The 61,775-nt window shown below is 32.9% G+C and overlaps 10 protein-coding genes across 17 annotated transcripts; 7 read left to right on the top strand and 3 right to left on the bottom strand.

Moving 5' to 3' along the window:
• Positions 1–2,800: 2,800 nt before the first annotated feature.
• On the bottom strand, positions 2,801–7,048 carry LOC11425210 (sugar carrier protein C). Its single transcript, XM_003602366.4, has 4 exons — positions 6,818–7,048; positions 4,475–4,803; positions 3,579–4,208; positions 2,801–3,483 (listed from the first exon to the last, which is right to left on the bottom strand). Exons 1-4 carry the CDS (start codon positions 6,999–7,001, stop codon positions 3,049–3,051), a joined length of 1,578 nt encoding a protein of 525 aa, XP_003602414.3. The 5' UTR covers positions 7,002–7,048; the 3' UTR covers positions 2,801–3,048.
• A 2,220-nt stretch (positions 7,049–9,268) lies between these two features.
• LOC11423667 (NAC domain-containing protein 62) lies at positions 9,269–13,072 on the top strand. The gene is made up of 6 exons (XM_003602364.4): positions 9,269–9,739; positions 10,452–10,729; positions 10,838–11,143; positions 11,583–11,897; positions 12,061–12,480; positions 12,562–13,072. Exons 1-6 carry the CDS (start codon positions 9,535–9,537, stop codon positions 12,817–12,819), a joined length of 1,782 nt encoding a protein of 593 aa, XP_003602412.1. The 5' UTR covers positions 9,269–9,534; the 3' UTR covers positions 12,820–13,072.
• A 2,405-nt stretch (positions 13,073–15,477) lies between these two features.
• Positions 15,478–19,625, top strand: LOC11418502 (protein NTM1-like 9). 4 transcript variants are annotated; one of them, XM_039831694.1, is made up of 5 exons: positions 15,478–16,079; positions 16,416–16,536; positions 18,109–18,274; positions 18,793–19,070; positions 19,176–19,625. In XM_039831694.1, exons 2-5 carry the CDS (start codon positions 16,453–16,455, stop codon positions 19,371–19,373), a joined length of 726 nt encoding a protein of 241 aa, XP_039687628.1. In that variant the 5' UTR covers positions 15,478–16,079; positions 16,416–16,452; the 3' UTR covers positions 19,374–19,625. The 4 variants fall into 4 exon arrangements, with proteins under 4 accessions (XP_039687628.1, XP_024634242.1, XP_024634239.1 ...); XM_024778474.2 differs by having other exon boundaries at positions 16,408–16,536; XM_024778471.2 differs by lacking the exon at positions 15,478–16,079 and adding an exon at positions 17,249–17,565 and having other exon boundaries at positions 16,408–16,536.
• A 629-nt stretch (positions 19,626–20,254) lies between these two features.
• Positions 20,255–25,942, top strand: LOC11440453 (IAA-amino acid hydrolase ILR1-like 5). Of its 2 annotated transcripts, XM_039831693.1 has the most exons (6): positions 20,255–20,331; positions 20,549–20,976; positions 21,249–21,374; positions 22,306–22,620; positions 23,410–23,538; positions 25,513–25,942. In XM_039831693.1, the coding sequence occupies exons 2-6, from the start codon at positions 20,653–20,655 to the stop codon at positions 25,879–25,881; spliced, it is 1,263 nt and encodes a 420-aa protein (XP_039687627.1). In that variant the 5' UTR covers positions 20,255–20,331; positions 20,549–20,652; the 3' UTR covers positions 25,882–25,942. The 2 variants fall into 2 exon arrangements, with proteins under 2 accessions (XP_039687627.1, XP_003602410.1); XM_003602362.4 differs by lacking the exon at positions 20,255–20,331 and having other exon boundaries at positions 20,343–20,976.
• A 2,848-nt stretch (positions 25,943–28,790) lies between these two features.
• On the top strand, positions 28,791–31,049 carry LOC11418501 (heavy metal-associated isoprenylated plant protein 9). Its single transcript, XM_003602361.4, has 6 exons — positions 28,791–28,863; positions 29,380–29,420; positions 29,512–29,677; positions 29,770–29,942; positions 30,032–30,122; positions 30,515–31,049. Exons 2-6 carry the CDS (start codon positions 29,403–29,405, stop codon positions 30,919–30,921), a joined length of 855 nt encoding a protein of 284 aa, XP_003602409.1. The 5' UTR covers positions 28,791–28,863; positions 29,380–29,402; the 3' UTR covers positions 30,922–31,049.
• Positions 31,050–36,023: 4,974 nt separating this feature from the next.
• On the top strand, positions 36,024–38,192 carry LOC11437943 (sugar carrier protein C). Its single transcript, XM_003602360.4, has 4 exons — positions 36,024–36,153; positions 36,276–36,601; positions 36,899–37,528; positions 37,740–38,192. Exons 1-4 carry the CDS (start codon positions 36,024–36,026, stop codon positions 38,190–38,192), a joined length of 1,539 nt encoding a protein of 512 aa, XP_003602408.2.
• Positions 38,193–41,219: 3,027 nt separating this feature from the next.
• On the top strand, positions 41,220–47,546 carry LOC11437348 (uncharacterized). Of its 3 annotated transcripts, none has more exons than XM_003602359.4 (6): positions 41,220–41,372; positions 41,496–41,891; positions 42,712–44,246; positions 45,632–45,916; positions 46,046–46,220; positions 46,319–47,546. In XM_003602359.4, exons 2-6 carry the CDS (start codon positions 41,507–41,509, stop codon positions 47,278–47,280), a joined length of 3,342 nt encoding a protein of 1,113 aa, XP_003602407.1. In that variant the 5' UTR covers positions 41,220–41,372; positions 41,496–41,506; the 3' UTR covers positions 47,281–47,546. The 3 variants fall into 3 exon arrangements, with proteins under 3 accessions (XP_003602407.1, XP_039687626.1, XP_039687625.1); XM_039831692.1 differs by having other exon boundaries at positions 41,251–41,376; XM_039831691.1 differs by lacking the exon at positions 41,220–41,372 and having other exon boundaries at positions 41,387–41,891.
• A 2,848-nt stretch (positions 47,547–50,394) lies between these two features.
• LOC11444232 (peroxidase 5) lies at positions 50,395–52,013 on the top strand. The gene is made up of 4 exons (XM_003602357.4): positions 50,395–50,651; positions 50,808–50,999; positions 51,089–51,254; positions 51,345–52,013. The coding sequence occupies exons 1-4, from the start codon at positions 50,439–50,441 to the stop codon at positions 51,755–51,757; spliced, it is 984 nt and encodes a 327-aa protein (XP_003602405.1). The 5' UTR covers positions 50,395–50,438; the 3' UTR covers positions 51,758–52,013.
• Positions 52,014–52,226: 213 nt separating this feature from the next.
• LOC11437347 (nascent polypeptide-associated complex subunit alpha-like protein 2) lies at positions 52,227–54,435 on the bottom strand. Of its 2 annotated transcripts, none has more exons than XM_003602356.4 (4): positions 54,211–54,435; positions 54,044–54,131; positions 53,049–53,173; positions 52,227–52,759 (listed from the first exon to the last, which is right to left on the bottom strand). In XM_003602356.4, exons 1-4 carry the CDS (start codon positions 54,310–54,312, stop codon positions 52,412–52,414), a joined length of 663 nt encoding a protein of 220 aa, XP_003602404.1. In that variant the 5' UTR covers positions 54,313–54,435; the 3' UTR covers positions 52,227–52,411. The 2 variants fall into 2 exon arrangements, with proteins under 2 accessions (XP_003602404.1, XP_003602403.1); XM_003602355.4 differs by having other exon boundaries at positions 53,049–53,167; positions 54,211–54,434.
• Positions 54,436–55,393: 958 nt separating this feature from the next.
• LOC11446466 (nascent polypeptide-associated complex subunit alpha-like protein 2) lies at positions 55,394–57,617 on the bottom strand. Its single transcript, XM_003602354.4, has 4 exons — positions 57,400–57,617; positions 57,206–57,314; positions 56,136–56,254; positions 55,394–56,063 (listed from the first exon to the last, which is right to left on the bottom strand). Exons 1-4 carry the CDS (start codon positions 57,502–57,504, stop codon positions 55,713–55,715), a joined length of 684 nt encoding a protein of 227 aa, XP_003602402.1. The 5' UTR covers positions 57,505–57,617; the 3' UTR covers positions 55,394–55,712.
• Positions 57,618–61,775: the final 4,158 nt, after the last annotated feature.

Raw genomic sequence — 61,775 nt, 5'->3', positions numbered from 1 at the left:
AAGAGGATCACTTGCATCCTCCAAGATACAATTCATTCTACTCTTAACCCTTTTTTGCTCAAAATTTGAGCGTTAGAGTTCGTACACCACCCTCCCCCGTTCCAAGCATCTAGGATAACCCACAAGGGCTTGTTTGGTTCATATTCTAGTAAAAACCAAATTGAAATTATATAAAGTAAATTACTACTATTTGTTGCATTACTGCAGCCGTATACAACAAAAATGTAAAGCTTGCCATTTGCACCAACATCAAATGTGACTTGTTAACTCATAAATCAAAAGTAAGGGACCTTGCAATCTTTTTATACATTGATGGGTTCTTTTACTTTTCTTTTTCGTCTTTGTCTTTACCTTTCCTTTCCTACACGTGAGATGAAATGGTATTTCGTGCTAATAATTGCACCATATAATGCAAAAAATGTAAGATAGATTAGAAAATAAAAATATAATTATAGATTCTGAAACTATTTATTTAGGAAAAAAATCTGAATCTAGATTGACCTTCCTCTACCAAATTCAAGAAGCTTTTCAAGTTCACTTTAAGGAGATATTTGTATTAGTGGCGTGAAGGTCCTAGTATGAGAGATATTTCTTTTCACCAGATATAAAAACAAACCTTTAATTTCTTTTCTGATATGGAAAAACAAATCAAGAACAAGCATAAGAGATGAGATCAATGAATGATATGAATAAGCTGGTTGCTAATGAGACTAAAAGAAATTATTATTATTATGATACATTGATCATGTGTAATGATCAAGCATAAAAATGAAACCAGAATATATGAGCTACATAGATGGAAGGTAGCAGCTAAATATAACTTATCATTATCAAATAGGATGAGTCACATTTCTCTATATATGATAATAACTTTTACCAAAATAATAAAGGTTAAATAAAATTCTCCAACAAGGTAATACCATCAATGAAAAGCGTGCTGATACAATTTTTTATTCTTTGCATTAAAGGACAGCATGCATTCTCAAAAGTCAAAACACAATGAATGGTGTGCGAGTGTGATATTTGATTTATTGTATGATACGCAAATTTTAAAAATTCATGATACGATACGATTACGATTAATATACAATAACAATTTTTTATAATAAAATTTGTATGTATGTGTAAAATACTTGAATGGAATATGCATTGATTGTTCTTAATTAATATATAATTATAATAATCACAATTTACAAAAAATAATCTTGTGATCAAAACACAAAACGTTCATATAAATTATAATTTATTTTCATCTTCATGTGAGGATATTAACAAAAATGTCACTAAAAGAACTCAAGACGGATTTTATCTAATCGAGTCTCTTCTCTCTTAGCAAGAGACAACTCTACTGATTCAAGAAGTCTAACACTATCTTGAATTGAATCATATATATCTCTAATGAATTCTTACAACCTTGTCATACTTTTGTTTTATCCCTTCGTCTTTTATAGGACATATTTTTGTGTTTATCCATGAAGTATCTTAGAAGCATTTGATAGAGGAAAAAAGAAATTCAGATACTTCTAGAGCTAGCGTGTGTATCCGCGAAGTATTGGTATTTGATACGTATCATATACATATACATATTCATTTTTTGAGCATCTGGAGTCTAAACTTCATATCAAGGAAGATATTTTGGTATGTCAAATGTGAGTAAAAGTTTTATATTTGATTTTTTTTTTTACAAAGAGAAACTTAGCCTATTTCATTATTTTTTTAAATGGCATATATGAGAATGTTAATAGCGCCAAAATCAATATGAACAAGAGTCTCACATTGAATGAAAAAATTGATATTGAAAATCATATGGTTTAGAGGTCTCTATACCCAATATCTTATGGTTTTGCTTAAATTAGCTTGTAGATAGTAGTATCAACATTTATAGTTTTTTCCCATAATAATTATCACTATCCACAGATACTATTGTGCATTGAGAAGGATCATGGGAATGTCAACGAATATTATCTTGAATCTAGTTTCATTTTTAAGGTGTCAATTTCATGAACGAGAGGTTATATGGAGTACATTCCCACTGGTATTTCAAACTATATACCCTTTATAAAGAAGTAGGAATATATTCCGTTTTGCAGAAGGGATAAAATATATCAAAGCTTGGACTTTATTCTGTCAAAATTTAAAGATTCACTATGGGGATAATGTCTGCATTATTTATTATTTTATCCTGTCAGCATTTTTAATGATTCTTGACTTTCCATGAGGTGATTTTTATCCTTGATTTCAAACATTTGTTTCTCAAAATTAGTGCTTGTTTTGTTAGCTGAAAAGTGATACTCACTCTCCCTGATATCAAATGCAAATACAAATTTTTTTTTCTTCAGATTTATTAAATAATTAACGTATTTAATTTTTAATATAGGTCAAATACATAGTTGTTTAATTAACCTGAAAAATTAATCTTTATTTTTTAAAGGCGACTAACCTTAAATACTATGAGATAAGTTCACGGGAACAAAAAATAAAGGTAGATATATAAAACAAAAATAGCAATACTAGCCGATAGAATTTCATCCAAAATTTAAAGCATAGACATCAAATGTTTATGCTTGAAAGTATAATATAATTTTCACACCAAAATAGCAATAAAACTATGATATAGTTTTCTTGCAGACTATTAAGACCTTCATTCGAGCAAGTATGTCAGTGCTCGAATGGATAAATTCGGAGAAGAGAGGTATTAAAAAAACTTGGGGACAAAAATCATAGATCTAGAAATAGGGAGATCATTATACCAAACAGAGAAAAAAAACAGGGAGATCAAATTCGTAAATGAGGTAAAATAGAGGAAGCAAAAAATGCATTTAATTATATCTTTCACAAATTCTTTATGCAAGACATGGATACTTACTTACACTAGTAAGTAAGCATTGAAACTTGAAACACCAGTCGTTACTAGACAACCGAAAAATGGAAATATAAAATAGCTATGTAAAGAAAATTGTTAGTAAATAATAACCTAATCAAAACTAAATGACTTAAAACTGCTCTTATTCTTCTTTTTTCGATAAGTGGAAATTCTATTAAAAGCAACTAGGTTGGTATCAATAGCACACACGCAAATTTACCCCAATAAGGGTGTGTTTCCCACACAATTGACATTTCTTCAATTGGAACTTCCTTGGTCTCCGGAAGGAACTTGTAAATAAATGCTGTCATCAGAAAAAGAAAAAAGGCGAAGAAGATAAACAATCCAAACTTCATGTAACAAAGCATTGTAGTGAAAATTTGAGCAATGACAAAGGTGCAAATCATGTTAACAGAGACATTAATGCTTTGAGCAGCAGAACGAATTTCAAGCGGAAAAATCTCACTAGGCACCAACCAACTTAGAGGACCCCAAGACCATGCAAATCCTACAACATACACACAAATACACATGACAACCACAATAGCATACCACTTTGACAGAGTGTCTGGGTCACCATCAACTCCAAACTTACAAGCAATAGCTATAGCTATAACAATCTACAAACAAAATTCAAATTTAATTAGTAACAAGTAAACTTTACAGTTCAATATAGTGTGTATGTATGTATTGCAAATAATTTTGTTAAACAAACCTGACAAATGAACATTTGAATACCTCCTTCAATGAAAAGAGTTCTTCTTCCAAATTTATCAACAGTAGCAATTGAAACAAGAGTGGCGAGTGCATTACAACCTCCAATAATTAAGGCTGACACGAGAGAAGCAGTGTTACTAAAGCCAATAGTCTTAAACAAAACAGGGGCATAAAATGTAATCACATTCATGCCAGTGAGTTGCTGGAAGAAGGGAATGGCTATTGCCATTGTGAGGTGAGGTCTATATTGTCTCTTCAACAAAGAGACCCAAGGGTGTTTCACAGTTTTTGAAACATCACTAGCTACAACCAAATCTTGAAACTCCTCATCAACGTCAGTAGTTCCACGCATATTAATCAATTCTTGTTTGGCTTTGTCATTTTGACCACGCTCAATCAAAGAACTCGGTGAGTCGGGAAGGAACATTGCACCTAAGGTAAACATTATTCCAGGGATAGAAGCAAAACTCAAACTGTAGCGCCATCCCTCCCCGTTCTTCATTTTCGCAAACATGAAATTGAGGATATTAGCCACAAAGATGCCTATAGTGATTGCCAATTGAAACATCATATTAAGAGCTCCTCTGTAATTGTATGGAGCAACTTCAGACACGTATATTGGCACACTCTATCAAAGAAACAAAAAGAAATTAACATTAATTGTGACCTAAGTATATTGTGAAACCTATAAATATTAAAGAGATACACACTAATGTTGGGTATGCTTTTCTTTCAATTTTTCTTTTTATTTAAGCTATTTTGTGTTTTCTTACCTAATAAAAGAGAACAAGGATGAGTTCTAAAAAAAAAAAAAAGAACAAAAGATAAGTAAAAACAAAAGACTAAAAAAATTATGAATAAACATCCGAAGTAAATAACAATAATGTTAATTACCTGAATAGCACATCCTATTCCAAACCCAAGTAACATGCGACCAAGAATGAGCATCCAAACCTCTTGAGCAAAACCATTCAAGGCAGCACCAGCAAGAAAAAGCACACCTCCAGAAATCATGGTGAGACGCCTTCCAAACGATCGAGTTACTGTGGATGCCCCAAGTGATGCTACAAGAGCAGCCAAATACAAAGAGGAGGTAAACAATGTTAACGTTTGGCTATCGAATCTGCAGTACTGGTTGGTAGAAGGTTTTATAGTAGTGACATTTTGTTCATAGACATGTGGGAAGAATTTATGCAGAAAGGGATTCATAGATATAACTCCACCTACAAACAAAAAGTTAAATTAAAATTAGTCAATGATTACCTTGCATGTTGTGCAATTAACAGATAAACTAGATTTTGGTTTTGGCAGTAAGATAAGTTATACAATTATTTATGTTATGTGTACTTGAGCTAATATAGTTCATTATGTTGTTGTATAAATATATGATGTGAATAAACAATCACAACTAGTGATTCATCCATATTATATATGTTTTTTATCTCTATCTCATTTTATTCTCTCTAATCTTATTCTTTTATGTTAACAAACAAAGTGAGTGTTGTGAGAGTGTGCAAGTTTAACAAAAGTGAGTTTCTTACACTAACATTTGTTATTTAGAGCTATCGGTACAATCATAGGGATATAGTGCAACGACGTCTCATCCAAATGGAAACTTTCCTGCAAATCTTCTCATTCATGATGGGAAGAATTATGGTAATTGGTGCAAGCAAATGAATGTCATATTTGGGTATCAAGATGTGTTGGAAGATTACAAAAGTGTGAATCAGATTGTTGATGTTCTAACCAAAGGTGTTAAAATTGAAGCGTTTAGAATAAAAAAAAAACGTAACCATGATAAGATTGAAATGAAGGTAGAATTAAGTGTTTTTTTTTTAATGAATAATTAAGATATTTTCTTCGGTTCTTTATAACAATTGAGAAAAATGGAGAAAATCCCACTTGAAAGAATTCATTCTCCCAGCAACGGAGTCTCATATCCAATGTGTGCGCGACTCCTCTTCTTTTAATGTTTTTTTAATAACAATGCGATCCAGATAAGGTTGAGTTAAGTGGCCTCAAAATCTAGTACTGAATGAAACAAAGACGGAGGTTGCTGAAAATGGTGAACCTTTTGATTTTGTTTGATTTTTATGGGTTCACTATTTTAGATATGTGTATCTGCAGTGTTGTTCATTAGACCCATTTTGGGATTATTTGATGGTGTAGAGAAGTAGGTGAAAAACATGCGGGTTTGTGTAAAAAAAAATAAAAAAAAATACATGTGGGCTTGTGTTGTGGAAGCTGAAGATTTGTTTTTTGTGATGTCTAGGGTTTGGATTAATACAAGGAGAAGCATATAATTGGCTTCCATTTTTTTATTTTATTTTATCGACCAGTGATTTGCAAGGTTCTTGTAAATTAGACGATGATTGTGGTGGTGGTGGTTTGATGTCTATGAAAAAAATTACCAATTTAATGTTTTCCATGGAAAAATATATTTTATTAAATATATTAAAATGAAATCAATCTTTTTTTGGAAACAAAATCAAATCAATCTAATGATTTGTTACTGATTTAGGAATTTGCTTCCAAATCAATTATTATGCATATTTGGTAGGATAATTATTATCCATGTTATATAAAATATACTTATGAGTGTAAAAATAAAATAAAAACACGAGCAGAAAAAACCAAAAGAATCGTTGGTCACAGTACATTGATCATATTCTTTTTTTTAATTTTGTAATAAAAGATCATAAATATCCCTATAAAACTCAAGCATGTATAATCATATATTTTGTAATGTTTTTGAGGAATATGTAATATTTAGTATTTTTTTAGAGGATTGTAATATTTAGTTTTAAATCAATTTTTTAAATTTAGAAATAATGAAATTTGTTTGAAGTCATTTAATTAAAACGAAAGATGACATGGTTGTGACAGATATATGAGGGTTATGTCTATGTCACTTGAATGATCACCTCATCAACAAAAATTAAGGACCAAAATACAATGGAGACTAAAGTCTAAGACTTAAAAAATGAAGCAACCAAAACCACAGAAAATAAAATAAAAGGATTCAAATCGATCAAAACTGCATTTACGTCTTCTTCTTTTACTTGGTGAAGCCTAAACCAACCGTAGATTTACTAATAGTGGCTTCATTCTAAGGGGATGATTTGATGATTGGGGGGTGAAAAAGTTATGAAATCGAGTGATTGGGAGATCAAATATAAACCCTGGAGTTTGATTTCATCAAAGAAAAAAGAATGTAAAAAGAGATTGAATGTATACCTGAGATGCCAATATCATAGCCGAAAATTAGACCTCCAAAAGTAGCGGTAAAACAAGTGATGAAGACTCTAAATGTAAGCTTTCCAGAATAATTTTTTCGAAGAGATCCACTATTGATGATGATATCGTCACTATTTCTTCGAAGAGATCCACTATTAAAGATGATATCGTGACCCAACGACATTGTGATCAGAAACTTAAGACTCTTCTTTACTCAAGAGACTCACAAGACCTAGTAAGACTAACATGTGTAAAATTTGACGAGATTATATGTCTATATATACCAGTCCTTCTTTATTACTAGTCTACAACCTTTCACCGTGATCGTGCCTTAAATCAATACAAAATCCTTTGTTTCATTCATACTAAAATAAATGATTTACTTGAAAAATTTAATGCCAGATTAATTTATTAAAAAATGACATTAATAATGGAATAAGAAATATTCCTATGTATAAGAAAATGATTAAATCAATAAATATTACAGGGTTTGCTAACCGGTGTCCCGGAGCACTGGTTAAGCATACCATAAAAGGGAATTATTACCATAAAATGAAATTATTTTTGACTTTATTATAAATTAATTACATAATTTCAATGCATTAACTACTATATAATTTCTTTTTTCATATCTTTAAGCAGTGCCTCGAGGCATCGGCTAGCATTTCCCATATCATATTTTAGGAGTATAATTTGTAAGCATATATTTCAAATAGAGTAACTAACATGAATTCATCATAGGATTTTTTTTTTTTTTTTTTGTGGTGGCCGGGGTTTGAACCTCAAACCTTACATATTTGTATACATTGTCCATAACAACTGTGCTAAGCTCACGAGAATATAGTAGGAAAATTTAATTATATCCTCAAATTATTTGGTAATATTTAAAATAAAAAGTTGAATTGAGATTTACACGCCATTTTTTTTTACCGGTGGCATTCATACACCTTAATAATAAGGAAATAGTTTTGCTAAAGGAAAATGAATTGATATGGAGTCATTTAATAGCTTTTATTAGCGGTCTTATTCTTGACAAATAGAGATCCACCCTATATATATATATATATTTTTTTTTTTTTTGAAATAAATGGACATTTTCATATAGTTTTGATGTATAATTTTTTTAAGAAGTTAAACAAATTATATTAAAAAAACCAACACAAGTTCCTCTAGCACAAGGTATGTCAAAGGAAGGATGCGTTTGATTTGTTAAACATGTGTCGGACATAACAACATATACAAAACAACACGATACAAGGTAGAACAACACATGACAAACTTTTATGATATTGAATAATTTTTGGTAATATTTAGTGGACAAAAAGTTAATTTTGTATATTTGATAACTTGTACGTGAGACAAAAAGTTGTGTTGTAGTTTAGTAAGAGACAAAATATTTTGTTTTTGTCCTGTTCCTAGCTTCCGGTTTGTACAAACTTATAAGATACCCCCTCCATTCCATAATAACTGAGTCATCTGCAAAAAAAATATTGTCCCAAAAAAATTGACTCATTTCACTTTTCAATACAACAATAATTATTTTATTCAAATTATAGCTCTAATTAATACTACTTTCATCACTCCCAATTCAATATATTCTCTTTTGCATTTATGATAAGAAAGAATGCACCAATACTTAACAAGACATTCAAAACTATTTTTTTCTCTCTTTTACTTATAAATTTTTTCTTAATATGTGTGAAAAGAAAAAGAAAAAAGAAAGATTAGATAAAACGGGACAGAGGGAGTAGTTTATTAATCTTGCCAAAAGAGTTTTCTTTAGTGAATGATTTAATGCCTTAAAAAACCAATCAACACGCCAAAGAGTTTTCTACCCTTAAAAAAAATGCCAAAGAGTTTTTTGGCGAATGATTTTAATGCCTAAAAAAAACCAATCAAAATATACAGTTTTGTTTTTTAAAGAATCAACATATACAGTTATTTCCTAAAAGAAAAAACATATACTATTATTATACACACATTCAAAAAACATTTGAAACAATCATCTTTCTCATACTTGTAGTTTTATTCTCTCTCTATCGTTTTTATCCAATAAAAAGAGAGAAAAAATGGTTGTCAAAAGATTTATGTACAAATATCACTCCTCTTATTTATTTATTTTTATTTTTAGAAACAATATGTACACTGGTTTTGCCAAGCATGGTTTTCTTAATCAGCAAGTAAAACGTAGGCTCCATCCTCCAATTTTGACGCCACGTGACACACTCTCATTCGCGCACCAACATGTCCTTTTTTCCCTCTCATTACACACTTCTTCTCACCAAACCTTCCCATATTTTTCACCCCAATTTACCCTCCCCCTTTCCTTCCTCTCAACGCTTCAGATAACAAGTACACTATAGTGGCACTTCCGTAGTTTCAAATTAAAGCCAGGGTATAAAATCTTACGCGGTATATACGATGGATTTAAACGCGGTTTCTCTCCCTACTACGTAACATAACACTTTCACACAGCACACAACACTGTCACTCAAACTAACTTTTCTTTCTTTCTCTCTTCATCGCGCACTCGTGTTCTTCCTTCTTTTACTTTACTCATTCTTATCTCATAAAAATATAAAATTAGATTAAAACCATCACATCCTTAAATCCTCTGAATTATTCCGTTGATTCTGATTTTATGCTTCTTCATAAATAATTCATCGAAGATCCATTCGAAGTTTTTTTTTTTAATATTTAATTTTGATTTTTATGTTATGGGCTCTCTTGATTGTGTTCCATCGGTCGATGATGGGATGGCGGTGTTGTCTTTGAATTCTCTTCCGTTAGGGTTTCGATTCCGACCTACCGACGAGGAACTTATCGATTACTACTTACGTTCGAAGATCAATGGGAATGGTGACGAGGTTTGGGTTATCCGAGAGATTGATGTCTGTAAATGGGAACCATGGGACATGCCTGGTATTTTTCTTTTCTTTTTTAACTTTTTTCATACTAATAATTTCATCTTGATTTGGTAAAGTTGAAAATTTGTACTTTATTGTGAATTATTTGTTTAATATATGCATAGATCGCATCGTTAGGGTCTGTTTATTACATGTTCATAAGCTGTTTTCAGCTTATTTCCGTAATCTTCTAGGAGAGCTTATGAAAACAGTTTCTAGCTTATATGAAAACATCTTATAACAGTTTGACTTTGTTTATTAATTTGTTATAAAAATAACTTATACATAGGTTCTGTTTGGATAAACAGTGTTTGTCATGATAAGTGTTTATAAGCTTACATAAGCTATTTTTATAGAAAAAAAATATAACAAAGTTAAACTTCTTTGTATGTGCTATAAGCTGTTTTAAAAAGCTATATTGCAGAACTTAAAATAAGCCGAAAAAGTTTGTGAAAATTATCATAAGCTGTTTTCATGAGTTCTCCCAAATAGTCTAACAAAACTAATGTCACTAGATGAGTTCAAATAAGCCAATCTAAGCAGGCCCATAAGCACTTATATGATAAGCACTTGAGCTATAAATTAAATTAAGCTATTTATCCAAACAAGGCCTTGAACTGTATTGCTGTTTAAGGAATAGATCATGATGTTTTGAGTAATAAATTGGAGTGTTGAATTGCTTTTTCTATTTTGCTGATTTTTCATCTGTTGGGTTTGTTTTGTTGTAGATTTGTCTGTGGTACGAAACAAGGATCCAGAGTGGTTCTTCTTCTGTCCTCAGGATCGTAAGTATCCAAATGGACATCGATTGAACAGAGCAACAAATCATGGATATTGGAAGGCAACAGGGAAGGATCGTAAAATCAAATCTGGAACCATCTTGATTGGAATGAAGAAGACTTTAGTTTTCTATAGTGGTCGTGCACCTAAAGGAAAGAGGACTAACTGGGTTATGCACGAGTATCGTCCCACCCTCAAGGAGCTTGATGGCACCAACCCGGGACAGGTCAATTCTTTTCTATTCTCCTATTTTTACATCCAGCTAAGAAATTACCATAGGAATATGGTTACAAATAGTACTAAATTGATAATTGTATTTTTTTACTTGTATCAGAATCCCTATGTCCTCTGTCGATTATTTAAGAAAAACGATGAGAGCGTTGAAGTTTCAAACTATGGTGAAGTGGAGCAAACTACTTCAGCTCCTTTGGCTGCTAATTACTCTCCAGAAGAAATACAATCTGATCCGGCTCCTATTACAGTATCCACATCACAGGTCACGGAAGAGGATAAGCAGCTGGCTGTTATCCCTGATATCTCTGAGGAAACCATATCTAATGTTATAACCTCGGTTGATTACCATAGCGATGGATATGATGCTCATGATGTCCAAAATCAAATTGCAAAACTAGCTGCAGAGGTTAGATTGACTGAGCTTTAATCTATAATTACTAGTTATTAGAGGTTGGTAATTGTAAGACATAATGTATAATATAATAATTTATTTAGTTTAGTCATTCTCATTTAGATATATTTCGTTTAGGAGACATATTTTAAATTCATAGTGGAGATTTATGATACTCAGTTTCCATTAGCATAAAAAACCTAGTTTTATTAGCTAAAAAAGAGAAACTAATTATGAGAATGGTAGGTTTGTGTTTATGTTCAAATTATCAACATACCTCCCTCTCTGAAAATTATGAGAGTTGGATGTGCTTAAAATATGATTAATAACATTTATAGAATTGAAGTCAATCTTATTATATGTATTACTTTCGTTTGTTTTTATCATTCCCCTGATTTGATTTTAAATGCATTGGATTTATTAATCGAGTACTTATACTTGATATTTCCTGCAGGATGATCAGGCGTTGAACTTTGACATGTATTATAACCCGAAAGACGGTCTATTGTTAGATGACAGATTATTCTCCCCACCTCTGGTGCATATGCCACAAGAATTTCATTATCAAGCAAACAATGAATCAGACGGTCGATGTGGACTTCAGTATGGTACAAATGAGATAAATATTTCAGACTTTTTGAATTATGATCTTAACTGGGATCAAATTCCCTGTGAGGTGTCCGTTAGTCACCAGCCGAACTTCCCCATGTTAAATGTTAAGGACAGTGGTTCAGGAAGCAACTCGGATGTGGAAGTAGCCAATATGACTGTAAGTAACAGTTCTAACGACATTCATTGTTCGGTCAATCTTGGCAGGTTATGCCATGATAATAACACACCGTAGTTTCCTAAACTTCAGTGGCAGCTCAAACAATTAAATGTGGGCTTGTCGTGCCTCTTTTATAATGTTATATTCTCATTTTATGATGTAGGGTATGCAAGCTGCTTATCCTCACGAGGCAATTGACAGAAGGATTCCTTTTGCGACAACACCGTCGTTTAGCCACACCTTTGATTACAGTGGTGATGATCAAAAGAGCAATGTTGTTTTATTACAAAACAATTTCCAGACGGCTTTCCCGTCGGATGTTAATAATACTGGTGAAGTGTACAATGCCGTCAATGGATATGAGCAACCAAGGACCTGTAATACAATTATGAGCAGTGAAAGTGGAATCGTAAGGAGGGCCCGGCCAACACGAGACGAACAATTTAAGACAAATCCGATGCAAGGTACTGCTCAAAGGAGAATTCGGTTGTCAAAGATTGAACATGTCTCATGTGGGATGGTTAAGGTTAAAGATGAGAGTTGTACACAAGAACAACATAATTCAAAACCGATTATTGCTGTGGTAAGAAAAGTTTGCTTATTTTGCTTGCTTGACCTAGAGGTTTTCTCTGCATGTGTTGTGAGGTTTGTTTCTATTTTGCAGGAGAAAGCTGCGGAAAATCATGCTTCGGATGATGAAAGTGCTATTTGTACTAATCATGCATGTAAACAGAGGAAGGTTCCCAAGTCAATTGCAAATGCAAGCAAGGGGTTAAGAAATTTTTTATTGCTAGGAAGAGCACCTTTCAGATCAAAGACTTCCTCCAATTGTGCTCTGTGGTCTTCTGTTTTTGTAGTTTCTGCATCTGTGCTGGTTTCATTAGCAGCCTTTACTAACATATGGGGATATCTTAAATTTTGAAATGCTAGCAGGTCATTCCTTTGTTTGTTATTTGTCTCCATTTCTTTTTTGGGACAGTTGAGGGGAGGCATGTAGGGTTTAACTTTCTTAGAATCGTTGATAACTCGATATATGTGTGTGTGTGCATATATATTGTTGGTGTATAATATGTATCACCCACCACCCAGTTGGTTAGTATGTAAGACTCTGTTGCTGTACATTAAGCTTGAACAGTTTCTTCATTTTAAGTTTTATTCCACTTTCACATTTTAAATTTGTTGCTTCTAAATTTCATACCGATAAAAGGGTTGGATAAAATTGAATGGAGATTCGCTCATCGACAAGCATCCATTGAAACCAATCGAGCACCCTTATGCCCATTTGGAAAAGGTAATGTGAGTGCTATAATCATCTCATGTCCATTAAAACTCAACCAGGGATTATTGAAACCATGAAATGGTGCAAAAACCACCGAAGCAAGGAACATTCAAATACAATGTAGGTTACCTGAGCTTTGAGCTACCAAAATTAGTGGTTTGAGTTTTTTTGTTTTGTTTTGTTTTTACATCTCCACGATCTAGGCTATATATAACATTTTCGGTTCTAATGTCCATCTTAGAGGGATCTACCATATCAATGACAGAACACTCTCAACGAAAGGACTAATAATGATAGAGAATGAAAGGACAAACTAGGTATTTTTCTTCGGCGGTAGGCATTCTCCCAACAAAAAAATTTCCATCATAACCAACTGCAGAAATACAACTCAACAAAAGGAAAAGGAACATTGCACCAAACCAAAATAACTATTTTTGTTCAAAACAACTCTTTAGAATCACCAAACCAAAATAACTATTTTCGTTCAAAACAACTTTTTAGAATCATATCATTATCCATGTGAACTTAGCTCAGTTGGTAGAGAGATATTGCATATTATATGCAGGGGCCGAGGTTCGAATTCCGGACATCCCTTCACATTTAATTATGTGAGCTCTAACCACTAGACTACTTACAAAAGAAAGAGTAACATCACTATTTTTTGTTCTTTCAAAATAATCTAACATAAAAAATAATCTAACATGAATCATGGACGTGAAGTGAAATGGTTATACATTCTGCACACACAAGTTGTGATTTGTATTCAAATTTAAAAAATTTGTATGTCTAAATTGAATGGTAATTTTTTTTGATATACTGTCTAAAATTTTATTCCATAAGTAAAAAAAAAAAAAGAATTAATTAAGTTTTTAGTCCCTATAAATATTCACAGTTTTGTTTTTAATCCTTACAAAATAAAATCACACTTTTTAGTCCTGTGACATTTTCCTTAAACATTTTAGGGACCAAAACGGTTTATGAAATTTTTTGTCAGGGGCTAAAAGTGTTGATGGAAAATTTTATAGGGACTAAAAATGCTGATGAAAATTTTATGGGACTAAAAAGTGTGATTTTTTTTGTAGGGATTAAAAACAAAACTGTGAATATTTTTAGGGACTAAAAACTTAATTAACCCAAAAAAAAATAGGCTTAAATGTGTTTTTGATCCCTTAACTATTTATTTGGTATCACTTTGGTCCCTTAACTAAAAAAAAGATTGTTTGAGTACTTTATCTTCATCTCTGTTACCTGTTTTGGTCCCTTCTGTTAAAAAAATTCAAAAAAATGTTAGGGTTTGTATTATTCATCTTCTTCCTTCTTTTTTCATCATCTTCTTCATGATCTTCATCATCAACAACACACCAACCCATATTTTTTTTTCCTTTTCATCATCTTCAACAAATATATAAACATAATCAATTTCATAACTTAATCAATAACCAATTTTTTCATTCATAAACATTTCTTTCAATCTAAACAATACAATTTCTCAATCTCCCTAAAGCAAATCAACCAAAATCTTCATATCTATTTCCTAATTTATTTTTTTCCAAATTCAATAACAATGGGAAAATCAACCAAAATCTTCAAAACATCCACAACAACTACAACTAAGAGTTGAAAAAATCCAGCAATAAAAATCCAAAAATTAATTATAAAAAAAAGTGACTTTGGTGCTAAATCCAATTGGGATAACTAGCACAACACCCAATTGAATCCAAGGTTGAAGAACGACACCAATTTCTAATTTTTCTGAGGTAGATTGAGTGTTGTTGGTGTTTTTGAGATGATGAATTTGAGTTTTTAAATGTTTTATATTTTAGGTTTGAATATAAATGAAGGTGTTGAAGATGATTTGATTTTGTTTGGAGATTTGTCTTTTTTTTCCTTTGTTGTTGTTGCTGCTTATTTAGTTGTTGTTATTGTTTGTTCTTGTTGTTGGTGTTGTTCTTTTTTTATTTTTCTTTTTCATGAAAGTGTTGTTGGTGGTGTTCTTATTTTTCAGAAAATGGGGGAAGAAGATGAAGAATTTAAGTGGAGAAGGAAGAAAATAAATTAAGTTTTTCAGCCAATGTCAAAATGACACGTGAATAGCAGTTAACGTTTTTTTTATTAAAATTAACGGAAGAGACCAAAACATTTAATGGAGATAAAGATAAAGTACCAAAACAATCTTTTTTTTTACTTAGGGACCAAAGCGATACCAAATAATAACTTAAGGGACGAAAAGAGTAATTAAGCCAAAAAAATAAAATAAATTATATATTAAAAAAAATAAGAACCCATGATTGAAAAAATTGGGACATACTATGTGTATAGTTGATTTATGAGAGGAAGAGACAACATTTGATGGCAGCCATTCATGTGCTTGTTGTGTTTCTTTCATTTACTTCCCTCTCTATCCTAATGGGGTGTGAGCATGATGAGGATAATACATATGCTCAAGAGATTGTAACTTCAGCCCAAAAAGAACAAGATTGGTTGGTTTCAGTGAGAAGGGAGATTCATCAACACCCAGAATTAGCCTTTCAAGAAAACACAAGTACTTTTATACGCAAGGAACTTGACATACCTTATACATACCCAGTCTGCCAAAACAGTTATAGTTGCCCAAATTGGCTCTGGTTCTCCACCCATCATTTCTATTCGTGCTGATATAGATGCATTCCTCCTGCAAGTTCCCTGCAATTACAAATTTTCTGCATTCACGCATTCTGCACATCCTCGGTCGTTGTCAAGATCGGATGGTCCTGATTTAGTGCTCGGTAATTTTTATTTTAAAACAAATTAAAAGTTGCATTGAATTATGGACTGCCTGATCTTGATTACGACCGCAAATGTGCCTCATTGGTGTGAGTGGCAAATTTGTGATTGCACACAGTTTGATTTCACTCCTCTTGCAGGTAAGGTCAGGTTACCCCGCTATAGGTTCTTTAATGTGTATTTTGTTCTGCTGTGATTGAGTAGGTAAAATTGATTTTGTGTACAAGTGAGTTTAATGTTAAGTAATTTTATGTTTGGATATATTCGTATAAGAGGGAGTTCAACAATAAATAAATTTAGGCTTATAATCAACTACCGAGGCCAAAGCTACAAATTCTAGCTTCTTTATAATTAGTTCTAGAGGCAACATCAATTAGTTCTTCTGTTCCATAAGGAGAATATTGTTTTTCAAATAAATGGATTTTATGATCATCAAGTTTTGATCTGATGTCTTTGATGCTTGGTTAGGAGCTTAGTGATGAGTGAGAATTCAAGAGCAAAGTTAATGGCAGAATGCATGCTTGTGGAGATGATGCTCATGCTACTATGCTACTTGGGGCTGCAAAGTTGCTCAATCGGCGCAAAAATAAGCTTAAGGTTCTTTTCAAATTATTTGTTTCTGCTCTTCTTTTATATTATTGTTTTCAATTTTTTGATTATTTTTGTCTTTCTCCAATTAACTAACTATTTGTTTGGCCACCCATAATGAACTAACACAATATGACGCCTTAGTGTTCATGTTAAATGTTTGACAAAATGGACTGTGAAATAGTTTAGACAAATTGACTTCCAACGCCTAGCAGAATCCCGTTTTTCGTTTTATAATTCTTCCATGTGTTCCAAACTGGATTTCCGGTTTAGGGTCAAGCATGGCCAGAAAGGCTTAGATGTAGGTATTTGTATATCAGCCCTGCTAGATAACTACTTAACCTTCCACAATCACACTGAATCTGGTATGAGTTAATAGATTATCTAGGTTTTGAACTATCTACTACACAACTTTGGGCCACTATGACATGCTAATTACCGGATCATAACTTCACCCGAAGTTAGTAATACTTGAACTGCATCCATAATTAAAAGTTTATATAAAGTAGAATGGCATAAAATTCAAAATGTATAAACCAATAGTGTCCCAACTAGATCCAACTTGCTAAATGTTCAACTCTTTGTTCCTTTAAGATATAATAACTTAATAAAATATTATAGATTTTAAGCCTAGTGTGGAAGCACAGGTTCAGAAAGATGTAAGTATATGTTCTATTCTGTTAGTGTGTTTGATGTTCTGATTCTGACCCTTGCATTAAAGGGAACTGTGAGACTTCTTTTCCAACCTGCTGAGAAGGAGCTAGAGCCTAGAGGTGCCTCACAAGAAAGATGTAAGTAGACGATGTTCTATTCTGTTAGCGTGTTTGATGCTCTGATTCCGACCTTTGCATTAAAAAGAACTGTGAGACTTCTTTTCCAACCTGCTGAGAAGGAGCTAGAGGTGCCTCGCAAATGATAAAAGAAGGTGTTCTTCAAGATGTAGAAGCAATTTTTGCTGTTCATACTGATGCTACGGCATCTACGGGAAACATAGCATCGATTCCAGGGCCTTTTACAGCTGCTGGATGCATTTTTGAGGTAAATGGTCATGCTGCATTTCTCCACCTGACTGTCGATCCACTGCTGGCTACATCATTTGAAATATTGGTATGCAACAGCTTGTCTCAAGGGAAATCGATCCTCTTCACAGTTAAAATATTTGACAGAGCCCCTCAAGGGAAACCGATACTTTAAAAATATTGACTTTGACAATAAGATCTATCCATAACATTTAGTTACAACAAGATCTTTTTAAGGAAAAATATTTACTCTATGATGTCTATAATAATGCTTACTGATTTTTTTTTTGGAAAGAATATGCTTATTGTTACGAGATGCGGTTTATAAGAAATGCTAGATTAGCACGAGGCAGCAAATAACCCTTTATAAATAATAACCGCCAACTGTCTCATGTATGGTTAGCCAAAATTTGATTGGTTAAATATCGTACTTTAATTTGATTGGTTAATACTTTTTCGGGATGAGATCGATATTCTTTTTTTTATTTTTTTTATTAATATTCAATTTCATTTTATATTATGGATGGTCTTGACTTTTGTGTTTTGTCCATTGCTCGGCAAGATGGTGACGTTGTCTCTGATTTCGCTTCCGCTAGGGTTCCGATTCCGACCTACAGACGAGGAACTTATCGATTACTACCTTCGTTTAAAGATTAACGGCAATGGTGACGAGGTTCAGGTTATCCGAGAAATCGATGTCTGCAAATGGGAACCCTGGGATATGCCCGGTATTTCTCTTTTCTCTTTTTACGCACATTATCTCCTCTTGATTTGGTAAAGTTGAAAATCTTATAGTTTTTCTTTGATAAATTCTTAGCTTAATATGCATAGATCGCATGCTTAGGGTCTGTTTGGATTGACATAAGTTTATCCACTTACATAGGCATTTGTGAAATTGTTTGAGGAGCTTATGGAAACAACTTATTACATGTCCACAAGCTGTTTTCAGTCTATTTCTTTAAGCTTTCCATGATAGCTGATGGCAACAACTTATAGCTTAAACTACTAGTTTTTATGAAAACAATGACTTTAGCTTTTTTTTTTTGTTATAGGATTAACTTATACATAAGAACTTATGCTATGAACATTTAATTAAGCTATTTATCCAAACAAGACCTTAGACTGTTTTCATTGTTTAAGGAATAGATCATGAGGATTTGAGTAACATATAGGAGTGCTGAATTGCTTTTTTATTTTGCTGATTTTTTTTTTTTTTATCTCTTGGTTTGTGTTGGGTTTGTTGTAGATTTGTCAGTGATAAAAGACAATGACCCAGAGTGGTTCTTCTTCTGTCCACAGGATCGACAATATCCAAATGGGAATCGATTGAACAGAGAAACAAATCATGGATATTGGAAGGCAACAGGGAAGGATCGTAAAATCAAATCTGGAACCATCTTGATTGGGATGAAGAAGACATTAGTTTTCTACATTAGTCGTGCACCTAACGGGAGGAGGTCTAATTGGGTAATGCACGAGTATCGTCCCACCCTTGAGGAGCTTGATGGAACGAACCCAGGACAGGTCTATTCTCTATAATATTATCCTCTCCTATTTTTACTATGTCAAATTATATGAAGATGATAACAATTACTAATCTGTTAATTATTATTTTGTTACTTATATCAGAAAGCATATGTGCTATGTCGATTATTTAAGAAAAACGATGAGAGCCTTGAAGTTTCAAACTGTGGTGAGGGGGAGCAAACTAATTCAGCTCCAGAAGAACTACAATCTGATCCAGCCCCCATTACAGTATCCACATCACAGGTCAGACAAGAGGATAAGCAGCAGGCCGTTATCCCTGGTATCTCAGAGGAAAAGTGATGGATATGGAGTGCATGAGGTCCAAAATCAAACTGGAAAACTAGCTGCATTGAGTTTTAATCTATTAGGATTTATTTGATATGCATTGAAAGGGTGAAGAAATTTTACATTGTCAATCATTCATACTTAGTTGGTGTATAATATTATTTATGTATCACCTATTACCACCCAGCTGGCTAGTCTATAAACTCTGTTGTTTTACATTTGAACAATTTCTTCATTTTCAGTTTTATTCCAGTTTCACTTTTTAAATTTGTTGTTCTCATTTTTCATATTGACACAAATCACACAAGGGATGCATAACAATTGCAATTTGATAGAGAGGAGGTTTTCTATGGATGGATCTATTAAAATCCACCGAAGGGTGTCAAAACCGCCAAAATGGGGATATTTAGACGCAATGTAGGTAACCGGAGCTTCCAGCGACCAAAGTTTGTGGTTTGAATTATGGAACATCTCCAAAATCTAAGCTTTGGTAACATCTTCTGTTTTAATATCCTTTTTAGTAGGACCTACCATGTCCATGGTGGAACACTCTCAACGAAAGGACCATTGATAGAGAAAACGAGTTTGGGTTTACTCCATTTATGTACTTTCCATTTACCGTCAATTATGATAGAGATATACATAAGTGATAGATTAATCAAACCCATATTAGTAAGTGGACTACATTAATGGTAAATAAATGAAGAGAACCTAAGAGAAAACATATCTTTCTCTTTGACGGTAGGTCCCCCCCCAACAAATTAGTTGTTTTTTCTTCTTAGTTCTTACATCTAGCTTTCTTTTTTTAACATATCTTACCATAAAAACTAACGAAAAATACAAATGAACAAAAGAAAAAAGAACAATGCACCGAACCAAAATAACCACTCCTTAAAATAAAACAACTAATTTTTTGTTAATCGAAAATAACTTAACCTTTGTGTGTGTAACCTTTGACAAGTTCCTTTCTTTTGTAAGTGTGACTAAATATTTTTGCTCAAATTATTTGTCGATTGTGTTCAAGTATAATTTCTGATAGCTTTCTATACCTAAATATTAGGGAGATTTACGTCTCGCTAATATAATTTTTTTTTAATTCCATAGAAGAAAAAACATAAGAACCCATCTTTGTAGCTCAGCGTCAATGTCGATATTGTTAGCCCGAAAACATTACCTGATTTCAATTTCAGGAACTTGAAGTTGTGCTTGCCACTTCAGGAACAAGGGTCAACGAGTGGCTTGGAAGTTAAAAGAGACAATCAATAATTTGGGACAGAGAAAGAGACAACATTTGATGGCAGCCATTCATGTAGTTATTGTGTTTCTGTTATGCACTTCCCTCTGTACCGTGGTGAAGTGTGATGCTTATGCTCAAGAGATTCTGAGTTCAGCCCAGAAGGAAAAAGATTGGTTGGTTTCAGTGAGAAGAGAGATTCATCAACACCCAGAATTGGCTTTCCAAGAACACAACACAAGTGCTCTTATCCGCAGTGAACTTGACAAACTTGGTATACCTTATACATATCCAGTTGCTAAAACTGGTATTGTTGCTCAAATTGGTTCTGGTTCTTCTCCCATCATCGCTATTCGTGCTGATATCGATGGACTCCCTTTGCAGGTTACCCCTTTTTAGCTCCTTAAGTGTGTGTTTGGTAGTGATAAATGATTTTGAATGAATTGATTATGTAAAATTAATTTCTGCTATGAGTGAGTTGTACATAAATTTAAGGCTAAAAAACAATTGTAGAGGCAAAAGCTCTGAATGCTAGTTACCTTAGAATCAATTCTAGTTATTGAACCAAACATACACTGTTCTTATGCTCCTTGAGGAGAATATTGTTTTTCAAATAAGGTAATATTTTTTATCTGATGTTGGTGATGCTTGGTTAGGAACTTGTTGAGTGGGAATACAAGAGCAAAATTGATGGCAGAATGCATGCTTGTGGACATGATGCTCATGCTACTATGCTATTAGGGGCTGCAAAGTTGCTCAATCAGCGCAAAGATAAGCTTAAGGTTCTTTTCAAATTGTCTGTTTCTGTATTCTTATCATTTAGTTTTATCACTAGACTTCCTCTTAAGGACTTTCGTATTCTCTACTTTTTTCGTTTTCTACATCTTATTGATCAATAACCTTCTTCGTGTGTTTTCTTGAATAATGTCACAAAGCTAAAAAGACATTAAAAGAAAAATCCCCGTTCTACTCTCCAAAGTTACATAATTGGTTTTCTTCTAATTAGGTAACTATTTGTCTGATCATCCCTAATGAACTTACTCAATATGGTGCCTTGGTGTTCATGTTAAATGCTTGATGAAATGGGCTGTGAAATACTTTAGACAAATTAACTTCTAATTCCTCAGAGTCCTGTCTTTCGAGTATAATTCTTCGTTAAGGTTACTTTTATGTACTGAATTTTGGGTTCGGACCTAAATATTTGTATCTCAGCTTTGCTAGGTAACTAGTAACTACTAAACCTTCCACAATCACACTGAATCTGGAAGAATTAATAGATTATCTAGGCTTTGAACTCTCTACTTCACAACTTTGGACTACCATGACATGCTAATTACCTGTTATATTACCTGATCATAAGTTCATCATATAAGTTAGTAATACTTGAACTGCATCCATAATAAAAAGTTTAGCTAAAGTATAAGTTTGCGTAAAATCTAAAATGTATTAACTAACAGTGTCCCAACTAGATCAAACTTACTAAATGTTGAGCTCTTTGATCCATTAGGATAGATAAAATAAATCAACTAAACAATATCGATATTAGCTATTGAGTTGTTTTTAACTAGTGTCAGAAGCACAGGTTTTGACATACGTAATTAGATGGCTTCTTCTGTTAGTGTGTTTGATGTTCTGACTCTAACACATAAGTACTCAAAAGTCAAATACGTTGTTTGAAGACTGTTTCCCTACTCTTTGGTATTAATATTAAAGGGAACTGTGAGACTTCTTTTCCAACCTGCTGAGGAGGGAGCTAGAGGTGCCTCACAAATGATAAAAGACGGAGTTCTTCAAGATGTTGAAGCAATTTTTGCTGTTCATATTGATGCTACAACATCTACTGGAGCTATAGCATCGATTCCAGGGCCTTTTACAGCTGCTGGATGCATCTTTGAGGCAAAAATTGAAGGCGTAGGTGGTCATGCTGCATTCCCCCACCAGACTGTAGATCCACTGCTGGCTACATCATTGGCAATATTGGCACTGCAACAACTTGTCTCAAGAGAAATCGATCCTCTTCATAGTCAGGTATGTGCTACTCTTACTTTCACAACAAGATATATCCATGGCTTTTAGTTGCAACAAATTTGAACGAGAAACTTCCCCAAACTTGTGGATATGTTATAGTGCATAAACTTTTGTTCTATGGCTTGGCTTCTTTCTTTGGAACTGGTTGTTTTATATAGCTAGAAGTCTGGGTGAATTTCTCTTCTTTTTTGAATATAAACTTATTTACTCTGTTAAATATCATGCTTAGGACTGCTGATGTGTGTGTTGTCTGTTTTTATTTTAGTAACTGCTGTACAGTTTTTATTAATTAATTGTGTTGTATTGTGGTAGTTATTGGAAGTTTTAGTATTGTTAAACTATGTAAAAGAGGTGTGTATGTTCAGTTTGAATTATTAGACCAATTATATGAATGAAAGCAGTTATTTCTCCTTTTTCTTGTTCATTTTCTGCAACTGTTTTCTTGTTCAATTAACAACATACTCAATGATTCTAGAATAATGTTTATTGTTACGAGACGGGGCTGATAAGAAATGGGAGAATAGTATGTGGCAACACACAACACTTTATAAATAATAACCCCAACTTTCTCATGTATGCTAGAATTTGATTGGTTAAATATCATACTTTAATGCATTCTTCTATTTTGTAATGAAACCCTTGGTAAGAAACACCAGCGTAGTTATGTCTAGGCTTATGCTATTTCATTTCTATAAGCTTTGGACTTTTGCTTTAACTATGCCAAAAAGAGTTAGTATAACTTCAATTATGAAGTCAAGATAACAACTGACCATCATATATTGGCCACAGGTACTGTCTGTTACTTATATCAAAGGAGGAGATGCATTAAACGTGATCCCATCATATGTAAAATTTGGAGGTACTCTAAGGAGCCAGACAACGGAAGGCATGTACCATTTCAGACAGCGACTAAAAGAGGTATGGCGCTGACCAGTTTAGATATCATTTATATAAATGAAACTCTTTTACTAGTTTTTTAAAAGCTTTCCATATCTTCCACTTGCAACATATCTATGGTTCATTAAATGCATAGCAGGAGCGCATTTCTTTGTTGTAAATAAAAAATACATAAAGGAATTTGATAATGAATCTGAAATCACATAAGTGATAGTGTTGAGCTGTAGGTTGTTATAACTCTCTTGTTACAATACTCATTTTTGGCAATCTGTTTAGTTTAATTTTCTCCAAAATATATTCTCTTTTCCTCCCTTAATTTGAAAATTAAGGTGAAACTGTTAGCTTTTGTTGTAGGTCATGTTCCAATATTTTCTCTCTGCCATTATTTTTTCAGCTGTGAAGATTCAATTGAGTAGACTGCATGTCTATCTGTACTTGAATTGTTGATTCAAAAAGTGCATATCCCATTAATCTTTTCTAGGTTTTATACTATTGTTCTGGGCCTGTTTGGGTTTATCTTATAGCTTAACTAATAGCATAAGCACTCGTGAGGCTGTTTCAGAAAGCTCGTGGAAGCAGCTTATTTATTGTTAACAAAACAGATACAAAATCAAGAAAGAGAAAATGAGAATAACAACGGAGGCTAGGGTTTCATACAATATCAATGGCTTAACATTACAAAAGGTTATAAGAGAATATATAATAAAACCTAATGAACTTTAACTTACTAATATAAAAGTCCAATAACTCAAGCCCAATCCTTTATTATCTAACATCTACCCTCAAACTCACAATGAGTCAACAAAAGCATTGTGAGTTTTTCAAACAAAATATGAAAAACATACTAAATAGTATAAAGTTCTAACACTAACCCTCAAACTGAAGCTTACTAAGCTTTAAACTAGTTATAGATTAATCCAGAAAAATAAACCAAATCAGGTGTCAGCAAAACCAATGGAGAGCAACCAAAGTGTAGAGAGAAGCAGTCATACATAAAAACCAATATAGGAGTAACCAAAGAATCATTAAAAGTGGGAGAAGTGCAATCAGAAGAATCAAAAGGGGGGGTGGGGGAAATGCAATCAATCAGAAGAACCGAAAGCGGAGAGAAGTGCAATGCAATCTGAATAATCAAAAGGGGGGAGAAGTGCAATCAATCAGAAGAACCAAAAGAGGGAGAAGTAAGTGAAATGCAATCAATCAGAAGAATCAAAAGGGGAAGAAGTGCAATCAATCAGAAGAATCAAAAGGGGAGAAGAAACCAAATTGTGAGCACACGCTCACCAAACAACCAAAGTGTGAGAACTCGACTCACCAAACAACCAAATTAAAGAATCAAAAAGGGAGAAGAATATATAATATCAATGGCTTAACATTACAAAGGTTATAAGAGAATATATAATAAAACCTAATGAACTTTAATTTACTAATATAAAAGTCACTAACTCAAGTCCAATACTTTATTATCTAACAATTATGACATGTCCATAAGCTGTTTTTCAGCTAATTTCATAACCTCTCCAGGTTCGCTTATGAAAACATCTTACAACTTATATAAAAACAACTTGACTTTTCCAACTGTACTTGAATTGTTTATTCAAAAAGTGCATATCCCATTAATCTTTTCTAGGTTTTATACTATTGTTCTAGGCCTGTTTGGGTTTAGCTTAGAGCTTAACTACTAGCATAAGCACTTGTGAGACTGTTTCAGAAAGCTTATGGAAATAGCTTATTATGACATGTCCATAAGCTGTTTTTCAGCTAATTTCATAATCTCTTTTCAGCTAATTTCATAATCTCTCCAGGTTCGCTTATGAAAACATCTTACAACTTATATAAAAAGAATTTTACTTTATTTTACTTTTTATTATAGAAATAGCTAATATACAAACCCTTATCTGTTAAGTGTTCATGTTATAAGCGCTTAATTAAGTTGTTTATCCATACAAAACCTATAAATCTTGTTTAGCTTATATTGTTAGATAATATTTGTAGATAATTGAAGGACAGGCAAGTGTGCACAGATGTAATGCATATGTTGATTTCAAAGAAGAGGCCTTCACGCCATATCCTGCTGTTGTCAATGACAAAGATTTACATCTGCATGTTGAGAGAGTTGGCCGGCTTATGCTTGGTCCAGACAATGTCCATGAAGCCAAGAAGGCGATGGTAGGCGAAGACTTTGCATTTTATCAAGAAGTAATTCCTGGAGTTTTGTTTTCCATTGGAATCAGAAATAAGAAAGTAGGATCAATTCATTCCCCACACTCCCCATTTTTCTTTCTTGATGAGGAAGCTCTTTCAATTGGAGCAGCTCTGCACACTGCTGTTGCTGAATTGTATCTAAATGAGCACAGTATTTAGTAAAACTCCTTTTGTTATTACTGATGTATCATGTATGTACTTAAGATTCTGTATATTCGAAGAAAATGTAAAATTGAAACGAGTTATTTATATTATTTATAAAAATTAATCTCAATATATATTTATTATATCGTTTGTTTACACATTTTTTTAATAATAAATGTTAGTAGTCAATTGTTAGATTAATATTTACTCTTTCGTTTAAGTTTGAACTCATGACCTCCAACTCCTTATCCCTTAGCTCAAACCAGCTGAGCTACCCAACCTTTTTTTTACACAATTTAATTCTTTTGTTAGTGATGGTAGACAAAAACTATGACATGGATTTGTGGTTTACTTATTCTGCAAGAGTAGTTGAAATGACACTAATGGTTAAAAAGGTAGTTCAATATTATTGCAGATTTTGCTTTAAACACTGATGTACATTTTACATGGTGCACACTACAAAAAGGAAAAGGAAAATTCAAGAATATTGCATGGTTTACATATATCGACAGAATTGAAAGTGTCCTTCAGCCAGATCCTGTTTCTTTACTTTATGAATAATTATTTTGCTTAACTTTCTAACTGAAAATAACAGAGTGGATGGGCACATGGAATCTGGTGGTTGTTTCCCAAGTTTAGTATGTGTCACCAATACCATAAAGCAACGACCACATGACACTGATGAGCAAATAACTATAAGCCAAGAGTTCCAACAATAATCATATAATTCATCATGTAAACAGGCACATTTTGTACTAGGAAATGATAATATATGGTTGAGTATAATTGCATTCCTAATGCAACCGTCCAAATTTTCTTGACCAACCAAGCTAACAAAAGAAGGGACCACACATACATTAGGATCTCTTGTTTCAAAAAAAAAAAAAATACATTAGGATCTCTTAATAGTTAAACTTTTCCACGTGAAAAGCAACCCCATTTTACCTACATGATCAAATTCTACGTACAGCCCCACATTTTACATGGGGATTGTTGGTACAGAATGATGAGTCATCTCTACGTGTTACCACATATGCCTAGTAACTGGGACGCTTTTTTTAGCACTGTTCCAAAAAATAAATAAAAATGCATGCATGCTTATTAATCATTAAGTCAATATTCTTTTCAAAACTGTTGAGAACAATGCAGTAGTAGTCAAGAAGGGATCAAATTAAAGGGCCTAGTTTAGCTTTGAAGTTGAAGAAATTTACCTAACCAATCCATCCCATTAGTTAGCATACAAACCCCATTTGTTTTAGATTTTAAAAAAAAAAATATATATATCGATTTTTAATTTTGTTCGTGTGTAAGTTTCTTTTTAAAAATGATTTTTATGTTGGAGTTGTTTTGATCAGTTTTTAAAGAAAGATAGTTTTAATACAAAAGTGGGAAAAACATAATTTATGGTGTCTGTTTTTTCAACCATATTAATTAAAAACTATTATGACAGACATAATTTTTCAACTCAAATGCTTTTTTAACCATAATTTATATTTTTCTTAGAAATCTTTAAAATTTCTCTAATTTATTTATATCAAAATCACTTTTATTTAAGGCCGTGTTTGATAACACAAAAAAGCTAGCTTATAGCTTGTTGGACTAGCTTATAAGCTTGTTGGATGAAAACGTGATGTGTTTGGTAACAAGTTTTTCTCACGAGCTCATAGCTTTTATTAAGAAGCTATTTCAAGTAGCTTTTTAGCTTATAGCTGATAGCTTTTCACATTTTCTTCCATTTATATCCTTTAATATTATTTTTTATTGAAAAAAACTATCCACGATGAAGAAAAAACTTCCCACGTTATCTTAATGTTTTTTTACGGTTGCCTTATAAATTGCTTTCTATTTGAATTTTTATTTATTGTTTGGATGGAAATATGGTTCTTAGGTTATTTTATTTTTTATTTTTTATACGGTCTCATGTTGCTTTCTATTTATTTTTTATACGGTCTTATGTTGCTTTATCGTAGAAACTACCAGATAGAATATAAAAGTCACAAACAATTATAACAGTCCATGTGGAAATCAACTTTTACACGTAAAATGCAAGTGATTCCCATTCTCACTAATTCGTGTGGGAAGAGAATATGCTTAATCACTTGAACTCATTTTAAGAAATCACGATATATATGTGATCACTGATCACATATGCTGGCTCATTAGATTTGTTAACTACTCCTTCTTAATTTAAACTTATGACTAAGACAAAGGAAAATTGTGGGAGTCCCTCACTCTCACTCTAAAAAGCTTTTATGTATCCATTGTAGTCGGAGTGGCTATAACGGCGAACTTAACCATTGAAAAAATTAAAAGGTCTAGATCTCGAGATTTTATTTTAACGTCGAATTGTTTAATCTCTTTTCTACTTTTAAATTTATTTGACGGTAGAGAATTCAGAGCCATTGACGTGATAGGAATGATGTCGCTAATTTGATTATTTTTTAAGAATGTGATATACAATGCACATACTAATAGAGAGAATCTTAATGCTACACAATTATAGAGTAGTAGACATTCCTTGGCAGAAAAGAAATCTAGCTAGATGGTGTTTTTCCAATTGTTTAACGGTTAAAATAATTCTGTAAATACATACATAAGTTTAGAAATAAAATGGACAATAAAATTGATATAATTCAGACTCAAATAGTTGTCCACATCAAAGATACCATACCTTGTATATTTTTGTTGGACAAGGATCAAAGATCCCATACCTAGGAATTATAATGTAATCCACAAAACTACATATTTGTCCAGGTTGTCCTAATAAGCTAATACACTTTACACACATGCCATGCATATATGACACAATGACACCTCACCACCTTGTCATGAAAAATCTACCCCGTCGGTGGATAATGACACTATCATCATTTTCAAAGCTTTCTTTTTCTCCTTCTTTGTCTATAAATCTAAAAACCATGCTCCAATTGTTTCCCTCCTTTCTACCATCAACCTTGAAGTTTGAAAAGAATTCATAAAGATATACTTAAACTACTAGTAAGAGGTTATTCGTGACACTACATGTGCATATATTGGAATTTGGAACTTAGTTTTATATTTTACTCTAATTATAAAACCCTTTTGAAAAAATAATTTGTCCCTTTTTACAAGACCTCTTTAGTATTTTCAAGTACATTAATTATTTCTTTACTAACATACCCTTATTTATTTTGCACCTCTTTCTTCAATCAACAATAAATATTATGTTGAAAACATAAATTAATCCTCTCTCTTAAGGATAAAATTGTAAAAACAATAGTAATTATATACAAATTTAATACTATAATCAACTTTCTTAATCTCTGTAATTTTGACAAAAGGCTCTTATATTTAAGGACGGAGGTAGTAATTTCTAATCACCCACCGGCCACCACACACATCTATAAAACTCTTACACTTTCCTTATGACATAACTGCCTTCTCTATATACTAGTAGTTAACTAACTCTCTATATACTTTTCTCTTCAAATAGTTCATAATACTAATTTGGTTTCTTATTGTCTGTTCACATAGCAAATTGTCTGTTCACATAGCAAATGGGTGAAGTAAAACAGGTGAGCCTTAATTTTTTGGCATTCTACTTTCTTTTTCTTATAGATGTAGTGCAGACTAGTTTTTATGATTCTTCTTTTTTGAATTGGATAGGAACCACCTAAGGAAGAGTCCAAGCCAGAGGAAACTCCGGTGGAGGAGAAGAAAGAAGAACAATCAGAGGAAAAGCCTAAACCACCATCTCCATGTGTGTTGTTTGTAGACTTGCATTGTGTGGGATGTGCCAAAAAAATTGAGAAATATATTATAAAAATTAGAGGTATTTTTTTATAATTTATCTAGTTGATTTTGATTAATTAATGCACAAGTCATGCATGATCACTAATTTTTCATTTTTGTTTATCTTAACAGGAGTTGAGGGAGTGGTGATTGATATGGCTAAAAATGAAGTGGTCATAAAGGGAATAGTGGATCCTCAAGGAATCTGCAATATTATAACAAAGAAAACAAAGAGAATGGCCAAAGTTATATCTCCATTGCCAGAAGCAGAAGGAGAGCCTATACCAGAAGTTGTTAACTCTCAGGTATCTCTAGATTTTCTTTTCTAATTCAAAAACCAAAGCTGAATTATATCTAATCCAGATATTTAATATATAATTGGTTTCTGTTCCAGGTTAGTGAACCAGTTACTGTTGAACTTAACGTGAACATGCACTGTGAGGCTTGTGCTGAGCAGCTCAAGGGGAAGATACTCAAAATGAAAGGTACAACTTAATTATCTCCATATTTAGCTCAATTAATCTATCTCCGTAGAATTAATTTTCACCAAATGTGCTAAAATTGGAAGAAAAAAATGATTTCTTAATGATCAAGTTATGTGGTTCCATTATAGTTTTGTGATTCTGATCTCAAAATTGCAGTAGTGATGCCGTTGTAGAGACCTCAAAATTATTTATATTGAGGCCGCAATTGCATTGCAGTTGCGGACAATAATTTAATAACAAATACAACTAAAAAGGCTACATATAATTTAAAAACTATTCATACAATTTCACCTAACCATTTTCCAATACTGTTTCCATAAACATGCTAATTAACCAAGCATGCTTTATACATGAATGTTAGTCTTGCATATGATGTGAATGTGATAATGTAGGAGTACAAACAGTAGAGACTGAGCATAGCACAGGAAAGGTTATTGTGACGGGGACCATGGACGGCAACAAGTTAGTGGATTTTGTTTATAGACGAACTAAAAAGCAAGCCAAAATAGTTCCACAACCAGAACCTGAACCAGCACCAGAAAGTAAAGAAGGAGAGAAACCAGCAGAAGAAGAGGCTAAACCAGAAGAAAAGAAACAAGAGGGTGGTGAAGATAATAAGAATGAGAGTAAAGAAGAGAAGGATGGGGAAGAGATTAATGGAGTTCATGATGAGGAAGATATGATGAAGAGGATGATGTACTATAACTATTATAATCAGCCACTCTATGTTGTTGAACGAATGCCACCACCACCTCAACTCTTTAGTGATGAAAATCCCAATGCATGTTGCATTTCATAAAATTCATCACATTCACATCATATCAAACTAGTTATTTGATGATATATCGTTCAGCCTTTTTATGTATGTACGATATATTACTACATATTAAAATATTCTATTGTATACATAGAAATGTGTATCCTCAACGTTTTTTTCTTTCTATTTAGTTTGGACTTGGTTAATGGATGAATTTGATGTTCAAATTTCGAACATAATTTTTACGGTAGTAGACTATACATAGTCTACAGATTGATGATTATTGTTCCGGACTGGACCATGTTCAATCCTTAGCGCACGGACTCTACTATAGAGCCACACATTAAGTTGCATTGCCAACACACTCTAGGGTATCAACCAATCAATGTCTGACCAGGCACTTATCCGTAAATCACGCTGATCTCTCAATGGTCTCTACGAAATTTACGCTACATTAATTATCCTAAAACTTCAACAGGAGAAAGTTACAATTTCTATCGTATTAAACTTCTCACTCATCTCACTCAAAAACTGACTTGAGCATTTAGGTGTCTGCCAATGCGGTACCCATGCGGAAGAGCTCATCCACTGTCCTCCACCGCATCTCATCAACTCTGACCATCGATCTTGTTCCACATCATATAAGTTATTATGTATATGACATGAGTTACATATTAAAAAGAGCAGAAAAACAAATAAGTGAAGGGAGATAAAAAATAAAAAAAAAGGCTAGTTGATTATCATAGAGTAGTACATTCCTTGCACAGAATCAGGGGGTGGGTCTGAGTTTCACATGGTAGTGTGGGGTCAACAGAATGAAGTCTGAATCATGTTATGTAGGCTAATAAGAAGTCATGGTGACAGTGTGACACGCCAAATCCACCTCATCAGATTGGAACCCCCATCTTATAATGTTTAGAGATCATGTTGGCCATGAGAACGGCTATTGTTTATACTTGTACTATGGAATATTTTGTAGATCTTGTCATTGATTTGGCTAGTTTAATTTCCCTCCTTGATTCTCATAAATGGGAATGAGGGAACACATTAAAATCTTAAATGATATTCACACCTTTTTTTTCTTCTAGAAAAAAAAAATAGTTATAGCACAACCAAAATGATGGTGCATTGGAACATTTCCCATCCATCTATTGAAATTTGTGCAAATAATCAAAATAGTTAGATGCAAATTAAAGATATGTATAATACTTAAATGATATTGTGGTTGGTGATATTGATTACCTTATAGATAAATATAAAACTTTCACAAGACAATAGTGTTAACAAACCAAAATTCAAATCTTAACAACAACAAAAAAAATCTTCCGAATATCGGTAATAATTCGAGATCCACCTTCAGAAAACCGACTATAAGTGATATTTGAGATGACCAATTGTGCCACATATTGACTAGACCTTTGAGAGGTTGAGAGGAATAGAGGATCGTGAAATCAGTTGTGATAGTCGCTTTAAGCTTCTTACTAGAGTCCTTCCCAAACAATTCAACAAACCTATAGGGTGCAAACTTGAAGCAAAAAAAGAAATACAAAACACAAAAATCAAGCATAACAAGGAAAACAATAAAACACCAACGAAAGCATTAGAGCTCAAACTCGGCGTTGTTGGAGTAGTCAGAACACAGTGTTACCATGGTGGCTTTCAAGGGGGACGTTCAGATGACTTTTTAGTTTCAATGGTTGAGATTACATCAATATAACATAAGATATAAAGGTGGTGGATGCAGTCGCGGACGAACCTTCGGAGAAGCCTTGAACGAGACACCGAGAAACCCGAACCAAAGCAGAGAACGATAAATCACTCACATAAACCCGAACCAAAGTAATTAGGGGTGGTCCAAAAAAATGCTCCCATGTTTTAAGCATCAATTTGTATTAGAGGCAATCTAGAAATCTCTCCCCTTTCTCTCTTTTTTCAATATATACCGCCTCATTCATTTACCTCGGATTTCTGCAATCTAGAAATCTCTCCCCTTTCTCTCTTTTTTCTAGCCCTTTCATTTCAAGGGTCCATAATATCCATATTTGAGTGTGCAATTTTCGAACAATTTTCATTTCAAGATAGTGTTATCTTGTTTGTGACTTAACCTGACAATCTTTATAAGGTATTTTCGAATTTCAAAACAACGGTGCATGAAGAGAGCAATTTAATAAGTATATAACGAGTGAATGTCCCTTACTATGTTAGGGTGTCCCAATTTATTTTGTTTTTTTTTTTAAGGAAAGGGTGTACCAATTTGTTTCTCTACTTGCATAAAATGTTAAGTTAGCCTTCCACTTTAGAGAAAGTTAGTCAAGTTAATAATATCTGCATCTTATATTCATCAATCGTAACTCATTCTAAGTATATAATTTCAAGGACTAAATATATAACTTCAAGAATCAACTTGATACTCCATGTGTAAAGACATAGATCATTTCCCTAATGAATATCAAATTTTGTCAATCTAATAATCAAAACCATAGTAATTGAATAAATTAAGTTCCAAATATTAAAAGATTTAAACTATTTGATATTTAATTTTTAATAAAAAAACTATTTAATACTAACGTTCAGACGTGTGCTTGCTTTTTTTATATGAAATTTTGATTTTTATTAAAATTATATGTAGATATTTGTTACTTTTAAATAGTAACAAACTATGTTTATATTTTTACTAACAATATAACAAATATAATAAAGTTTATATTTTTTCCCTAAAAAAATATAAAGTATATTTTTCTCAATAACACCAACAATAAAACATTTTTCTCAATAACACCAATAATAAAACATTCTTAAAGCAAATGTGTTTAACGGTATAACTGGAATGATGAAAAATTCAGCCCATAAAAATCATTCCCTTTATTTTATTTTTTTAAGGACAATCATTCCCTTTATATATAGTTATAGATATATATGTTTGTTAATTTTTTTTTTGAAAGAATATGTTTGTTACTTTTAACTAGTAACAAATTATGTTTTTGTAGGGAGTAACAAACTATGTTTATCTTTTACCAATAATATAATAAAAAATTATGTTTGTAAAAAAAAAAAACAAATTTATTAAAAAATTCATATATTTTTCAATAACATCAACAATATAGCACTTTTAGAGGCAAATTTGTTTAAGCGTGAAAAATGAATAATGAAAAATTCAACCCATAAAAATCATGTATATATTCCATCAAATGAAATATAAAGAATGAAATAGAATAATTTTGGCATATGACAATAATTAGCAAAATAAAAATATAGTAATACAAATATAAAATTACGTAACCATAAATATCCAATTTATATAATATTTAGTTGGGATGATCATTATGAAACCATATGATACAATTAAATGATTAAATTGGAAAAAAAGAATTATTTGTAAATTTTTGTGTAGAGTTCAATATGCATGTTTCTATTTTTATCCATTTGTTTCTAATGTGCATGTGTTTCATCAAGAACAAGATTTATTCGTAAATTTTTGGCAGAGTTCAATATGCATGTTTCTATTTTTAATCAACATTTTATCAATTTGTTTCTAATATCCGTGTGTTTTGTCAAGAACAAGAACTATTTGTAAATTTTTGGTAGAGTTCAATATGCATGTTTCTATTTTTAATAATCAACATTTTATCAATTTGTTTCTTATGTGCGTGTGTTTGTCAAGAACAAGACTATAGTGTGTGTGTGTGAGAAGCATGAAACAAATTATTAGGAAGGAAAAAAAAATGAGAAGCTTAAAACAAATCTCAAACAAATAAAAGAAACCGTAAAAAACAAATAGATTATAGGAAAATTGCTTCAACTGATGGTTTTTTTATTTAAACTGTATGCTGGCATAAGAGTTTTAAACTAAGTTTGAGTTCAAATCTAAGACCTTAATTAAACTAGAAGATGCTTGTATCTAAGCTTTATTTAGCATTCAATTATTGCTTGAAATTATGTTTTCAATTAAAGATTACTTTATTTTTTTAATCAAAGATAAAGATGAAACAAATTGTTATGTTCAAAAACATAAAGATTACCCAAAAAAACACTTTGAAACAAAACAAATCAAAATAATTGATTAATTTCAAATTTGAAAAACTACACCCTAATTCACCGAACTAGACTATTTTATGGATAAGATAAGTTTCACCCTTTTTTATAGGTAAACAGTTCAAATTATCATTTGTAACAAATATTAGCGATAGCTATGGATACGAAATTATTATTTTATAAAAAGATAGACAGGTTTGTTTAAATAAAATAAAAAAATATAACAAACTGAAATATTATATAATAGTGGACTCAGCTCAAACCTTCACTTGTTTCATCGTAGTTTTGTTTATGCGCATGCTCTTTCTCTCTGGTACGTAAAACATTCCTATTTTCCTTTTTGCTATGCAATTTACATCAATTTTTACCTTTTCCTTTGCATGATTTACTTGCTTTTGTTTTTTCTTTATGATGTTAATTTACTTTCTTTCACAAATCTGATCAAACAGTGCCATGAATTTCAAGGCCAAAGAGTTACTATACCACAACATTATTAAATTCTGCATGCACCACATATTTGATTTTAAACCATGTTGAAAACGTCACCAATCACCACACAACACTATCTGTCTATTTTTAACCATCCATAACTTTCATAAAATCTGATTTCTTGTCACTTTTAGTTTATGGAAGTTTTGGTAAATTTGTTTCGAAGTTCGTTTGGATTGAGTCTGTTTTATGAACATTTATTGTTGAGCATGGAATACATATATATATAATTATTAAAAAGAAATAACTCTCTTGACCAAAAAAAAATAAAATTCTTTTTAACTTGAAGGTACGTAGCTTTGTTTAAAGGAACATACGTAAATACAAATTAAGAAAAGGTTTTGGTTTATTTCAATATTCTAAAAAATTAGGATTAGGTATATTTGTATTAAGAAATGTCTTTATGTCTATCTAAGAATATATGTTATTATTTTAAACTTTTGATAGAAATATGGATGAGCATCTATATTAACTCAAGTTGTTTATTTTGTCGATAAATAAAAACTTAGCTGTTTATATAATAAAAATACCTGACAGCATATATCTAAACTCTTTTTAAGTTTTATTTATCTATTTTTTGTTTTCTAAACTCTTAACTTTTTTTGTGATTTGAAAGAAACACAATGGCTGGAGGTTACATAGCACAAGGCTCTGGAAAAGAATATCCAGGAAAATTCACCATTAGGGTGTTCATCATTTGCATGACTGCAGCATGTGGAGGCTTAATCTTTGGTTATGATCTTGGCATTTCAGGTACAATATTCTAATTTATTTTCTTCTTTTTTCCATTTAAGTGTTTGACAAAATATGTCTCAAGAATTGTTCATGTGACAATAATTTTCTGATTAATGACATGATAATGAATTAATGTATAGGTGGAGTTACGGCAATGGATCCATTCTTAATGAAGTTCTTTCCAGATGTTTATGCTAAGCAGCTAAACATTAAGCCTGCAGATAATCAATACTGCAAATTCGACAGTCAGACACTAACTCTGTTTACATCCTCTTTGTATTTGGCCGCTCTTGTGGCTTCTCTTGGAGCATCCACTGTAACTAGAATCTTTGGAAGACGTCTTACCATGCTCTCTGGTGGTGTTCTTTTTCTCGCCGGAGCTGCCATGAATGGATTCGCTGAAAAAGTGTGGATGCTTTATGTTGGCCGCATGTTGCTTGGTTTTGGAATAGGATGTGCTAACCAGGTAAAAATATTATGTGGTTAATTTTTAATGAATAAACACTTAGATTAAAAATAAAACATGGAAAAAAATGCAAGGATACCATAACAGTCTCTGGTTGGGTAAATTAGTCCTCAATTTTATGTTTTTGGTACTACTTTACTGTTTAAAATAAAATATGTCACGAAATTAAGTTGTGTGCGTAAATTGTTAACTACTCTTTTCTTTTTTGACAAATGTTAATTACTCATATTGTTATATATAGTTCAACTGATTTATTATTTAGGTAGTTTACTAATCTTGCATATTTTTTTACAACAGTCCGTGCCAATCTATATGTCTGAAGTTGCTCCCTACAAGTATAGAGGAGCTCTTAACATGATGTTCCAATTGGCAATAACTATAGGCATTTTTGTGGCCAACATCCTCAATTATTTTTTTGCAAAGATGAAGAACGGGGAAGGATGGCGATACAGTTTGGGATGTGCTGGAGTTCCCGCGATAATGATCATTATTGGTGCAATCTTTCTTCCCGATTCGCCAAGTTCATTGATTGAAAGAGGTCTAGATGACAAAGCTAAAAAGGAGTTGATTAAGATTCGGGGAACTTCAGATGTTGATGATGAGTTTAACGATTTACTTGCAGCAAGTCAAGCCTCTAAAGCCATCAAACACCCTTGGTCTATTTTGTTGACGAGGCAGTATAGGCCTCAGCTTACCATGGCCACAGCTATTCCATTCTTCCAGCAACTCACTGGCATGAATGTCATCACATTTTATGCTCCGGTTTTGTTTAAAACTATCGGATTTGGTGCTAATGCTTCCCTTATGTCAGCCATGATCACCGGAGGCTGCAATGCATTAGCAACGTTTGCTTCAATTGCCACTGTTGATAAGTTTGGGAGACGTACTCTATTCTTAGAAGGAGGAGCTCAAATGTTTATTTGTCAGGTACATTGATTAAATAACTCCTTTAATTGTTGTCTAATTTTATTTGTTCATATCAAATTATCATATGAACTTTGAAATTCACAACACACATAATGATTTGCGCTAGCGTCGGTGGTTAAGAAAATAACACATTACAATTCGTATAATTTTTATAGTCTTTAAACAGTACTTATATTGTGTTGCTAATACAAATTTATTAATTTTGGGACAGATCATTGTAGCCGTGGCCATTGCATCTAAATTTGGAGTTGATGGGAATCCTGGTGAGCTGCCAAAGTGGTATGCATTGCTTGTTGTGATAGGCATATGCGTGTATGTGATGGGTTTTGCATGGTCTTGGGGTCCTCTTGGATGGTTGGTGCCAAGTGAAATTTTCCCACTTGAGGTGCGATCAGCAGCTCAAAGTGTCAATGTTTCTGTTAACATGATTTTCACATTTGCCATTGCTCAAGTTTTCACCGCCATGTTGTGCCACATGAAGTTTGGACTATTCATCTTCTTTGCATTTTTTGTTGTGGTTATGAGCTTGTTTATTTACAAGTTTTTGCCGGAGACCAAAGGTGTTCCAATTGAAGAAATGTCTAAAGTGTGGCAAAATCATTCTTATTGGAAGAAGTTTGTGAAACCGACAGACGACCATAACAGTGGCGGTGGACAAGCCTAGTTTTAGCTTCACTAATTAGTTTTTTAAATCATTTTTTATAGTTTAGTTTTTTTTTTATTTAAGTCACTTTTAATAGAAATCTAAATTACACACTTACTTTAGGAGCTCTATTTAATTAGAGCACCTTTTGATATTTTTCGTAGTTTCTCATATGGACTTATTGGAAGTAAAAATATTTATTAAAATTAATAATCGAATTGTTATGTCGTTCCTGTTTTCTCTTCTTGTATTTTCTAATTTTTAATTTGTATAATGCATTCTCTGAATTGTAATTTATTTTAGTTATCGTTTATAAAAGGGTAAGTTAGTAAGTATATTCTCATTTGCTTTTGATAAAATAAAATAAAATAAAAACCAATTATATCTATTTAAAATCAGTTTTAAGTGTATGATAGACTTGTAAACTTCATTTTATTTTGTTATTTAAACCAAATACACGAGAAACAGTGATTTTTTTATGAAACATGAGAAACAATGTTGTACGACATTTTTATTCTTTTATGTTCTGAACATTGTTACTTCTTTTTTCGATGCCAATTTCTTTTGACAAATCAATGTCAATTTTTTTATATTTATTGGCCGATGACATTGTTCTGGCTTTCAAAAAATTAAAAGCAAGAACTTCTTTTTTTAGGTAAAAAGCCATAACTATTATCAATCACCGCACGATATATGTTTTAGCTTAGTGGAAAAATCATGGATTAAATTATTATTAATTTAAATTTAAAAGAAAAGTAGTATGTGATGTTGCGGATCATGTTAAAAGTCTAGCGAAAAAGTTACAGAAAAGCAATTGACTTGTGTTGATAAGACTTACCGAAAAACAAAATTAGCATGGGCCTTTTTTTCTTTAAAAAGAACTAAATGAAAAGGTAGAGTTGAAATTACCACTGAAGGTGAAGAATTTTTGTGGGGAGCTTGTCGGAATTGTTTGCCTATGAGAGTTTAGTTGTAAACAAAAGGTGTTCAGTTCCACGATCAATGAGCGGTGTGTGAAGAATTTGTTGAACACAATGCTCGTCTCTTCTTTGTGTAGCAAAAGTATTCTTTTTTGGTAGTGTACCAGATTATGGAATGCACCGTTGTCCGTTCTCGATCCTGAGGTAGGCTTCAAGTCGAATGTATTTGTTGTTTTGCAACATTTTGATAAGTCGCAGCAGCAAACCCTTTTGAGTATTTGGAATCATAGGAACAATAAGGTAAGAAATAATATCATCAAATAGGCTTAAACAATTTGTGTACGAGCAATTTTTCTCCTTGGTTGAAAGCCCAAATTATGTGTAACCACACTATCGGACAACCTAATATTCACGATGAGTTGCAATGACATAAACGGAGTCTCCCAGGTGCAAATGTAATGTGGATGCTTCATTTTTTCATGCTCTGAACAAAGTTAGACTTTGTACGTGCATTCGAGATGATAAGAGTCGTTTTGTGTTGGCTAAAACATAGTGGTTGGGGAGTCTTTATATTTGTTATCGCACTTACGTGGGCGCGTGACCTTCAATTGGGTATAGCGGACTTTGAGTTCGATTCGAAAACAGTAGTGGACAATCTCTTTGGTAGTAAACATGGTGTTTCTAACTACAATGTAGTGATCATCGATTGTAAACACCTTATAGCTTCTGATTTAGTAGTCTCTGATGTTAGATTTATTTAGAGACAAGCCAACGTAGTCGCCCATAAGGGTGGTTTTATGTCCTCCTAATTTCCACATCCATGTTAAGACTTAATCTCGCATCTCAACTTTTATTATAAATAAAATGCACCAAGTTTTTTGCAAGTAAAAAAAAAAACTAAAAGAAGGCATAAACAATTGTGTTTTTTTATTAAAAAAACAATAAAGTTAAATTGATAAAACTATCCTTCAATTTTAAATGACATAAAATAGTGAAAAGTGGGTTTCGGATCAAAAGCAAGTGGAAGTATGCTTCTTAACTTACTCTTTTATCCATGCGTTCCTCTTTAATTGTCACTTTTTGAGAAATTTTTTGTTTCTATTTAACTGTCACTTTCAAAGTTCAATGCAACATTAAATGTTGTTTTACAATTATTACCTTTAGATATCTATTACGGAGAGAGAAACATATGAAATGAAATATTAAATTAATAAGGCGATTATAGTAAAAGTAAAAACAATTGTATCAAAAATAGTAACTTATTGATTGTCTTGGTTTGTGTAAAATGTTAAAAAGTTACAATTAAAAAGGAACGGATGTAGTATGTTTTTGGGTGAGAGTAAGTTAGCAACCCTATGTAACATTATTTATTATTTTATGGCTTACATTTATCATTGCTCCACACTTTCACCATATTTTGGCATTAGTCCATGCACTTTTTTTTTGTTTGGCATTGGTCTTTGCACAATGTAAATTTTTTGTCATTGGTCCTTCCGTTAAGTCAAGCAAGACTAATGATCCAGTGGACCAATCATTTCAAACAACTACTTCATCCGATCACATTTATAAACAAAAAAACAACTTTTTAGATTTATTAAATAACTAATGTATATAACCTATACATTTTTTTTACAAGGTAGATGACCTATACATAAACCAAATATATTAGATATTCAATAAACATAAAAAAAAATTGTTTTTTATTTATAAATGTGATCGAAATGACTAATTCTTTTTGGGTGTAAACCGAGTATCATTTGCGTGCAACTGCGGAGACTAATCTCTCTAGGCAAGCTCTCCCTAAGAGTTTTAACGCGCTGATGCATGCCCAAAGTTGGATTCGAACCCAAGACTTTAGTTAAGCTAGAAGAGACACGTTTCATCTCATCTAAGCGCTCTTGAGTATCGAAATGACTAATTCAGTTGAGAATATTTCCACCTCATGTACTTTTTATTTAAAAATCACTTGAAAAACAAAACAGATGAAATAAAATATTTAATTAATTTAAAATTTAAAAATCTACAAATTAATAAATCAGATTCTTATAGATTTGATTGACCCTCAATTTCGTGGAAAGTTGTAACAGATTTGCGTTGCAACAACAGATATGAACGACTACGAGAGCTACGCAGAATTTACCGTATTATTATTATAGTCATCACAAATAAAAGTTTGTTAATATTATAATAAAAAAATCAGAAAAAGCGAAACTGAAATATCACACTCAAACCCTTCACACTCACATTGCAATTTTCTTTCTCCGCATGCTCTTCCTCTTCGGTACGTAACATTACGCAATTTCTATTTCATTTCAATTAATTTCTTTCGTATTTTTGTTTATGATGATGATGATGATGTTAATTAATTATTTAACTTTCGTTGTTGATTATCAATCATAACCAGATCGTTAAACAATGAAGGGTTTTGGGTCATACAACGATTGGCCCTATTACGCTGCTTCATCAAATTTATCAGCTTCTGCTACACCTTTTAGCGTTAATCATCAATATTCAAATCCAATTAAAGAATCTGATTCTGTTTCTGGTGATTCTTCTAATCAATTTGGGTATTCAGATGGAACAAAATCACAACAATATTTCAATTCATCTGATCCTTGGAATTCCTATTATGGATTTACTGCTTCGGACGCACCTTGTCGTTTTGATTATGGTAAGAAGCCTTATGAGTTCGGGTTTTCTGGTAAAGGTAATCAGATTGGTGTTGGGAGTAGTAGTTTTGGTTCGAATCAAGCAAGTTTTACTGGTTCTGCTTTTGATGAAAGGTTGAAGATGAAGTTAGGTATGTTTGCTACTTTGTTTTGTGATTTTTTAATCTCATGACCTCGTTGTAATTGTTGAGATAAAAGTTGATCAAAATCAAACTATGAAGCACTCAAATTGACACTAGACACGACATTGACACTCGACACTGACACGTTGACACCAGTATTAATTTAAAAACAAAAAATGACATAAATAAAGGTAATCACATGTATGAGTGTTGTATCTCTGTCAGACGCAGACAGTGTCCCCTTCGAATCAGAAGTGTCTGTGCCATAGGGAAAGCAAAATGAATTTTGAAAATTTTATTATTATTTTATGTAATTCAAAATAGTTCAGACAAAAATCTGGGTTGTTAGATAGCATTTCTATAAAAATATGTGTGTATGTTATCTCTCATTAGGCGATGTTTTCCTGAAAAGGACTACATGATGTATTTGAAATAAGCACACGTGAAGAATGGAACACATACTTCATTTGAAATAAGCAAGCCTGAAGAAGGGAACATATAAATGCATTTTTTTTTGTCAGCTAAGGATTGTTTATAGTTAGTCAGTAATACAAAATTGATTTTTCAAACTTGTAATAAGGCGTTTTTCTCCAATTGAAATGTCATCTTCTGAAAATATTTTTCAAGGTAAGCTTACTTTCGAGTTGGTAAGATCAATGCTCTCTCTTTGTTTGTAATTAAAACAAAGATTGAAAAGTATTATTGAAAAATGTTCTCAAAGGGACAATTAAGTATGAAAAGAAATAATTCTATTTGGTGATGCCAAATAATAGCAAACAAACTTTTCATCTATGTCAAAATAAGTGTATATTTTTTTTTTTAAATGCAGGTTGTCAAGATATAACTGACAGTCATGGTGAGGTTCCACATATGACTGGTTGGGAGAAACATAGCTTGCCTAAAAGTGCGGATCACATAGATGAGAAATCTTGCTGGTGGAGAACTACCAAACCCATGCCAGTTGATTTTTCGCATACATCAGTTTTGCAATCTCCTTTGTTGTCTCCAGAAACTCATCATGAGGCCCCTTTCAAACTAGCTGTGGATTCAGGGAACCATCACTTTTCATATAGTGGTGCATATGACAAACACTTGGGGAAGCAAGATAAGCTATTAAGAGTTGATACGGTTTCTTCAGCACCTATAACAGGATCAGTTACAGATTTAAACGTTGGCATTTTTGTGCCAGATGGAGACCTTAAACACAATAATTTCTATGATATAAAGGAGGCTCACCCCAAGCCTAGTCTTGGGACTGCTGGTTACTTTGGTTTAGATCATCTCCGCATGCATCTAGATAGAAGTGAACATTCCTCATCAAACAATGCAATGATTCCAGACATGAACGTTTCAGGGGATGTTGTGGATTATCTGCATAAAGCAAGGCATGAATTTCAAAATCCTAATCCAAATCTCGGTCATTTAAGCTTGAGACTCGATGCTATTCAGGGTGTCAATTCTGTTGATAATGCTATTCAGTGTGGTGGCGATCCATGTAATCCTTCTGTAGACTCACCTTGCTGGAAGGGAGCTCCTAATGCTCATTTTTCTTATTATGGATCTTCTGAGGCCTTACCTCCTGACCATCTGCCCAAAAATGAAAAGTACTTTGGTTCTGTTACTCAGGAGCCTCAGAATTTTCTTCCTGAAAGTAATGTCAAAAAGCCATGGGACAGCAGCTTCCAAATGCACATTCCAATTGTTGATCAGGAAACAAGTTCAGCAGGTTCTCCCAGGAAATTTTCAGAAACAAGGTTTGCATTTGAAGATTGCAAGTTAGATGGTGCAGTGGGTGCTGGACCTTTTCAGTCAGAGCCATGTTGTGATTACGGGCTTCAACATCAATATGATACCAAACGGAAGGAAAATAGTGTACCACCAACCAAGCCAATTGATGGTGAGTCTGGATCTTCACATGATGAGCATCAAGTTACAGAGGAAAACAAGTTGATGTCTCAAAAACTATATACCTTAGGCATAGGTGGTGTAGATGCTGGATGCAATAAAAATATATGCTCAATGTCTGGTGCATCTCATATTGAAGGACATGCCTTGCCTTTGTCTTCCTCAGTGGGGGATGCACCTGCTACACCTAAACAATCAGCTGGGAAAGTATCAACTGAGAAATTGGATGTCCAGATGCTGGTTGGTACCATGCAAAATTTGTCACAATTGCTTCTTAATCATTGTTCAACTGATACCTCTGAACTGGAAGAACGAGATTGCAACATCCTTAGAAATGTGATCAGTAATCTTAATACGTGTGTTTTGAAGAATGCTGAGCAAGTTAACCCAGATCAAGAATGTCTTTTCCATCAGCCAGAAACTTCTAGATGTGCTGTGGAATCATGTGAGCCTCAACAGGTATGTACTTATTTCTTCTATTCAATAATAACCCACAGCCCAGCAGAGGATATATGAAATACTTTTTTTATACGAGTTACTGGAAATTTATAATATTTATTTGCCTTATTGATTGATGATATGAATTAAACAAAAACTGAAATTCATTTATTTCCAAACATTTAGCATAGAAGACGAAAACTTTCCAGACTTACATAAACACCTTTCCTGTCCATCATAGTAAACTGGCCTTCATTCAATATGATAATAACTATTGCATCAAACAAAGAAATTACTGAGTAAATACTTTAAAGTCCCCATCTATAGGTTTAAACTTCGTTTGAAGTTTAAAAACATGAGGTCACCAGGGCAATTTGGCCTTGTAAACATTCCAGCCCATGTGATTAGAGTGATTTTGATGTGTTTTCCTATGTTTGGATTGAAAAATGGATTGTAATATAGCTCAAAGAGTGCTTGTGTGGTAGGGAAAAAAACAGAAAAGTAAAGTGTAACAAGAAGAAACAGATAATAAAGATTGATACATACTTAATTTTATAAAATGTAATAACATAAAAAGATATATGTAGCTATAGATGATGTATATAGTAATTTTCTTCTAATTCATAGTGTGTTGACAATATTATGATAGAAACCAATGGGTTGCCAAGGAATTCGAGAGTCTTGGGTCTCTCCCTCCAAGAATTCGAGAGCATTGTTCTCCCAACCAATAACCTGTCCCAAATGAAATGCCTACTGTTTTCTTCCTTCAGTTTCCTATTTCTTTAAAATCTGTCTAATAAATAACTGCCGGTCTAATTACATAACTGCTGCCTAAAACATAACTGACTGTTCTTGCCTAATAACATAATAATTACAGCCTACTATAATAATAAGATGTCTAACATATTAGTTACCTATATTTTTAGAGAGATGAGGATATGGTTCTGGGTTTTTTGGTTCCGTGATAAAATAAGCATAGCAGAGATGAGGATGTTGCATTGGATGTGTGGTAAGACTAGATGGGATAGGTTTAGAAATTGATAATACTAGGGAGTTGGGATAGCACCTATAGTAGAAAAGATAGTGGAAAATAGGCTTAGGTGGTTTGGACATGTAGAGAAGACCTATAGATTTTGTGGTAAGGAGAGTAGATCAGATGGAGGATAGTCAGATCACTAGAGGCAAAGGAAGACCTAGAAAAACTATCAGAGAAACCATTAGGAAAGATTTGGAAATAAATGAGTTGGACCAAAATATGGTTTATGATTGAACATTATGGCGTAATTTGATCCATGTAGCCGACCCCACTTAGAGGGAAAAGGCTTGGCTGTTGTTGTTGTTGATATCGGAGGTAGTATTATTAACCACGATTTCTCCAAATGTTTTCTCTGAATGTGTGTTTCAAGGCTGCCCAGTTAACCAAGATAGGATCGGAGAGCTCAATGGATGAGCTTGAAAATCTGCTTGCTCAAAAGAAAGATCTGTGTTTTGGATCCGGGACGCCACATTGGATGGCTTCGGCTTCCATTTGCCCAAGCGGTGGGGCAGAAACGACAAAGGCAGAGAACATGACTACAGATGATGAGCGTGAAAATCTGCTTGCTCAAGCAGATCTGCCATATTGGATGCCTTCAGACTCCATTGCCCCAAGCGGGAGTGCAAAAATGACAAAGGCAGAGAACATGACTAAGGTAATTTGATATCTCACCCAGTACTCTCTCTCTCTCTATCTCCTGATTCAGGTCTTCAACTAGAAAATGGGGGATATATTACAGTGGAACTTAAAAATTCAATTGTTTTGGTCTACTTTTGATTTATAGGCTATAAAGAATATTCTTAGTGAGAATTTTGATGATGATGGAGCAACGGAGTCTCAGACTCTATTGTATAAAAATCTATGGCTCGAGGCTGAAGCTGCAATATGTTCTGTTTCTTTCAAAGCTCGCTATAATCAAATGAAGATTGAAATGGAGAAACACTCTTACAAGCAAACAGGTTAGCAATTTGTTCCTAGTCTCAATATGACTCATTTTTTATCCTTAATTTTTTGAAGCTAATGTTCTTCTTTTCTATCTTATATAATGATGCTGTAGACATGGAGGAGCAATCAAAATCTGAGGTCATTCCTAGTTTAAGAAGTCAAAATTCTGCAATCGAAGTGAACAAATGTCCAAATTCTGATTCTTCTGCCCAGGATTTGACTGGCTTACATGCTATAAATCCAGAGGAACTCTCTCAGTTGAAATTTTCTTCTGACATGAACAGGCCTAATTCACTGACACCCGAAGCAGAGGGTAGTCAAAGCTTGTATAGTTTCATCCGGAATTATGCTGTTTCTGGCACAAACAAGAAGGCGGCTGGAAACGACAAGGCTTCTGTTATGGCCAGATACAATGTTATTAAATCCCGAGCTGATCAGCCATGCATCAATACTGATGATTTGGAGACACCATCAAACATAGCAGACAAGTTGGCGTCTAGAGAAATAGATAATCAAAACCAGGTCAATTTCTGTCAGGATTTTCCCATTCCTGGAAAAAACAAGGCTGACTATGAGACATCTGTTTTTGCCAGATACAATGTTATTAAATCCCGAGCCGATCAGTCATGCATCAATGCTAATGATTTGGAGACACCATCAAACATAGCAGACAAGTTGGCATCTAGAGAAATAGATAATCAAAACGAGGTTAATTTCTGTCAGGATTTTCCCATTCCTGGAAAAAACAAGGCTGATTATGAGACATCTGTTTTGGCTAGATTTCATATTCTTAAATCCCGGGCTGCTGAAGATTCAAGCTCTGTATCTTCAACAGAGAAACTGTTTGAATTTTCTGGCAAAGGAATCGAGGACACAATAACTACAAAAGATGCATTAGAGGGTGAGAGTTTGGATGCCAATCTCAATTCTTACACTGCTGTGGACAAATCAATTCCAAAGGAGATTCATCTGGATTCGGAGGATATTGAAGAAGCTGAGCGCTGCAGAACCTACAAGTTTCAGCTTCCTAATTATCACTCTGATGGCTTTGCATCAGACTGGGAACATGTATAGAAGAGGAGCTTGTTGGGCAAGAAACTGCTAAGAGTTGGATTATATGACTGAATAAATTTTCATGCATTAGTGTTCTTTATTATCTTTTATCAGACATAGATACTGCAGAATTTGATCTTTAACTCTTACCATGTTTTGTATATAACCCCGTCAGCATTTCTTTTCTTTATTATCTACATTGTGCGTACTTACTCAATATTGCTTGTGTAGTGTGACCATCATAATAAACAAGCATCGGGCTTAGATTTGCATGTTTTCTCTGAGAACGTAAGACATGTATTCTTTACCATTTTCTTTGACAGCTTAAAAATGGAATGTTTGAAAATACATACCATGTTTATGCATTAGGTAACGAGGTTTCGGTGCAACAGATCCTCTAGGTATAATGAGGTTTCGGTGCAACAAATGCTTTAAGTATTCGAGACATTTTCATAAATTTCCACAAATACTGGGATTTTTGCTTATTAATAGTTACGTTTTTATTTTATTTTATTCTAAAAAAAGACTCTATTTGTCTTCTCTGGCTTTACTTTATTGGGATTTTGGCTTATCGATAATGATAGTTACGTTTTTATTCTTTATCACGAATTTCATTCTTACGAATTTCACTCATACTTATATGCTTATGTGCATCAATTACTTGCGTTAGATTTCGGTTCAATTAGTTGTGTGGTTGTACTCTGAAAAATTTAGTAACAAATTATGTCGGTTTTTTTAAGGGTTTAATTTATTATGTTTGATGACTAAAAAAATGAGAAAAGTTATTTTGACGAATTATTCTACACTGCATTTTTATAAGATTGTCAATTTAATACTACCTCCGGTCCTATTTATAATAGAAATTTAGGTCAACAAAAGTGAATGTATTTGGACTGAATTTTGAACTAGATACATCAACTTTTGTTGACCCAAAATTCTCTTATAAATAGGACCGGAGGGAATAATAATTTTTTTCTCTCTTATAATCAAACTACTCCCTCCGTCTCTTAATGTTTGACGTTTTAGAAAAATAAAAAGGTCGCAAAATTATAGTTGCTTTGTGATTTTTATGTGGAATTAAATTATTTTTTCCAACTTTGCCCTTCATGCCTTTTACTCCTCTGTCTATCGGTAATTGCATGTTTCTTTCTTGAAAACAACCATCTTGAGCCATGTGTGAAATCATGTCATTTAATTGGCTCGGCTGTATTTATACCACCTTTGTAATTAATGTCTTAATGTGACTTTTAATCTTTCAAATAATTTAACTTTAAATAAATGTAACTTTAAATAATAAAATAATTAAATAGTGAGGTTAGTTTGATAAAATTAGTATGTCTGTTGACTAATTTATTGTCTTTCTTAATTTGCGTGTAAACACTTTAAACGACTATAATTTAGAGACGGAGTGAGTAACATTTAGCTTTATATATTTTTATGATTGTTTCAAAAGCTAACACGTTTTAGTTGTTCAAATATCAAACTTCTATTTATCAAAAAAATATATATATCACTTTTCTAATGAAATTTATAATAAAGTTATAACAACTCCTTTTCTTTTGCTGGCCTGGGCTATATAGGGTTTTAGGTTGTTTTGGTCATGATACAACCACTTCTAAAAAATATTAAGTTTTTTTTTTAGGGAAAAAATATAAGTTTGTTGTATACACAAAATAAGTTTAATAATATAACCCTATAATTATTTTGAGATATTAAGAGGATCTAAATCTGCAAACCAACGCTTATACGAGTATTGATCATCACTATTTTACAAAAAAAAAAAAAAAAAAGAACTTTATACTCCAAACTTAGAGTAAGAGTAATATTGCTCTTGAGTAAAAAAAAAAAAGTAACATTGCTCATCACTATTAATTAATCAATGAATACCATTTATTTTTAATAAAAAAAAATGATTTTTAAGATAACACTACTAATATATTATGAAATAAAATATTTTTTATGGAAACAATTTAATTGTTTTGAATTTACTTTTCGAATTCATGAGTCATTGTTTAGACTCCTAAACAGCTACAAATGTTGAGTTGAGTCTCAAGCAGAAGTGCAATTATCATTATTAATATGGAAAATTCTATGGTGAAGTCATAACACTATAACATCAAAATTGTAATGAGTAATACCCCACTGTTTGTACAATGACATCAAAAGTTCAGTCCTCATAGTATCATCAATTCATCAGATTAACAAGACTACACTTAATCTAATTTTATCCTACCTTGCTATAAGCGTAACACCCCACAAAGTGTAACACTTAAGACTATCACATAATATCATCAACGTTGTTCGCATGTTAAAGATTCCAACGATAAAATAGTACCTGTAAGTCCAAGATGTTGCAAGCATTACTAGATGAATTACTATTGATCATTAATCAGTAATCAACAATTTAAAAATGAATCAATCGTTAAAATCAAAATTAACTTTATCAAAAAAGTCAATTTCCTGACTGCACCGTAGAAGCTCATGTGATATAAACTTAATGGTAATATCAAAATAGGTCCCACAAAAAAAAAAAAAAAAAAATAAAGGTAATATCAAAATAGGGACTTTGTGATTGCAGAATATAGATAAAAACAAAAGAGATATGTATGATCCAAGTAGGATACATGAGAAGAACAATCAATGAAGCAGGTATATGAATGTCATTCCAAACACCGACAGACAGTTCTCTAAGGTTTTGGTTTCCATTTTCATAATCACCCTGTCACAATCCACCTAATCCAGTTAAGGAAAAACTGAACCATGACAAATAAAATAGCAATAAATCTGAAAATCATTTTTCATAATGCATGCCTTCTTTCCCGGATTCTAACAAAGCAACAAAAAACTATCGAATAGATTAGGCATGCACATTATCTAACACAATTTTTTGAGAGTCTATTATATTTACTAATCTACTCAACTTTAACAACTGATTTGGATTTTCATGCACTCAAGTCAACTAAAATTTTGAGATGTGTCATTTTATGTAACTAAAGCTAACTTGTTCTGCTTGTCCTTTCTTATAGGCTATAGCTCTACTCAAATACTATGACGTTTAAGCATATTTATCACATGGCACTTAGGGTGGGATAATCCCATTAATCACTTCCCTTCTATTGTATAAATAGGTTATAAATATGTCATAAGCTTACCACAAAGAGATATAGTATTCAGTGAAAATGAATCCGAAAAAACTTAATTATGCAATTATAGTTTTGGTCATATATTTTTTGAATGGAAATGCTCATTCTCAGCTGGAGGTTGGGTTTTATACTTATTCATGTGGCATGGCTGAGTTCATTGTAAAAGATGAGGTCCGAAAAAGTTTCAATAAGAATCCTGGAATTGCTGCTGGACTTGTAAGAATGCATTTTCATGATTGCTTTATCAGAGTAAGTTATAATTAAAAGCCATTTGTAACGTAATGTTGCACCTTGCACACAATGCTTAGTAGTTGTTCGTTCATTAAGATATACATTTTGGAAATCACCAACGCAATTAAAAGCCATTTTGTGACGCCATTAACTTAACCGTATTGTTAATTGTAGGGGTGTGACGCATCGGTACTTCTCGATTCTACTCTCTCAAACATTGCAGAGAAAGACTCTCCAGCCAATAAACCAAGTCTCAGAGGGTTTGAAGTTATTGATAATGCAAAGGCTAAACTTGAAGAAGAATGCAAAGGAATTGTTTCATGTGCTGACATAGTTGCATTTGCAGCAAGGGATAGTGTGGAGTTGGTAAGTGTATCTACTTTGTTTGTGCTAGAAACATTTGAAGGTAAGTTCTTATTTCAGAAGGACCCTAAATCATTCCTTATTTCATGCAGGCTGGAGGGCTTGGCTATGATGTTCCTGCGGGAAGAAGAGATGGGAAAATATCACTAGCTTCAGATACAAGAACAGAATTACCTCCTCCAACTTTCAATGTTAACCAACTCACTCAACTCTTTGCAAAGAAGGGGTTAACACAAGATGAAATGGTCACTCTCTCTGGTAGGATTTTCATGATAATTAATTAACACTTTTGAGATTGTTTATCTTATAGCTTAAATTTGTATGAAGCGTGTATTTTTGTTTATGCAGGTGCACACACCATTGGTCGGTCTCATTGCTCCGCTTTCAGCAAGAGATTATACAACTTCAGCAGCACTTCAATCCAGGATCCAAGTTTAGATCCCTCATATGCTGCACTATTGAAGAGGCAATGTCCACAAGGCAACACAAACCAAAACTTGGTGGTTCCAATGGACCCCTCTAGCCCTGGAACTGCAGATGTAGGATACTATAATGATATATTGGCAAATAGAGGCTTGTTCACTTCTGATCAGACTCTCTTAACCAACACTGGAACAGCCAGAAAAGTTCATCAAAATGCCAGGAATCCATATCTATGGTCAAACAAATTTGCAGATGCAATGGTAAAGATGGGACAGGTCGGTGTCTTGACAGGTAATGCTGGAGAGATTAGGACAAATTGCAGGGTGGTCAATAGCTAGATATGGTGTTGAAGGACTGAAGTTCCTGCAGTATTAAAGATTTTATTAATTCTGTTGTGTTTCATTTGGTTTTGGCTACTTAATTACATAGCCAACAACTTTGCTTTGGTTTATTTTCTGTGTAACTGTGGCATTCATTTGTGAGTTGATTGTGGCCCTTCTACTTTTCTTGAAATACACAGCTTGTAGCCTTGTCATATGCAACAAGAATTTACCCATGTTATCGAATAAATTCTTCTGTATGCATAATTGCAAAGATCAGTGCACCCCCATCAAATATAGCTTCATCCCACTTTACAAAGGTCCAGGGATATGAGCCTTTAAATGTCGCACTGAAGGATACTATAAATCAAAAAATAGGAGTGAACAAATTTCTCAAGCTGCAAAGTGTAGACAAAATTTCCAAACGTCTTAAGAGACGAGCCCTGCCAAGTTAAACCTCATCATCATATATAATGGCGCAATAAAATAGAGCTCGAATATAACAACAAAAGAATATGATCATTGATCATCCCGTAGTACAATATTCAGAGCATAACAAAAATTATAAGGTAAACTAAATCATATCATCATAGTCATAGATACGATTTGGCTACATTCTCTTAAAGGATTGCACTTGTTCCAAAAACATTCCAAAAAAACAAAAAGCAAAAATTAATTAGTCAGTTCCATGATGGCACCAACAATGTCACCATTGTGAGTTTTAAGAGCCTTGACAGCCTTGGCTTTTGACACTCCTGCTTGTGTCATTACCAGCTCAATGTCGTGGGCCTCCACGCCAGTTTCATCAACCTCCTCTTCCTCTTCAGGCTGTGCTCCATCAGCTGCAGCACCTTGTTCTTGTTTTGCCATAATAGATCCCATGTCTGGCATCCTGAACTGTTGAGCAGCTTGCGTCTGCAACTGAGAGCTCAGGTCCTCTATTTTTGCCTCCCCAAATATAACATAGGTCTCTGAATTAGGACTCTTGAAGACATCAGGTTTCGAGATGAAAAACATAACCTAACAAGGTATAAAGTAATTAAGTTAGATGCCTCCCCCGTCCACCATAGATCACAGAAAGAACGTGTGTGTGTGTGTGTGTGTGTGTGTGTGTGTGTAAACAATAACTAGCCTTGTCAATCACGAATCGCAAAAGATAGTGGTTTGTTCAAATTCCATTGTGCTACATGACTATAGCACTGCAATAGACGCCATTTGACAGCACTTTGCACTTAATAGCGTATTGCAAAACAATAACCATTAGCTTAAATTCCTCTACATCTATTTGACAACAGGGATAACAACTCACATTTTTTGTTCTCTTGATTGTTACCCTAGTAACACCATCAATGGGTTTTAGTCCCAACTTCAACATTGCTTTTCGACTCTTCTTCTCACTTCTGCTTTGCTTTGAACCTTCAGTACCACCTACATCTCGAAGTCCAAATAAATAAATCAGCAGATAACATCAGAGGGCACACATGTATATGGTAATTGCAATTGAAGATACATAATAAAAAGGAAATGCACATTGTGATTTCTCTAAGTCAAAAAGTCCTATAGGTTATAACTATGACCCTGAAATTTGTGACACTTACTGATTTTGCCAAAATTAGCACTGCAGTGAACTTTGTTTTATATCATTGAAATAGAATATTTATATCAGTGTCGGGCATTAACACGTGTCGGACAGGACACGTTTTCTATCAGAAATGTTGGTGCTGCAAGGAGTTAACATGAGTCCATTATCTATAAAAATAATATGTTCAACTATAATCTATGTTGCATAGGTACGGGTACGATACCCATAACAAGAATGCAACAATTCTTAAAAAATTAAGGTACCAGTACGTCAATATATAATATAACATGAAAGAGTTAAATTCACAAAAAAAAGTATCAAAGAGATTAAAAATGTAAAAAAAATTCTAAGGTTGGTTGCAATAACAAAGAAACTCAAATGCACAAATAATATCATATATTATTATTATTATATTAATAAAGTCACAAATTTCACTTCCAATAGAAACGCAAATAACCCAAAGTACCATACACGTACCAGTAGCAGGTATATATGTGGTACAGGTACGTCACCGACTTTACAAGAACTAAGTTTTACACGTACACTATACAAAAGGCTCAAAATTTAAAATTGTAAGATAGTACAAATGGAACAACAACATTGTCAGTAATTATATTTGTTCTACATGGTAATTGGTAACTTTGACCTTAATCAATTTTTTAGAATGACAATAAACGATGTTAATAATACTATAAGATACTAAAAAGGAATAGCGGTTCTACCTTGAGGGGATTCGTCATCTTCTTCGTCCTCAGATTCGTCTTTGTCGTCATCGTTGTCGTCCTCTACAATAGGAGCATCGTCTTCTTCCTAAGAAAAAAAAAAACAGATCGTGGAATTAAGTAAATGAGAGAGGAAACCAAAATAGATATAAGGAAAAAGAGGAAACCTGGGGAAGAGGTTTGTTCTTGAGCGTTGTTTCGTCAACGGAGGGAAGTTGTTGGTCGGCGGCTCCGTCGGCGGCAGCGTCAATAATGGGACCTGGAGACATGGCTAACGATATTGCACTCTACTTTCACCTGAGAGAGAGAGAGAGAGAGAGAGAGAGAGATTAGATAGGTTAACGCTACTGATACAACACTCACTCAACACGTGCGAATGAATGAAAGAAATGAGGATGACACATTCATTCACCACTCTCTCTCCTCATCAAATGGTTGGGCCAAAACATCTTTAAGCCCCACTCCACCATCCAGTATGCCACTCGTCTTGGAAACTTTTAACCCTACCCCCCACAAACCATTTTACTATTTCACCTTTTACTTTCAACTATTTCGGAATTACACTCATTCACCCTTTAGAAGTTTTTCAAGGTTAATTAAAAGACGGAAATTAAACTTGAGTCAAGTTTATAAAAAAAAATTATATATCTTTTTTTCACAAATGTAAAATTTTAATGTTGTGGTTAACATGATAGAAATTTACCGGTTCAAATCATATCATATCATATCTAGACAAACTTCTTTGATTGGAGGATTAGGGAGCTCATCTAGGTTGCACTTAAGGTTAAAATGACATGGAGGTTTTTTGTTCAAACTCGAACAAAGTAGAAATATATGAACAAAACAACTAGTAATATTAATATTGACTGTTAAAATAAATTGTTTTAAGTTTATCAGTTCATAAATTTTGCTTAGGTAAGCTTACCCGTTTACCAGAATTCAATACGAACTACTCATTTTTGCTCCGAGGAGCTTGATAGGAAAATGAATAAAAAAAGTGAATTAAAATGAAATGTTTTAGTTTATTTATATATATGGACAAAGTGGGAGGTTCAGTCAAACTGTGAAGACAGGCAGATAATTACAGTGGTGTGGAGTAAAAAATTTCTAGGACACAATATATTTCATTTGTTCTACATTTATCTACACTCCACACCTTTAATAATTCAGTCTGTCAAAAATAGTTTAAGAATGCACTGTTTTTTTTCTTATCGATTAATACATGCTACAGCGGCTAGAAGCATGTTTAAAACAGCATTTTAAATGAAAACACTTAATTTACAAAATCTCAAAAAACTGTAAAACAATATATTGTAAAAAATAAACTTAACCAACAAGTCTTGTACAATATTTGTCAAAAGAAAAAGGGATTCATATATAGAAAGTTGCTCCGAGTATAGGTAAAACAAAAACAACACTATCTAAACAAACATGTGATCATTCTGTCGAAAAAAAAAAAGAACATGTGATCTTAATGTCACCCCTTGAATTTTCTAGGAAACAGAGAACGCAACAAATTCATCAGGGAAATGGTACACCTAGTAAACATATAGACGCTTTAATAAGGTGATACGGTCTTGGTGGCTACAGTAACTTAAAATACTAGTTCCAAAATTATTCCACAGAAAAAATACAAAGAGAACACAACCCAATTAAACGCAAAACCCGATCAAGTAGTGAGCTCCATGATGGCACCAACAATGTCCCCATTGTGAGTCTTGAGAGCCTTGACGGCCTTGCTCTTAGACACTCCCGCTTGTGTCATAACCAAATCAATGTCATGGGGCTCCACACCAGTTTCATCAATTTCCTCTTCTTCCTCCTCAGGAATTGCTCCGGAAGCTGACGCACCTTGATCTTGTTTTGCCATTACAGATCCCATATCTGGCATCCTGAACTGCTGAGCAGCTTGTGTCTGCAGCTGAGAGCTTAAATCCTCTATTTTAGCTTCCCCAAATATTATGTAGGTCTCAGAATTTGGGCTCTTGAACACATCAGGTTTTGAGATGAAAAAAAGTATCTGAGGCAGAAAATAATTTGGTTAGAAGCTGCATTTACATAAATCACACACAGGAATATATGTACAACTAACATTTTTGGTTCTCTTGATTGTGACCCTACTAACGCCAGTGACAGGTTTCAATCCAAGCTTAAGCATAGCTTTTCGGCTCTTCTTCTCGCTTCTGCTTTGCTTTGAACCATCAGCACCAGCTGCATCACAATGTCCAACAAAACTGATTATTGAAAATTATAAAGACATGGAATGCCAAATAAATGCAATACAGCATTGATTAAATAAAAAGTGAAAGAAATCAAGAACACAAATTGCTATTTTGGAACAGTTGTATACAGTGACAACATGAAAAGAACCGCAAACATTATAGGAGCAATAAGAGCAAGCTCAGTTGAAAGAAACAGTGTAGCCAAAGACTACATAAGTGGCCATCCCTCTTGGTAATCGGGCACCATCGAATCAGAGACTACTGGTCTAATAGGACCACCTTTGTGTTTTGGATTCGGGAAAGGCGTTTGCCTTAATAAAATTAGATATACGGAAACTAAGATAAGACATGGCCATCTGGCTAGTTTATCAGGGATATCGAAGGTAACAAAATTCAGAACGTCAAAAATTAAGCTGTCAATCTTAGGGCCTCACAGCTGCAACCAACTTAGGATATGGCAAATTGAAAACTTGTTTTTTTCCATGAATATTGTGTTTGGGAAATTCATTTATGTATAAAACATTTAATCAAATGTTTAACTGATTTCTTGTTATCTAACAGTAAACATTCTTCTGCATTAACGTTCACCCATTTCAGGTCATCTCTCTCACAGTCAAAGCTTTAAAAACATAAACCACCAAGGTATCTCTTGCAAATTCTCAAGCATAAATTGACTGAATACATTACCAACAGTACAAATGATAAATTTGAGCATCAACACTTTGTTAATTAAGACTAAATTAATGAAAATATTGGTTTTAGCAAGACAAAAAAACAGAAATAAACCAATAACCAAAAGACTAGTTACAGTTTCTGATAATAGGTTAGATCTCGTGGGTATTACTAATTACATAACTAAACCCAAACCCTAGAAAAAATATTGATGATAACGAGAAACATTTGATATAGAATTAATTAGGTTAAAAGTGAAAGGAAAGACCTAGAGCGTCTTCCTTGTCATCATCGTCCTCGTCATCATCGTCTTCATCATCATCTTCGTCGTCTTTGTCGTCATCCTTGACGTCCTCGATAATTGGAGCATCATCCTCCTAAAACATCGTAAGAACAAATTAATACACAGAACAGAAACATAAACGAATCTTGAAATGAAGTATAAATAAAAAGGAAGGTGACCTCGGGTTGGGGTTTCTTCTTGAGAGTAGTTTCGTCAACAGAGGGGATTTGTTGTTCAACTTCGGATTCAGTGGCTGGTGCGTCAATAACTGGACCTGGAGCCATGGTTTTTGAGATTGAGAATTTGACTCGGTGATTGATCACTGTGTCTGTGTGTGAAGTGATGAGTACAGAAAAGATGGATTAGATAGAGAAAGAGATAACAACACTCTAGCTACCCTACTTATTCCGCCTCAAAACTTAACAAGGGTTTCGACATTTTTTTGGGCCTTTCATTTTGAGGCCCAGCTTAGTTTATTCATTTCGCCTTTGTTTGATAAAAATAGCGGATGACTGATAAGCTAGCTGATGGCTGATAGTTTATAGCTAAGGATTGCTGATAAGCTACTTGAAGTATTTGATAAAATTAGCGGTTCAATTAGCTGATAGATGCAAAATTAGATAAAAGGATATTTTTAATTCATAATAAAGTTTATATCAATTAATATTTAAAATATTTAAAAATTAAAAATTGTTAATTTAATATTATTATTAATTTATATTTATTTTCATTTGCCTCAAAAAATTAGATATAAAGTGTAAAAGAATTTAAACGTAACAATAAATAAAATATAGTTTGTACAAATATATATATATATATATATATATATATATATATATATATAGTGAAGGTAAACGTACCGTTCCCAGTTTTTTTCTTGGAGAAAATTATTATCCTTGTTCTTATTCTCTACAATTCTTATATATCACACAAAAATAATGTGTCATTTCGCAAAAAAAAAAAGGTGACATTAAGTATTGAAATAGTCCCACAAAAAAAACATAACAATTGTAACGGAAAAAAACTTAAATGTATCAGTAAAAAAAATATCTTTTTCTATTGAGAAAAAAAAGGATCTTTCATTCATAAAAAAAAAATAGCATTCATATTTAAAACATATGTATTTTAATTTATAATATAATAAATGATTAAGGGTAAAAAAGGAATTTAGTTAGAATAATAAGGGTAAAACTGGAATTAAAAGTGAGAAACTATAAGCTATAAGCTCAAACGCTACTTGGAATAGCTTCTGAAAAATAGCTTATAAGCTCGTGAAATAAGTTATAAGCTCATGATGAAAAAGTGTTATTAAATAGAACTTTTTTTGTCAAACGAACTTATAAGCTAAGAGTTATAAGCTCTTTTTTAGGTGTTACTAAACAGACCCTTCATCTTCTCTTCAATTTTATTTTATTTTATTTCACATATTAAACTTATTGATTTGTAGTACGATATATTTACCATTCACATTACAAATGCTTCCTATTTCAAAGAAAGAATTTCATTTTCTATGATGTACTAAACAATGGGGATTAGCCTTCCCTTCAAAAAAAAAAAATGGGGATTAGCCTTGTCGTGCTCCTGTGCGGTGATGTACACAGAGCTTTCATGCATCTTTCTGGTGCTTTCTTGAGGAGAATTTGACCCTCACATTATTGGACTGTTTATTGGGATCTTGCATCTGCCTTTTAGCTGGTCTGAAACACTTATAGTTGCATATAAATTAAATTATAATATAAATAATCTAACAAAATGACATAATTGTGAGATAATTAAAATTCTTAAAGCAACTATTTTACTTGTCAGTTTTTTAAAAAAGAATTAATTGTTTTGTACGTCTCTAAAATATTTGAAATTTGTTATTTAAATAACCAAAAAAAAAAAACAATTGTGATTGAAGGATAAAATGGCAAACCCCATGAGTTTAGCTTAGTTGGTAGAAATATTGCATATTATATGTAGGGGTCGGGTTCGAACCCCAAACACCCTACTTCTCCACAATTACTAACTAATACTAGTTATTTCGTATTGGAAAAAAGCTTGAGAAAATAATGCTGAGAAAATCTCCACATTATTTCCTCAAGTTTAAGTTGGCAATATTTTAGTCCTTTCCCCGAAAGAAAACAACCCAGCTACTGATGTTAGCAAGCAAAGGCTAGATAAAGTTTGGTATTCAACTTTAAAAACGGATGGAGAAACTGTGGTTGTTTTTGTATTTCTAGAATAAAACAATAAACTTGCTATGATTTCTACAAGTTATTGTTTTCTAGGAAGAAGGTTTCATGTCTAGCTAGCTGACCCACTTTCTTCAAGCAACTCAATAGTATATATATTTGCCGTGAATATCAAGAATTTAACTCTAAGCAATTTAGACCCCGACATAATTTAGTGTGCCTAAACCTATGATTGCGAAATTCTTATCCAGATGGAAGTTGGGTTTCAGAATGATCGTCACTAGCCAAAACAATAACATCCAGATATACCAAAAAAATAGTAAACTGAGGGCCAAAACTAAAGATGAAGCGATCGTTTTTTTAGGATTGTATATATCTTAAAGAAATCAAAGTTGATAACAACTTTGAATATCATTTCCTTAAAAAAAAATTGAATATCATTGTATATGGGCCTGTTTGAGACCATAGATGGAGTTATGAAACTTACAGATTGTAGTTAAACATGGAACAGAACCAAGAATCTTGATACCATATAGATTTATTTTTTGAAGATGATACCATATAGATTTATTCATTGGGGTCTCCAAGTAAAAAGAGCACTATTGACATCAAGTAGCCTTTGATGGCAGCAAAGACAGACAAATTTCTGACGATGCTAAGTTTGGCCACCGGAGAAAAGGCATCATTACTTGAGGATAGATTACATACATCAAGTAGCCTCTAACTGGGTTTGTTTCTGATTCTATTTGATTGCATTACAGGGGGCCTGAAATGAAGGTTCACTTTATAAAATGCTTAGAGAAGCCTAGGAAAGTAGGTGAAAATGATAAGTCATTCTAAAGGCACATACATGTATAAATGATCATAATTATATTTCAAGATAAAAAATGATTCCAAAGTCTAACACATTTTTTGATCAGCCCCCAAAATTTTATTTAAAGATTAGTATAATTGCCATCTCAATTATTTGGTTTCTTTTTCCTATGATCAATCTATGAGAAAGAATGACAACCATTTGCTCAAATCTTAATGGTGTATTTCACCAAGTTTAATAGACTAGTATCAGTGTAACATTTTGTAGCTGACAGTGCTAATATACCTTCCTCGTTTGATGCCAGTTCCAAATGTAATTAAGCATACAACATTAAAGAATGAGATTTTACTGTTTTAGGCCCCAACATTAAAGAATGACCGCAGTTTCTTGCACACATTAAAATTTGTATCTTTGTAATCTTTCCATAGGGAAAAATACATCTTTTATTACACAATAACTATTATATAGTTACTTATATGATGATTCACTAAAGAGGATTGCTATATAAAGCGAAAAGGGCACAAAACACGCTAGGAGGCAATGTTTATATTTTGTTCACGTCATGATATTTGCCTTCGGGTTCAATTCTCTATCCCATTCCTCGCTATACATATCTTTTCCCTTCACTAAAACATGAGAGGATGTTGAATCTTGAAGAATACAGAGAGTTTGCACAAGAGACGTGCAAAGCCGGAAAAAGTCTCATTACTAACTAATACAATACCTACAAGATTAAGATAATTCTTTCGCATTGGGAAAAAAAACTAGAAAACAATGCAGAGAATATTATTTCCTCAAGTTTAAGCTAGCATGTCAGCCAATTTTGAGCAGAAGAAGGAGCAGACAGTAAGTGAATGAGACTACTTTGAAATTCTAACTGCAATTTGTTTAGTGCTTTCGTGAAATATATTTAGTGTTGTGTGCAATGTTTTAGTCCTTTTCCCAACAGAAAACAACCGAGCTACTGAAGTTAGCAAGCAAGGCTAGATAAAGTTTGGTATTCAACTTCAAAAACGGATGAGAAACTGTGGTTGTTTTTGTATTTCTCAAATATCAAAGAATAAAACAATAACTTGCTACAGAATTTCTAGAAGTGAGACTGTTGGCCATCTCACAAATATGCAAAACCTAAGAGCTTAAGTGAAGAAAAGATAGTAGCAAGCCTTTAACTAGAGAACATGAGGTAGTAAAGTACTTTGGTAAAAAGTTGGTAATGCACTTGGTTTAAAACAAAATGGAGTTGCTGCACAGCAAAGATTACATATGTCCTTGTTGTACTCAAGTACAATACAACTATAAGCCAATTAGCTTGCAGTCAGCCTTTTTTTTTATTGAAAAAATCTAAATAAAAAATGAAGGACTCAAATAGTATACTATTGCAGTAACCTAATTTAACATGATATGGTGAAGAAGTTTCATAGATATTATACAACTTCAACTTCAAGGAAGGATCACGAGGAGTTGAAGAAGGTTTCATGCCTAGCTAGCTGACCACTTTCTTCAAGCAACTCAATAGTATATTTGCACTGATCATCAATAATTTAACTCTCTGATTAAGCAATTTTGA

Source organism: Medicago truncatula, chromosome 3, assembly GCF_003473485.1.
Source record: "Medicago truncatula cultivar Jemalong A17 chromosome 3, MtrunA17r5.0-ANR, whole genome shotgun sequence".
Taxonomy (NCBI): domain Eukaryota; kingdom Viridiplantae; phylum Streptophyta; class Magnoliopsida; order Fabales; family Fabaceae; genus Medicago; species Medicago truncatula.
The sequence above is the reverse complement of the archived record's forward strand: the minus strand, read 5'-3'. Positions and strand labels throughout refer to the sequence as shown.

What these genes read in the sequence shown, in the direction of transcription:
- LOC11437348 (XM_003602359.4), top strand. Translation starts at nt 41,507, where the DNA reads ATGAAGGGTTTTGGGTCATACAACGATTGGCCCTATTACGCTGCTTCA. An exon ending in AGGCAGAGAACATGACTAAG is followed by an intron (nt 45,917 to 46,045) that starts GTAATTTGATAT and finishes TTTGATTTATAG; the next exon opens with GCTATAAAGAATATTCTTAG. An exon ending in ACACTCTTACAAGCAAACAG is followed by an intron (nt 46,221 to 46,318) that starts GTTAGCAATTTG and finishes ATGATGCTGTAG; the next exon opens with ACATGGAGGAGCAATCAAAA.
- LOC11423667 (XM_003602364.4), top strand. Translation starts at nt 9,535, where the DNA reads ATGGGCTCTCTTGATTGTGTTCCATCGGTCGATGATGGGATGGCGGTG. An exon ending in TTGCAAAACTAGCTGCAGAG is followed by an intron (nt 11,144 to 11,582) that starts GTTAGATTGACT and finishes TATTTCCTGCAG; the next exon opens with GATGATCAGGCGTTGAACTT. An exon ending in CAAAACCGATTATTGCTGTG is followed by an intron (nt 12,481 to 12,561) that starts GTAAGAAAAGTT and finishes TCTATTTTGCAG; the next exon opens with GAGAAAGCTGCGGAAAATCA.
- LOC11444232 (XM_003602357.4), top strand. Translation starts at nt 50,439, where the DNA reads ATGAATCCGAAAAAACTTAATTATGCAATTATAGTTTTGGTCATATAT. An exon ending in TTCATGATTGCTTTATCAGA is followed by an intron (nt 50,652 to 50,807) that starts GTAAGTTATAAT and finishes TGTTAATTGTAG; the next exon opens with GGGTGTGACGCATCGGTACT. An exon ending in TGAAATGGTCACTCTCTCTG is followed by an intron (nt 51,255 to 51,344) that starts GTAGGATTTTCA and finishes TTGTTTATGCAG; the next exon opens with GTGCACACACCATTGGTCGG.
- LOC11437347 (XM_003602356.4), bottom strand. Translation starts at nt 54,312, where the DNA reads ATGTCTCCAGGTCCCATTATTGACGCTGCCGCCGACGGAGCCGCCGAC. An exon ending in AGATGACGAATCCCCTCAAG is followed by an intron (nt 53,174 to 54,043) that starts GTAGAACCGCTA and finishes TTGGACTTCGAG; the next exon opens with ATGTAGGTGGTACTGAAGGT. An exon ending in CAATCAAGAGAACAAAAAAT is followed by an intron (nt 52,760 to 53,048) that starts GTGAGTTGTTAT and finishes ATACCTTGTTAG; the next exon opens with GTTATGTTTTTCATCTCGAA.
- LOC11418501 (XM_003602361.4), top strand. An exon ending in ATATATTATAAAAATTAGAG is followed by an intron (nt 29,678 to 29,769) that starts GTATTTTTTTAT and finishes TTATCTTAACAG; the next exon opens with GAGTTGAGGGAGTGGTGATT. An exon ending in CAGAAGTTGTTAACTCTCAG is followed by an intron (nt 29,943 to 30,031) that starts GTATCTCTAGAT and finishes TTTCTGTTCCAG; the next exon opens with GTTAGTGAACCAGTTACTGT.
- LOC11446466 (XM_003602354.4), bottom strand. Translation starts at nt 57,504, where the DNA reads ATGGCTCCAGGTCCAGTTATTGACGCACCAGCCACTGAATCCGAAGTT. An exon ending in AGAAGAAACCCCAACCCGAG is followed by an intron (nt 57,315 to 57,399) that starts GTCACCTTCCTT and finishes ACGATGTTTTAG; the next exon opens with GAGGATGATGCTCCAATTAT. An exon ending in CAATCAAGAGAACCAAAAAT is followed by an intron (nt 56,064 to 56,135) that starts GTTAGTTGTACA and finishes TTTCTGCCTCAG; the next exon opens with ATACTTTTTTTCATCTCAAA.
- LOC11418502 (XM_024778470.2), top strand. Translation starts at nt 17,440, where the DNA reads ATGATAAAAGAAGGTGTTCTTCAAGATGTAGAAGCAATTTTTGCTGTT. An exon ending in CTACATCATTTGAAATATTG is followed by an intron (nt 17,635 to 18,108) that starts GTATGCAACAGC and finishes TTGCTCGGCAAG; the next exon opens with ATGGTGACGTTGTCTCTGAT. An exon ending in ATGGAACGAACCCAGGACAG is followed by an intron (nt 19,071 to 19,175) that starts GTCTATTCTCTA and finishes TACTTATATCAG; the next exon opens with AAAGCATATGTGCTATGTCG.
- LOC11437943 (XM_003602360.4), top strand. Translation starts at nt 36,024, where the DNA reads ATGGCTGGAGGTTACATAGCACAAGGCTCTGGAAAAGAATATCCAGGA. An exon ending in GAATAGGATGTGCTAACCAG is followed by an intron (nt 36,602 to 36,898) that starts GTAAAAATATTA and finishes TTTTTACAACAG; the next exon opens with TCCGTGCCAATCTATATGTC. An exon ending in CTCAAATGTTTATTTGTCAG is followed by an intron (nt 37,529 to 37,739) that starts GTACATTGATTA and finishes ATTTTGGGACAG; the next exon opens with ATCATTGTAGCCGTGGCCAT.
- LOC11425210 (XM_003602366.4), bottom strand. Translation starts at nt 7,001, where the DNA reads ATGTCGTTGGGTCACGATATCATCTTTAATAGTGGATCTCTTCGAAGA. An exon ending in CTATGATATTGGCATCTCAG is followed by an intron (nt 4,804 to 6,817) that starts GTATACATTCAA and finishes TTTTGTTTGTAG; the next exon opens with GTGGAGTTATATCTATGAAT. An exon ending in TTCAAATGTTCATTTGTCAG is followed by an intron (nt 3,484 to 3,578) that starts GTTTGTTTAACA and finishes TTTTGTTTGTAG; the next exon opens with ATTGTTATAGCTATAGCTAT.
- LOC11440453 (XM_039831693.1), top strand. Translation starts at nt 20,653, where the DNA reads ATGGCAGCCATTCATGTAGTTATTGTGTTTCTGTTATGCACTTCCCTC. An exon ending in AGCGCAAAGATAAGCTTAAG is followed by an intron (nt 21,375 to 22,305) that starts GTTCTTTTCAAA and finishes TTAATATTAAAG; the next exon opens with GGAACTGTGAGACTTCTTTT. An exon ending in TCAGACAGCGACTAAAAGAG is followed by an intron (nt 23,539 to 25,512) that starts GTATGGCGCTGA and finishes TAATATTTGTAG; the next exon opens with ATAATTGAAGGACAGGCAAG.